The 68,094-nt window shown below is 34.3% G+C and overlaps 7 protein-coding genes and 1 pseudogene across 14 annotated transcripts; 4 read left to right on the forward strand and 4 right to left on the reverse strand.

Moving 5' to 3' along the window:
* The first annotated feature begins 4,753 nt into the window (after positions 1–4,753).
* On the forward strand, positions 4,754–7,255 carry LOC121238305 (zinc finger protein WIP2-like). The gene is made up of 2 exons (XM_041135140.1): positions 4,754–5,418; positions 6,634–7,255. Exons 1-2 carry the CDS (start codon positions 4,861–4,863, stop codon positions 7,072–7,074), a joined length of 999 nt encoding a protein of 332 aa, XP_040991074.1. The 5' UTR covers positions 4,754–4,860; the 3' UTR covers positions 7,075–7,255.
* Positions 7,256–14,358: 7,103 nt separating this feature from the next.
* On the reverse strand, positions 14,359–24,208 carry LOC121240110 (zinc transporter ZTP29-like). Its single transcript, XM_041137588.1, has 12 exons — positions 24,031–24,208; positions 21,961–22,019; positions 21,614–21,706; positions 21,422–21,511; positions 21,224–21,305; positions 19,589–19,644; positions 18,762–18,818; positions 17,032–17,072; positions 16,039–16,106; positions 15,725–15,781; positions 15,518–15,635; positions 14,359–14,669 (listed from the first exon to the last, which is right to left on the reverse strand). Exons 1-12 carry the CDS (start codon positions 24,092–24,094, stop codon positions 14,624–14,626), a joined length of 831 nt encoding a protein of 276 aa, XP_040993522.1. The 5' UTR covers positions 24,095–24,208; the 3' UTR covers positions 14,359–14,623.
* A 1,477-nt stretch (positions 24,209–25,685) lies between these two features.
* LOC121239885 (cytochrome c-type biogenesis protein CcmE homolog, mitochondrial) lies at positions 25,686–49,548 on the forward strand. Its single transcript, XM_041137245.1, has 2 exons — positions 25,686–26,817; positions 49,506–49,548. Exon 1 carries the CDS (start codon positions 25,918–25,920, stop codon positions 26,650–26,652), a length of 735 nt encoding a protein of 244 aa, XP_040993179.1. The 5' UTR covers positions 25,686–25,917; the 3' UTR covers positions 26,653–26,817; positions 49,506–49,548.
* LOC121239884 (serine/threonine-protein kinase Nek6-like) lies at positions 28,499–33,522 on the reverse strand. 5 transcript variants are annotated; one of them, XM_041137244.1, is made up of 13 exons: positions 32,938–33,522; positions 32,349–32,399; positions 31,975–32,048; positions 31,760–31,806; positions 31,523–31,568; positions 31,347–31,424; positions 31,218–31,260; positions 31,081–31,130; positions 30,253–30,334; positions 30,115–30,164; positions 29,924–29,997; positions 29,786–29,837; positions 28,499–29,701 (listed from the first exon to the last, which is right to left on the reverse strand). In XM_041137244.1, the coding sequence occupies exons 3-13, from the start codon at positions 32,038–32,040 to the stop codon at positions 28,637–28,639; spliced, it is 1,653 nt and encodes a 550-aa protein (XP_040993178.1). In that variant the 5' UTR covers positions 32,041–32,048; positions 32,349–32,399; positions 32,938–33,522; the 3' UTR covers positions 28,499–28,636. The 5 variants fall into 5 exon arrangements, with proteins under 5 accessions (XP_040993178.1, XP_040993177.1, XP_040993175.1 ...); XM_041137243.1 differs by having other exon boundaries at positions 31,347–31,427; positions 32,938–33,521; XM_041137241.1 differs by lacking the exons at positions 31,760–31,806; positions 31,975–32,048; positions 32,349–32,399 and having other exon boundaries at positions 31,347–31,427; positions 32,938–33,108; positions 33,334–33,522.
* Positions 36,763–40,339, forward strand: LOC121239886 (annotated as a pseudogene).
* On the reverse strand, positions 45,040–47,114 carry LOC121239889 (PRELI domain containing protein 3B-like). 3 transcript variants are annotated; one of them, XM_041137248.1, is made up of 3 exons: positions 47,063–47,114; positions 45,945–46,032; positions 45,040–45,758 (listed from the first exon to the last, which is right to left on the reverse strand). In XM_041137248.1, the coding sequence occupies exon 3, from the start codon at positions 45,732–45,734 to the stop codon at positions 45,177–45,179; it is 558 nt and encodes a 185-aa protein (XP_040993182.1). In that variant the 5' UTR covers positions 45,735–45,758; positions 45,945–46,032; positions 47,063–47,114; the 3' UTR covers positions 45,040–45,176. The 3 variants fall into 3 exon arrangements, with proteins under 3 accessions (XP_040993182.1, XP_040993184.1, XP_040993185.1); XM_041137250.1 differs by having other exon boundaries at positions 45,945–46,020; positions 47,063–47,080; XM_041137251.1 differs by lacking the exon at positions 45,945–46,032 and having other exon boundaries at positions 47,063–47,086.
* Positions 48,208–51,142, reverse strand: LOC121239888 (protein slowmo homolog). 2 transcript variants are annotated; one of them, XM_041137247.1, is made up of 3 exons: positions 51,019–51,124; positions 50,448–50,485; positions 48,208–48,961 (listed from the first exon to the last, which is right to left on the reverse strand). In XM_041137247.1, exon 3 carries the CDS (start codon positions 48,942–48,944, stop codon positions 48,387–48,389), a length of 558 nt encoding a protein of 185 aa, XP_040993181.1. In that variant the 5' UTR covers positions 48,945–48,961; positions 50,448–50,485; positions 51,019–51,124; the 3' UTR covers positions 48,208–48,386. The 2 variants fall into 2 exon arrangements, with proteins under 2 accessions (XP_040993181.1, XP_040993180.1); XM_041137246.1 differs by lacking the exon at positions 50,448–50,485 and having other exon boundaries at positions 51,019–51,142.
* Positions 51,143–60,619: 9,477 nt separating this feature from the next.
* LOC121239895 (serine/threonine-protein kinase UCN-like) lies at positions 60,620–62,133 on the forward strand. Its single transcript, XM_041137257.1, has one exon. The coding sequence runs from the start codon at positions 60,722–60,724 to the stop codon at positions 61,961–61,963; it is 1,242 nt and encodes a 413-aa protein (XP_040993191.1). The 5' UTR covers positions 60,620–60,721; the 3' UTR covers positions 61,964–62,133.
* Positions 62,134–68,094: the final 5,961 nt, after the last annotated feature.

Here is a 68,094-nt window from a genome sequence, read left to right on the forward strand (position 1 = left end):
ATAAATTATAATGTGTTTGAGTTGATATTCATGGTTCGTTTTGCAACTATTTAGTTTGTGCATAATTATTAATTATCATGACATTTGTGAGCTGGACTTACTTCTTTGGGCATGGATTATTATCAGTTTGTGCATCACTTTTTTCTGATATCATTAATTATCATTGGCATATCTAGTGGTGGTATCTCTTATCCTGTTACCATGGACTGACTTGTTGTTGGTGTCAATTACCTAGTTTGAACTAAATAACCTGTTGTTATATTGAATGAGAACCCAATATCTTTGTATGCTTTCATTTGCTGTTTGGTACTAATTTAGGCCTATTCTCCGGGGTTATATGTCTAGTGTAAGGCTATGATGATGAGATGTAGAACTCCACGGGAGGGGGCTATTAGACAAGTGTTTTTAATGGGGCTCCATCGATATGGCAGGGTAATCCAAACCCGAATGGCCACCAACTATTTTGTGATCATTTTTGCAAAAGGCAATTGGGGTTTTGGTGTTTTGCAGCCATTATCTTAGTTGAGCTCCTGTCTCACACATGATGTAACTTCTATAAACTATTCTGAGCCATATTTAAAACACAACTGTTTAGGGAAGCGGATGGAAATGCTCTTATTTTCTATTTTGTAAATTTTTTACTTGTTTGTATTTGAGTTGTCTTAACCCATCGGCTGTGATGATGAGAAAACCGGAGACGAAGTAGGGCTCGCAAGCCTCTACCTCATTTAGAATACGGAGAAATATGGGACAACTCATCCGAAATCTCCTTCGAAATAGATTGGAGGGATATACTGGATTTTCTGCGAAATAGTCGTGAAACAGGCGCTGATGCCCTTGAATATGATCACGCTGAATAAACTTACGACGTTGGCGATTGCCACGATGACTCTCCATCAACCTCAGCATTAAGAACAGCATCCAACTCATCATCAGATGACAAGTATGTGAGCAATTTACGAAAGAAAGAACGAGCCATTTGGTGAAGGGAGTTGGAGACGAGACTTGATTATTTGAGAATGTGAATGCAAGCAGAATACGTATTTATATAAAAAAAAGTTACCGTTACAGATAAGACAAAAAATGTTACCGTTGGAGAAAAGATAAAAAAAGTTACCGTTGGAGAAAAGAGAAAAAAAGTTACCATTAGAGAAATGACAAAGCATGTTACCGTTGGAGGAAGGAATTCAAAATGTTACCGTTGTACTATTTTGTAAAAAAATTTATCATTAATACGTGGGTAGGTATTACCGTTAGAGAAATTGAAAAAAATGTACCGTTTCTTGAAAATGAAAAACATGTTATCATTAGACAAATGCAAATAAAATATTACTCAAGTATATACGGACAAAATCATATTAAAAAATACTATTGCGTTGGAAAATGCATATATTAAAAAAAATATTATTTTTAATTCCGATGTTGAATTGAAAAATAATATTGTATCCGAGAAAAAAAAATCGTATAATTTTAATAAAATGTAATATTTGAAAAGGAGAGAATAAGACAAAAGAATTAATGGTTAAGAATGGAAATAGAAGTGAGAGAAAAAAGTAATAAAGAAAGAATAGAACAATATTATTTTAATAGAATAGAGAAATGATAGGGAATGAGATGTAGAAGATTTTTTGAAGATGAGTAAAATTTAGAATAAAATTATAGGCAGTGTTATTTTTAACTTAAATATGAGGAAAAAATTTAGAAAAGCGGATGGGAATGCTCTAAATCAAATCCATTTCATTCATGCTCGATCATATCGATCATAAACTGATCAATCCAAGCATCTTATAACTAAATGAGCTGCTCTCGGTAATATACATTCAGGAAGAGATCAGGGAGCTAGCGGGTACTGTTATTCAATTAATTAAGAAAAATTAGATGGTCCCGTCTTTCATGTGCTGACTTATTTGACACACACACATATATTATATATATATATATATATATATATATATATATATATTTCATTGAATGTATCTATATATCTACTGTACGTTGCAGGTGATTCATGATCTGAATCACTTTATAAAAAGCATTTGATCTTCTTCTTTTTCTTTTTTTATTTTTTTCTTTTACTAGATCTGCTAGCTGATCATGATCACTAGTAAAGCCTAATTTAATGGTACGTACGTACATTGATTAATTGTTTTTCACCTGCACGCTAACAATTTCTTAAACTATATATATATATGCAAATCCTCCAATTAAAATTAATCATGTTCCCGTCCCATGCACGCATATATGCCAAACTATGAATCCATATTAATGCATCCATCCATGCATTTTTTTTTGTTGCGGTATATATATATATATATATATATATATATATATATATATATATATATATATATATATATGCGCATATATATATGGCATTATAATTTTATTGTAAAATATTTTTACAAGACATATATATATTTCTCTCATAATAATTTTCAGCATATTAATTAATTAAATATTTTAATTTGTAGAACACTTTTTTATTTTTACAAAGAGAAGACGGACTCTTGGTGGATTAGAACCACGCAACAACGTACATTGTCCTTCATAATTTCTTACTGCAAAGAGAGATTGATATATTATACGGCCAATTAAGTTACAATTAAATTAACCGATTCTCCCTCCAACTATTACACACACATATATATATATATATATATAGCATATACAGATCGAGCAGGAAAAAGACCTTTGGTTCTAGCTAGCATTAAGTACTAATAAAGGGAGTAACGTGGGCAGCCATGCATGCTAGCTGGTGATCAGTAGTTGCAGCAAGCTGCTTTCTATTATATATATATATATATTAACATTTTATGTAGCCTAGCTTCTATAACATCGATCTCACACCATCCGGCCATATATATGCTTCTGTGATAGCTCCAAGTGCTGCAAAGAAGAAAACAGCTGTAGATAGTCGGGCAGGGATCATATAAACATATAACATACATACATGCATGCATGCATGCATGCACACTGATCAGGATGATTAGTTCACCTCACATGCATGCATGTCTGCTAGTCTGCCTTTGGCTCCAAAGCCTGCAAAGCATTTTAAACTGTCAGCAATCGAATCCATCAAACTTACTGCTTCTCGTTGTCAAAGATCGATCATCAGATGATCATATCCTCAAAGGACCCATTTACTGGAAGAGCAATGCGACACAACCTCTCAACCTCCACACACCATATTTTTTAAAATTTTTAATATTTTTTTAAAATTTTTTTTTTGAGTTTATTCTTTTTAAACTAATTTAATTTTTCTATTCATTATTCATATATTAAATATTTGATAAAAGAAAAAAAAATAAAAAAAAAATGTAGTGTGTGGAGGTTGTGTGAATAGTAAGAGATTCACGAAACTTTCTTCTCTGTTTTTGTTTTTTGTTTGTTTGTTTTTTTTTTTTTAGTTTTTAATTCCAAGGTAGACAAGCGCCCAATATCATTAAGAATTTCCCGTGAAAGATAGATTATAAATATATGTATATATATATAATATAGTTCAATTATACTATGATCTTAATTTTCTTCTGTTATCAAGTTTTCCAACATTTCACTTATTCGAATGATAATTCGATTAAGTAAATTAAGCTAAGGATTAATGTGCATGGTAATATATTTATATATTTTCTCCTTAATCACAATCTGATTAATATGTAACCTAGAATAGAGACATGAGGCCTTTTGGATCACCTTAAACATGCAGAAGAAACGAGTTAATTAAAGCTAGCCAGATGGGCTGCCCTTGGAGACTTGAAGCATTCAGCCAAGACACGAGAGAGAGAGAGAGAGATATGAAAACATGAAACAGTTTTAGAGCTCAGAACAGTGTGGGGTCAGGTTGGAACAGAATCTCTGCTGGTAAGAAGATAGCTAAGCCGACCAGGGCGCGCCCACCAAAGCAAATGCTGGGTTGGATTGGAACTAGTTGTTTCCGAACGAGGAGATCAAAATCACTAGGGGAAAAGATCAACTACAAAGGAATGCTGGCCTAGCTTGTACGTACGGTTAACTTAACTAGTCTTATACGAAGTAAAAATGCTCTCTTTCTCTCTCTCTCTCGCATGCCAATGGGATTACTAATACGATTTTGGGGGACAACCTCCAATCCAACTTACAGCTTTGTCTTTGGACTTTTTGCTCATTCTTTGAATTGAACTCCATTAATCCTTGGGTGGTCGAGGTAACTTTCTTTTTCAAAAAGAAAAAAAAAAAAATTCCGTTATTTTCACAGTGTCCCATAAAAATAGCTTGTTCTTTCAAGTCCCAAGATCTTATATATATTATTCTCTCCCCTTCCACGGTTACAGTACTTTCCACGATTCTCTCTCCCTCCTTTCTTTATATATGTTTCTTTATATATGGGCTAATCTGAATTAAGAGATAAGATGAAATGGTATTAAATAAAAGATAAAAATTAAAAAAAATTGTTAAAATATTATTTTTTAATATTATTATTATTTTGAGATTTGAAAAAATTGAATTGAGATTTAAAAAAATGAATTATTTATTATATTTTATATAAAAATTTAGAAAATTTATAATAATGATGAGATGAAATACTATTCTAATCCAAACAGAGCGGCCTGTCCATTGTTTAGTCATATAGACCTCACAAGTGATTTCTTGTCTCTCCTTTATACTCAATTCGGTTCACTTTATCAATCTTGATTTTGTAATTTTTCTTTCTTCTTCTTGTTTTTTTTCCAACCCGTTCAGTACCCTTACAAACAGTTCTTTTGATTTGGTTATTTTGTTCCATCTCTACCTTAAAAACTTTTCGTCACCTGTCTATCTGATCTCTCTCTCTCTCTCTCTCTCTAACCCATCTACCTGAACTCTTCTCTGCTCCCACCTCTCATCATGACCGATCCCTCTTCCAATTACTTCAACGGATGGTTCAACCTCAATTCTCTCCAACACTTCTCATCCTCCGCATCTTCCAATCCATCTCTTTATTATTCATATGATTATTTCTCTAACAGCATCAACACGACCTCTTTCACCAACTCTGGATCCTCTCCTCCTTCCCCTCCTCTCAAAGAAGCTCTTCCCCTCCTCGGTTTAAGCCCCACTAGATATGAAGAACAAGAATCTTCCTGCAGAGCCATGGAAGTGGACAAGAATATCAAGGAGAAGGAAGAAAGCTTGCTCTCTAGTACATCTGCAGATCATGAAGACACTGTCGCATTGGCTCTTCATTTAGGGCTTCCGAGTCCTACTTCTGCTGATTTGATCACAAGGTTCTCCTCCACAGAGATCTCTGATAAAGATGAAGTCACTCTTGCTTCTGGGTATCCCTCAAACAGGCTCAACAAGGGACAGTATTGGATTCCTACCCCTGCTCACATTCTGATCGGTCCAACACAGTTCTCATGCCCCCTTTGCTTCAAGACCTTTAACAGATACAACAACATGCAGGTTTGTAACTTTAATTATCTGAATCCTCATCGTTCAAAAAAGAGAACCTAAAAGAAAAATGAGTCCAATTCCCTTTTTATTTGATCTCAAGTAAAAGAGAAAACCCATCTTACCCGGAAGGATTAAAGAGGAAAAAAACAAACACATGCAAAACCCATTCCTGTCTTTGCTTGGACACTTCTTTTCTGGCTTGATTTCAACCTTTTACTTTTATTTTGAGCGGACTGATGGAGTAAATGGGTCCTTAGGGTTTCCTTGCCTTTATTGCTGCTTTATATTCCCTTACTGCTGCTTGATATATGTCTATACGTACACACACATGCCACACACGTGCGTGTATAAACACCTGGCTAATTTGAAGGTTCATATTTTTTTCTCCTCCTCTTCGATCTACAGTTTCGTCCATCTCACTCTCCTTTCATCTTTTTGCATGATTATGTATGGTTTTAATCAACCTGGCCTGGTCCAACCGAGAATAAGATCAGTCCCTCTTTATGTGATTGCACTACACAGCCTTATGCTTTTTGCACTTAGAAGTTTGCGCATTACACGTAGGCAGGCGTAAAAAATCGAAGATATATATCCCAGTTCTTCCAGGGCTCAGATGATCTTGACTTCAGCAAAGTCCAAGAACAAAATCTCATTCAGAATACACAATCTGAAGAGCAAAATTAGTACATCCAAGCATAGGATTGCTTCATCTGTAAAGAAATAAAAGCTAGCATCTCTTTCTCTAATCATGCGCCATTTTTGTTCGTTTTGATCTTTTATTGCAGACAATTTGAAAAGTAAGATACCTGTTCGAAAGTACTATGTAAAACGGGTTCTTGATATGAGAATATGAAACAGAAACCATCCAAATTCGGCACGCATGCAGATAAAAAAACAACTGCCAAACCCTTTGACCCATGAATGCTCTTGAAACAGAATATTCCCTATCTTTAGTATAAGTCCTGATTTGACTCGGGGGAAAAACACGGAATCTCGATCCTATTTGATTCAGTGGGATAGTTTCACTCTTTTATTTTTTATTTTTAAATTCTGATGATTTTATAAGCAAAATGATTTTACAACCTAATTAAACAAGGAAACCATGATCTCCATCTACCCCTTCACTATTTCCCGACGCGAGTGACATTTATGTTATCAATATATAACCCTAAGACATTTTTCTTCTCTCACCTAATTGATTGACGTTGCTGCTTATATATATAGATGCATATGTGGGGGCATGGATCTCAATACAGAAAAGGTCCGGAGTCTCTAAGGGGCACACAACCAACAGCCATGCTTAGGCTTCCTTGCTATTGCTGTGCACCAGGATGCAGGAACAACATTGACCACCCAAGATCAAAGCCACTCAAAGACTTCAGGACGCTCCAAACCCATTACAAGAGAAAGCATGGGATCAAGCCTTTCATGTGTAGAAAATGTGGCAAGGCCTTTGCTGTAAGAGGTGATTGGAGAACCCATGAAAAGAATTGTGGGAAACTTTGGTATTGCACTTGTGGATCTGATTTCAAACACAAAAGATCTCTCAAAGATCATATCAAGGCATTTGGACATGGCCATGCAGCTTATGGAATTGACTGTTTAGAAGAGGAAGATGAAGCAGCCTCTGAATTTGAGCTAGATAATAATGAATCCTCCCAGTGAGACAGATGGAATCAAATTAATGGATATCAAGCTCAATTGGTTTTTGATATTTCTAGGCGCTGACGGTTAACACCAGAACATGTTATATGTCTGCATTATTCCGAGAGCCGTCTTCTTCCTTTATTCCATCTCTCATTATCACTCCTTTTCTTTTTCATTAAGTTTACTTATATTCCTAGAATTTGCTTGCTTGGTGTTGCAGACTCCTTATAAATGTTAGCTAGGCCAAGATCGTACAAGCATTTTGACTCTCTCTCTCTTCCAAGTTCAAGTTTAAAGGTTAATATATAGCTAGCTTACCCCCAAGAAAATGAATGAATAGTAATGCTGACTTAAACTCGTCAAATATTCGAATTTAGCAGCTGTTCGAGATATATATATATATATATATATATATATATATATACGTATATATGTATGTATGTATGTATATTATGTTGCCTTATTAAGTTATAATATAAACATAATTAACTACTTGTAGATTCATGGTTCATACTTGATTAAAGTACGGGATATATAAAGTATGGAGTCAGATCATATGTTTAAACTTAGGATGTCTGCTCTTATACTATTTTAATCACCACCTCTCTCATAAGCTCATAAGCAACTAATTATAATTTAACACGTTACATTTGATAAATTTACTGTTATTAATAATGTGGTCCTGATCCATATATAAAAGGCTGAAATTTGAAATATGATCAAGTACTTGGGTCGTTTAGGTCATGAGTTAAAATTCTTATAAGGAACCAGCTTTCTTTCACACGTACAATAAGAACAATATATAACAATATCAAAAGGACACGAAGGAGGAGGAGCCAATATTTTCTACTTTTAGAGGGGGATGGTAATTAATGCGCGCGAGGCTGCAGTTTATAACCCCTACCAACATTATTAACGTTTTGTCCTTCGATTATTTCTCTTGTAAAGTCTACACCGGTTATAAATAGGAGGTAACGGATGTTGATCAAGCATATTACATTTAATATTATTGTATATATCATATCTGGTCCTTATTATATGTTATGCAGTTATCGCCATGCTTGCAGTAGTAGTACTGGCTTTTTTTTTTTTTTTTTCCTTTTTCCTAAGCAAGCTTGCATATATTATAAATAAATTACTACAAAGTTTGGGATGGATGTTTTCCACTATTAAGAAACAACACATCTAGATAAAAAGTTAGTGAGTGTATAATAAAAAATAAAGTTGGTTGCTGTTTATTACGTCACATAGTGTTCATCGATTTGTAGATCGATAAAGTTTGACAAAATTCTGAAGCCTATGAGGCCGGGTAGAGATGTGCAAGATATTTTCAATGATGGGGTCAATGTGCCATTGAGTAGAGATTTCTCTATTGTTTATGGCTTCTATTACCGGCTATGAGTTCCTTTCAAGATTACCATTTTTTTTAGAGGCAATTTTCGTGGCTAGGACAACTAGTACTGGCTTTCCAACATGATGTAATTGCATCAGCTTTACTTTGGAGTGCATTTGATGATACATTTTCCCTTTAATTAGTGGTGGAAACATTAATTGTAGCTATGTTCATGAATTTTCATGGACAGAACATATACTATATATGTTGATCAGGTTCAATTATTAAAAAAATTAAATCAAATGATTAGCTCCAGGGAGAGAGAGAGCGAGAGAGAGGGAGACTAGTGCAGAGTGAGATGACAATTATATATTTTATTTGAAAGTTTAAAATATTATATTTTAATATTAATATTATTTTAAAATTTAAAAAAATTAAATTAAGATTTAAAAAAATTAAATTATTTATTATATTTTATATAAAAATTTAAAAAATATATAACGAAGAGATAATATAAAACTTTTATGTCCCACCCAACTCCAAACCTACCAAAAAATTATTTTCGTACTACAAAAGTTGGAAGGGATAGAATAATGGATCTTTATGGCAGTTATGTGAGTTGAGAGAGAGAGAGGGTTTAGAAAGAACAGTCAAAGGGTTCCTCGAAATGTCATTTCAAACCATGACACAACCAGAGCATGTACTGTAGCTTCCGTACTGTGTCACAGATGAACCCAACCAACAGAAGTAGGGCTCTACCTTTGATGTCTGATCCGGCCCTTCGGTCTCTTTCTCACTCTGTGTGTGTCTCCACTCGGTGATGAGGTAAGTGTGGCAGTCTTTTGACAGTTATTGGGGTTTCATTGTACGTTTAGATTTAACAGAACAGTGAAACTGGTGATGAAAACGAGCATTAATTTTATTATTATGCCTTTCTTTTCTTGCCCAGTGTTCAGTCACACAGCCCTAATGACCAGTAATGTCTCCCCTAAGGCACGAGGGATCACTCTTGAGGTCACTAATATCTCTCTTCCAAGCATACATCATGCATGGATCGTATCACTTTTATTATTAGAACATAGATCTTTCGAAATTCCAGCTCAAACTTTGAGGTTGAAAATAAAGGCAACAATGTTAAGTACTCGATTGTTTTTATAATTACTCTCAATTTATTTATTTTTATCTAATTATTATAAATTTTTTAAATTTTTACATAAAATAAAATAAATAATTTAATTTTTTCAAATTTCAGAATAAAAATAATATTAAAAAAAATATTTTAATTTTAATCTCAATTCATTTCATCTAATCATTTGTAAAAACAAACGAGATCTTAATCTCGCATTTATAATTACTTAAGTAAATCTTATTGGACAATATTAAATATTTAATAAATATGATAAGATTCACTTTATATATCTATATCTCTCCTATTTTAATCCTAGAGTTCAAACAATATATAACTTTAAGATATTAAATCTGTATTATATATTATATCCTAATCCAGCTTAATATTTGAAACTTTCACTACTTTTATTTCTTGAGAAATTAATATTGCTGTTTTCTGCTATGGGATGATTATTGGCCCACCCAACTAGCTAGGACCATTTATTAGTCATGAATACCTTCTCTTAAAGCACATTAATCCAACGGTTAGGATTCTGAGTATATATGCATGCTGGTGTATCAATCCACCCCCTTGGAGCGCCTTGTTTTTTAGTAATTTCTAAGGAACAACACACTCATTTAGTTGTATTGGAAAGTTCAGACCATGATCTCAGACTACTTTATTATTATTCACAAACAATTAACTATTAATCATAAATTATTCACTATTATTTATAAATTATTTTATTAATATTCATAGATGATCTGAGATATTCTTAGTATCAGAATGCCCCTTAAAGTTCTAATATTTGGATCGCTCAAAGGCAAAATGATATATAACGTACTGTGATTTTCCTCATGATTATGAGGGGCTTTCCATATCTACAAAACATGCATGTGCATGCTCCGGAGATCAGTATATATATTCCCACGTCGAGGCCATGCAATATTTAGTTTTAAAAATCATGCGTGTGTGTTTTGTGATAATTTAACATTGTATTTTCGATTAGTATTTGTATGTGGGGGGTACTACTGCTGCCATATACACGTCTCTTACTTTACTCATGTCTGTATTAGTGCCCAATTAGATGTGCTAGATCTTGTTGCCTGTCGATCAGTGTGTTTGTAGGTTTTGAAGAGCAATATCCACATTGCATTATGTAAATGTAAATTTATAATTTGTATAATATTCCATGATTTTGCATTTAGCTATTTCATTCAAAACCTATTCCCACTTAGATTATTTATCTATTAGTCAAAATAATAATAATATATTATTAATTTAATAATATTTTTTCTAATTTATTTTTTTAATATTTTACAATTCTACCAATTATATATTAATTAATAATCAAATTATAATTAACATATGATTGGTAGAGACAAACGGTAAAAATCCTAACAAAAGAAGATAGAGACAAGTTGTAAAAATCTTAATTAATTATAATTAACATATAATTGGTAGATACAAACGGTAAAAATCATAATTAATAAGTAAAAGATACATGAGGGAGGTAGCCTTTTGAAAGGAAATTGGAGAAAAATAAGATAGAGGTGAACATTGTAGTAGTTTTAAAAAATTGGTTTTAGAAAAATATTATTCCCTAAAACAATGTAATTTCTGAAAACTCAAAAACAATTTTTACAGTAATTACTTTGTTTTCCAGGCTGCAAAGAGAGAGAGAGAGTGTGTTTATATGGGAAGAAATAATTTTTTAATGCTTTTGGTCTAGCTACAGTAAACACTAAATATGACCCGATGACTTGTTTTACTGTAGCTAAAAGTTATTTTTGTTTACATTTATATAATTCAATACAACACATTTTTATGCTCTATTAGTCAAACTTCTCACTTTATTTGTATTTACATAATCCAATGAGAGTGCTCATGCATGTTAATGCTGTCTCTGCTGTGTTTATTGTTGCTAATGTGCTTAATTTGCTTTGTTTGCTATTGGTGCTATTGGTTCTCACTAGTGTATAAGTAGTACTATAACTGACATTTTATTTTATTGGTTGGCTTACGAAGTAATTTAAATTAGATCATCATAACATAAATATTAATAAATCCACGAATAATCATATGATTATAGTTCAACTTATAAAACATGCATCTCAAAACTTTTATCTGGGGGTGTCAAATCGTGTTAACAGGTCGTGTTTGTATCGTGTCAAAATATGTATATTATACTATATAGGTCAACTCTAACCTAACCTGTTAAGCTTATCGTGTCAAAATCTCAAATCTGAACACGACCCATTAACATAACGGATCATGTCGTGTCAATCCATTTTGACTCGTTTATGTAAATGGATTGAACAGACCTGAATTAACCCGTTTGACCTAGTTAAATTTAGTATACTTTTATATAAATGTTAAAATCATAATATCTATAAAAAATATAAAACTAATTACAAGTCCAAAAATACAATCCAAACAATAAAAATATCGAAATTAAAATTTCAACAATTTTATTTTTAGGTATAAGGGTATATTTGTAACTTTAATGTTCTTAACGGGTCAAAACGGGTTAATCCGTCATCAACCTGTTAAGCAATCGTGTCTTAATGGGTCAATCTGTTTTGACCCGAATCCGTTAAAGTTAAATCTTAACCCGCTTTTATCGTGTCGTATTCGTGTTGAGTTAACAGATCGTGTCATATATTATCACCCTACATTTACCAATCTATTTCTTTAAGACGGTTCTTTAATGATCCTTTCAAGAACAGTACATGAGTACGTGCTAGTACTGTCTTGGCTCAGGGGAAGAAATTACAAAAAAAAAAAAAAAAAAAAAAAAACAGAAAAAAGAAAAAGGAGTAAACTCTCTTTTTAGACAACTAGTTCATGTATATATATACACCATATATACACTGTAAAATTAGGTAGCTTGAATCGGCCTTGGATTTTCTCCTAATCTATTTTGGAATTAAAATTGCTCGAATTGGTCCACACAGATTATTACAAAGCTACTTGACGTAATGCATGTTAGAAAGTAAAAAATATAAAATAATTACGACATCAAACCATGATAATTTGTACAATAATAATTTTTTATACTCTTGCGTTTCTTATCCGAATTAATCAACTAAAACTCTGAAGAGTAATGCTAGGTTACTGCCCATGGCAGTGACCACTAGGCGTGCTGTCAAAGTAAAACTCATACTTTTTATTTTTTTAATATTTTTAAATATTTTTAAGAATTAAAAAAACTATTAATACATTAATAGTCACTTCCTTAATCATTGAGTAAAAAAAATTAAAAATACGAGCAATCAAAATGAAGAAGTAAAATAAGAAGACAAAATAACATTATTCAATTTCGAAAGACCATGCATCTTTAAATAAAGTTTTGGACAATATTAAGGAGCAATTCCAAATTAACCACCTAATTTGTGAACTCGATAAGTCCATGACTCCATATGATTAGATTAGGTTTGTTTTGTTTTGTTTTTTTTTTTTTTTTTTTTTTTTTTTTTTAGGGAATTAGACGTTGTCCCTCTCCCAATAAAGCATTTGGGAAAAAAATAAAAAGAGAAAGGAGAAAACTTGGCTTTATTTTATTTATTTTTTCCTTTTTTTTTTTCACTCCTTTAGTTGGTGAATCACTTTTTCTTCTCTGTTATTATTATTTTTTTCTGCTTTGGGTGTAGGTCTCTTTTTTCTTTTTTTCCTCTCCCCTCATCAATATCCCATTCTCTCTCATTCAACTTTTAAGAATCCAATCAAAATCTCACTTTTTCTATATGAAGGAAAGATGGGACTAGACAGCTTTAAACCCATGAACCTCTTTTGATGAGATTTTTGTCCCAGCTCCTATTACTTTGCTCGGAGATTTTGTATTGCACTGAAATTATAAATACTTCAATTGATGGAAATCAGGAAGACACTATTAATGAGGTAGAAACGTTCATATAATTGACAATCCACCAACCCATAAATTTATAGACGCATTTCTCTGAAACCCAGAAAAGGGCTCAAAAAGTTATAATCCATGCTGTGGTAATTTTCTTTCTTTTCACTTTTGGTTTTCCCCACTTTCCTTTTTGGTTTACCTGTCTCAATCCGTCCTTGCTAGATGGCATAAAGAACAATCTGGAGACCCTTGAAGTGTGAAATTGCTAAGGGGGTGGGTAATTAGAAAATAGACTGGGGAATATGCAAATGAATGTACTTGCTGTAGCTAGCACATCTAAAGAACAGTGTTTTCTTCCATTGTGGTCCCGGAGACCCATTGCTCTAGCTAGTTTTTTAGCATGCACGTTTGGATGTCTGATAGTTGGATTTTTTCATTGGGAATCCTGCAATTCTTTGATGATGAAACACATTATATATTACACCTTATCGCATTGTGTGGATGTAACGTTATCCATCAATTAGTGTTTTAGAAAACAAGAATAGATTTTAATGATTGATGGATAATGCCACGTCTATGCATGCAGTGGGAGGAGGATGCAGTATATATCATTTTCCATTACACAAATTACTGATTTAAGATATTGTGGGATTCACAATGAAATCCATGAGTCCTATCAGTTGCCTAAACCTGCAATCCCTTTTAGAACAACAGGCAATAGGAGTCACTGTCATGATGGCAAATAAACTCATGGCAATGCTGGCCTGTTCTTATAAAATCACCAAGAATGAAAACTACAGGCTTACCTCTACCTCCAAATTGGGCTTATTTATTTATTTTTATCATGTGCCAACCAAATTGTCCACTGGGGAATACTTGGGTGACAAATAATTTATTCTTCAATCCAAGGGAAAAGAGAAAGTAAGGCGCCAAAATAAGCCTACAAATGATCTGAGATTGTGTACACATGCACACAAGCATGAACGATGGATGATGACAGAAGATATGAAAAGAAAGAATTTTCATAGAATCTTCATTTTTTTTCCCCAATCCAATAATGCAATAACAGTGAAGTACATGTCTGCTATATTAATGATGGATCAGTACAAGGACAGGGCTACCTTCTCTCTACCTGCTGGCGGAGATGAAAGTAAGCCAACCTTTAGTACAGGTCTTCAATGCCAGTTGACAAAAGCAGGCACTATTTGAAAACCCATCATGACAGTTCAGGAATGTACAGCACTGGGAATAACAATTGGCTGATCCATGACTACAGGCTCATCTCCTCGGGTAAGCTCATTTCAAGAAAATATAGGCTGCAAAGATGCAGAGATATGTAAAAGATAGATAAAACAAGGGCAAAGGAGCTAGATGAAAACTAATCGATGCTCCTTAATCTTTGATTTCATAGTTTAATATGTAACTTTAATGCCACCAGTTCTAGAATGGCAGATGGCAAGAGCTAACTTAAAGAGAATTGTACACAAACAACATATAAAGAGCCGTGTTTTTCTTTAGTCCCGTGGAAGAAAACCCCAGAGCAAAAGCTAACGGTAGTACATTCCCAAGACAATTTAAGGTAGTATGTTGGTAATTTATTTTTCTCTATTCTTTTTTATCCCATTCTTACTTTGGTGATGGGGTAGGATTATGCCAATGATAATCACCAAGTGCCATCTGGACAAGACAGCCGAGACATTTTCCCACTGTTGATGATACTTTTTCCACTTAACAGGGTTAGTACAACTACTAATTTCCATCACAAAGTACATCCTAACAGACATGTATATGAAACTTTATGCCAGTGGTAGTCACTCACCTCCAATCAAATAGAGCACATTAGATGTGGAATCACCAGTTTCATGTTACACACGCAGTATACAGGATAGGTCTGAGTTCTTATTAGTGGCATGATTTCACTTCAATGAGCAAAATTTCCAATTCTAGAGCTGCCACTAGAATTCTCTCTCTCTCTCTCTCTCTCTCTTCATTTTCTAGTAAAACAAAATACTTTTGCTATTTTCATTTGATTCATGAAGAAAGGCTTCCAATTGGCTTCTGAAATGGAATTTCTACTCCATTAATTCTATTAATGTTGAAATCAAAATTTGAGCTGATGAAGAAAATGTGTATTTAATAATATAATTAATATTCTAACAACTACCTTGCAGACATGAAAGCCATTCCAAAAAACACAGCCTTGACAGCTTGCTTCTGCCCCGCATAATCAAACGCCAGTGGCAGCATTTCATGCAGGGTTAGAAAAGCCATCACACCTCCAACTGAAAACAAAGAAACAAATAATCATTATGAGTATTGAGTATATGTTTTTGATCAGCTGGGATGATGAGGAAATGATCATATTGCTAACCTGATCCAAGCAGGCCTTCAAGAATTTCAGGACTCAAGCTGCTTGGGAATAGATAGGCTACAAATAAAACATTCTAAAGTTTAGTTTTCAAGGCCAAATAAACAAATAAAAAACATATATTAAACAATTTTGCAAATGAGCAATGCACACTGTATCTGGCTCATAACCTTACTTCAACACCGAGGTTTAAACCTCACAACATCACATCTATTAGTTAAAATAAGGCTTCCACTCAAATTTATGTTTTCAATTCTTTCAGAAGCAGAAATAAATGCCTTCTTTAGCTTTTATACAATAGAAAGCAGTTGACGTACCTACAACTATAACACCCAGGGGCTCAGCAAAACCAGAAAGTGTAGCCAATTTGAATGCTTGCCATTTGCTGCGAGTTGTAGAAGAAACAACCATTTTATGATTTAACCACATAGGTGATTTCTATTACTTTACTATAGCTTCATAAATTATTCTTCAATATGCACCAAAAGAATTTAAAAGAAAAATTGGGACATTGTTAAATCTAGAAACTGTAATGTCCATGGCGTGATCAAGAGAAGATTCTCATCACATACTACAAATCCGATTTCTACAACCAATAAGATCCCGTTGGAGCCATATTGAAGCCCTGGATTTATTAGCATGCTTTAGGTGGCATCTCAGAAGCTCTTATTTTACTTTGAAAAGCGAAAAACAATGAACTTGTGTTCAGAAGAGGTTACAAATTTCAGAGGCACTTTTTCTTTCCTAATGGAGAGAAAATATAAACAGCAGCAAGTTCTGCCCATGAAGGGTTACCACTTGTGAAGGACATACTTTCCCTCCAAAGTGCTAGCACACGCAACCATTGGTACCACAAACAGTACTGCAAATACTGACATTCCAATGAAGTCACTGCTGAAAGGTTCACAACCATAGAGATAATCTCCTCCAACACCACCAACAGCCTACACTTCACAACCAGACTTTACAATAACAGCCGACTATGTGATCACCTCTTGACAACTAATAATTCTTTAACCACATGAAACCAATTTTCACACCATGCTTCCAACTATGCAATGATCTCCACTTCTGACACTATCCAACTGCTGTTACCATCAGTGCTACTCTTTTAAACACTCTTCATATTTCTGATAAAGTATCAATATTTGCATATGGGATGACCAACCATGGTTTAGTTTATATATTGCAACATAGGCAAAAAAATAAATATTCAAAAAGAAAAAAGAAAAAAGAAAATATATGGCATTCCTGACAAGTTATAAATAGTTTCAAAAAGCTGAACTAAAGGTGCCTTAAAAAATTCTCACCTCTGTGTTGCAAAATAAATAGGAAGTGCAACAGCAACACCCTGTAAAGCCAAAAAAGGGCAAAATGAAATGTATCGGACATAAATGGTAATTAATTGATGAGAAGACAGGTTCGGTTTCCAAAACCAAGGGAAAATGATAATCAATTTTATTGATTTTAGCTTAATATCATATGTGTTATCAAATAGTTACTATTGTTATTGTAAATTATTACTTCTGTTAGCTGCCTGAGACACTATCAGTTAGAGCTAAAAAATTGAAGCAAATCGTTAATTTGTGATTTCTGAAATCTTGATCACACAACGAAGTTTTGAATTGCCAGATATGGGAAGATATGACAACATTGGCCGGTGGATTGAACCTTGTAAGTGACATTCCAATAACTCTACCAAGCTCAGTACCATGATACTACTTTTCATTGACCAATCTAATTACCATTCTAATTCTATATCATAACCGAGAGCACTAACAGACCACACCAATCATAAATGCTTTCTGATAGAGGTTTTTAGGAAATAAACAATCTAAAAACAGCCCTTTCATGGACCAATCAAATTACAATTATATTCCATAACATAATTGAAGTTTCATCGAGATACCCAAATAGAGGGAATTTAAGACTGATTGAGAACAGTTTACACCTACAGTCCAGAAGAATGATTCCTACACAGTAATGAAGAACCTTTAGAAAAAAACTGGTACAATCAAACACATCAAATATAAGCAACTGAGATAGACAATTAGATCGATGTAAAGGATCACCACATTCTTAACTTCGTTTGGCTCTTTTTAAAGTTGTTCAAATTATAATATTCTTCCAAAATCTAGTTCTGTGTATCTAGATAGAAGTTAAAAATTGTTTCAGTACCTCATTAGGGTATCGGAAAAATATTTATCTTAAACAGAAGAGAATCTCTGAACTTTTTATATAAGCCCTATATTTCCTATCCAAAAATAAATGCCAAAGCCATATATGCATGCACTTAGACTTTTTGATATTGCAGGTCTAAAAGATTACAGAAGGATCTCTTGTTCTACTCAGTAATGTTAAAGGAAACTTTTAGCCAATGGACAACCTCATGAAAAAGCTTCTTCCTCTTCTTTTCACTAAACCTTATCTCATGGAGTTTCTTTGATTAGTTTACATAGTCTGATTAATTAGTGTCACAAATGTTAATAATCATGTCGATATTCACAACATTTCCTTGCAAAAGTTCTCCAGAACCCTGACATACAGAAGCCCAATTTTAGCCTAAAACATACCCTATTTCAAGTTACAACCAAATTTCTGAAGCCTAGCTATAAGCACTGTATCTCACCCATGGACCTAAACAGTAAACCTTTCTTCTCCACTAAAATAAACTTACTACATTGATGAAAGAAGCCAAATGCATTTTAGATTTTTTGAGGTAACCCTTTGCAAGTAATACTTGACATCTTACTGCAGAAAGTTAATTCTAGTACATGCATGAACAGGTATGTGAATAAAGCTATTCTAAGAGAATTGCATGCCAAATTGGCTGCTTATGAAACCAGAATATAGGCTCAATCAGCTCTTATTCATCCGGTGGGAAGTAAAGAACTGATCCCTTAAGTTATCAATATAACAATCCATAATTTGTGAGCAGTTGGAAGTTAGAAATTCCTGTTATTCATGGCAAGTGCAAGCATCCAAGAACTAATATCACTTTATGCAATATAAATAAGCTAAAGAAACAGAGAATACACACCTCTGGAATGTTGTGTAGAGCAATGGCCAAGGCCAAGTTGACACCAACACGAAGACCCTACCAAAGAAGCATGGCCATGTTCATAAAAACTAGATTCTGTGAGACTATGCAGTACTAATTCAATGAAATTTGGGAGCACACATTCAAACTCTTAGCATACTCGCAGATCAGGTTTCATATGCATCCAATCTATTCAAACTATTTTACGAACCACAAATGAGCATAGTCTCTATAGTTGCCCAAATTCAACTAGTCTGAAGTATCAAAAGATTGAAAATCAGGAACAAATGGAAAGATCACAGAAGATTTGATTAGTTTCATTTTTTAGTTGGAGGCTTATTGGCTCAAAGAAAGGCCACAATGTCTAAAAATGTAAAGCAAGGATGTCAAAAACAAAAAAAAAACATTACAGCAACAAACTTGATGGTGGTTCTTGAATCAACCACCTGCCTGCTTGGTCATGCAGAATAAAACACAACACAATACTTCCTAAACAGCTGCTGTGCAATAAGTTAATCCATTTGTAATTGACTTAATTATTTTGCCTTCAATATGTTAACATGAAGGATGAATACAGAAGTCTCCCCAGCCTCCGCACCTCTGCTGCCGTGCATGTGCAATAGCATAGAGGGAAAATCGGATTCATATACTTCAACATGAAATGCATAAGCACAATGATAAGTGAAAGAACATTCTTTCCCAAAAATAATTTACATGGAACTTCTGATTCAAGTCAAAGAAGTACATTCATAATGAAGGCCATAAAATATCTCATAAAATTTATCTCAACACTCCCACAACAGTTTAAAAGAAATTGCTGGCAATACCTTCATTGACCCAAGGAACACTGCCATTCCTTCAGGAAAATTGTGCAAGCTTATGCCTGCAACTTGTAGGACACAAATTTTTCGTCATACACGACCAAAACAAGCACTTCGTTTAAATAGAAATATGGAATAAATCATAAAGATTGAAGTTTGCAATTTCTCAGTGCCTTGAATTATGAGTTTCTTGGTCTGCAAAGCATCCAAGTCATAAATGTTTAGTTTCATCATCAGGATTAGTTTTGGCAGCCAGATCTGTCTACTAGTTTATTGGAGTAGCTACTCAGACTAAGTTCTTAGTCTGCCAAGCATCCAAGTCACGAATTCTTAAAACTTCCAAATACGATATTATAAATTCACAAAATCATTTATTCAAGAGCGCTGTATTTAAATTTGTAATGACCAACATACCTTGGGATACTTTGCTCAGAAAATTATAAACGCTGATAATTTTATCGGATAACATCTCTATAAAGAACATTTGCTACCCTATATGTGCACATTATGGTAAATATCATTTAAACACAACACACAAAGTGTTGGGTTTTGGAGCCTGGCTTTGTGAGCTGAGAAGTGCCAGGCAGATTATTCGCTCAACTATTGCTCGAGCGAAGCTCAGACAGATTGTTCTTTTGAGGTGTGCGTGACAGTGGACTCGAGCGAAGCACAACCACCCTAGTGTCCGCTCAAGGTGTGCTTGATGGTTGGCTTGAGTCAATGTTGGACAAACTGTTTGCTTGAGGCGCCTCGACTCTCTGCTCAAGCAAATAACCCTGTTTTGCCAGACTAGGGTTTCTGACGTTGTTCCTTATAAATATGTAACATCTATGTTCAATATGTACGAGATTGAACAGAGAATGGAATAGAAACAACGTGTAGTAGAGGTGCTACCCGCATGATGCGGGGCAGGGGCGGGGTAGCGGGGTATGGGCCCATGCTGCCCACCCCTAGTGTGTAGAGCATTCTTGTGAGAGAGTTGAAATTGTGAGTAGAAGGAAGCTCTTGTAACTCACTGTGTGATTGTAATCTCCTCTAGAATAGAATTCCCTATAGCTCTGTGGACGTAAGCACATTGCCGAACCACGTTAAATTCTGTATGTCGTGTGTGTGTGCTTGATTCTTATGTTTCTGCAGTTATTTCACTGTCTATCTCGTTATCATTGTTTGTGGGTGTGGTATTATTATCCATAACACAAAGTGGCACTCAATGCATCATCCAAGTTTATGGTCTGATCATGGAATGCCACCTAGCCACAATATGGCTCAGGTCTCATTCCAGGCTGGTGTGTACCTTCTAATTCTTAAAAATAATAATAAATAATCTTAAGGATATTTGTTCTTGTTAGCCTACCAGGTGATAAAAGAACGTATATTACAATGGGATTCGGCATATTAGCCCAAAAAACATGCCATACCTTATTTGTCAGAGAAATAAAATAAAATTTCCAAAAAATAGAAAATTTCCATTATCAGAACACCAAAAAAAAAACTTTTGAAAGATTGAGCACCATAAATTCAAGCCTTTAAACCTATGCGTCCTATGTCTTTATTCATAGCCGTATCGCTTAAAGAGGGAATAAATCAATCGACTACAGTTTCCAGTTTCCACGAGCAACTTAACCATGTCAATGAGGTTACCTATAGCTGTAACAACCCCACTGTATAAGAGTTGGCGGCGATGCTTTTTCACAATGTCGTTGCCACCTTCATCTCCAGATTTCTATGCTCAGGTGAACAAATTTCAACGATTTTAATTTATTGATCCATGATAGAAATATTCCATTATATAGTACATTGATAAAAGAAATACAAAGTAGAAAACTAAATCATTCCTACCTTTTTAGTTTTCCCATCTGAAACAGAAGCAAGTGTCGGCTCTGGGATAAATTTGGCAATAACAGCAAAGAATATGACACCTGCAAAAAACTGCCTTGCCAAAAACTTAGAATTTAATTACAATAATGGACATGAATAAATCATGTAATAAAACATGATTCATACCAAAGTTCATTGGATTATATAGTTTACCCAAAGATTGCCTTTCAAGAAGCCAATAGAATTCATAGCATTGTGAGCCAAATCCAGGAATGATATGCTCAGCATCAGACCTGCAGCAAATCCCTGCAAGGAAGAGATAATCGTACTACACAAAATATCTATCTCCCAACATTATATTAATTGGGAAAGTCAATCTGCAATCAAACCAAAGATAATCGTTCCACAATTCTATGATAATCTGGAAAATATCTATATATATAAACTTTATCTAGAAGACGAAATGACAGTAATTAAGGAAATGAGGGGTATCACATGGCCCAGGCAAGCTATCCAGAGTTTAGGATTCAGAAATGAAGAGGCTCATTACTGATAATTACCTGTAAAAGCCCTAGCACCTTCAAATTGGGAGCCTGATTAACAATCACAAACAGTGCTCCTGTTCAACATTCCAGAACTTAAGATTAGACTAGGAAACAAGAGCAAATGTGTAACTACTTATATCCATCATCAAGGCCACGAAGTAACCAGAAAAAGGACCAGATCCGCTGTAAATCAGAAAGTTTTGAATAAAGATGCTTCTAACATGAGCAGGAATGATGTATGATGTTTGAGCTTGCTAGAGTTGGATAAGTCAAGGAAGAAAGCTATATTACTACTAAAACTTGTATGACTCAGATATACACACAGACCATGAGTGTGAAAACTTCTCAAAATGCATTTATGAAATCCAGGAAACCTTTATGTAGAATGTATAACGAAAGACTAAACAAATGTTTGCATTAGAACACCTTATTCTATCACACTAAGATGCCCTTGAGCAGAAGGGCATGTCGATTATGAAAGGCAAGACTATAAATTGAAATGATGTATTATCTCACAATGCATTAGCAAATCAGGTTGGAGATAATAACAAATCAAGAAATATAAATATAAAAGAAATTGAAACAAAGAAGAGAGAAGGAGGAGAATGAGGGAGAGCGACTTTGAAGGCTACATCTTTCTTATTCTCAAGTGTGTTTGAGTACAAAGCATTGGTCCCAATTTATAGAGAAATTACATGGAAATGAAATAAGGTAAATATCTTAATCATTATGAAAATAAAATAAAGATAATATCAAAGAGAAATTCTATTCTAAGGCCTCTACACCACACACCATTCACATGTCATAATTTGATTTGTAAGATTCAAATTTTAAAATTTATCTTCCAAGTCAAATTATGCCACGTGGATGCTATGTGGTGTAAAGGCATTCAAATATAATTATTCAATATCAAATCAAATTCTTGATTTGATATTATCTCCAACATTCCCCCCTCAAACTCAAGGTTGAAAACTTTGAAATCTTGAGTTTGAAATTTAAGTGTAGCCTTCCTATCCGTTGATTGATTGCCGATGAAATGATAAAAGTGGCGTTAGTGATGAAGTGGCTGACAGTTGGAACATCAAATCTGGATCTATGGCCAGGAATAGGTTGATAATGTGCCAAAGTCAACAAAGGGCTAGCAATAGGTTGAAAGATTGAGTTGACAATGGGCTACATATGGCCTTGGTCAACTATAGGACCAAAATTTATAAAAAAAAAAGGGTAAAAAATTGATCTGAGACTTCAAACAATATTCACAATAGACCAAAACCCAAAAACTAAAAGTAAAAAGGCTCACAACTAATAAAGATACTCCAGATGTGTGAATTTGAAATGAAACATAGTTAAACTACGATCAAGATTTTGTGAGAGATAAAGCTAATAAAAGAACTTTAAAATAAATATCCATTGTATTGAGTCTGGCGTTAACCAATGGCTCTAATACTATGATAGAAAATAAAAAAGAAATTGAAATAAAGAGGAGTGGGGAAGAAACTTTGAAGGCTACATCTTTGCTATTCTGAATTGTGGTTGAATATAAAGCATTGGTCCCTATTTATATGGAAATTATATGGAGATAAAATAAAATAAATATCTTAATCATTATGAAAATCAAATCAAAGTGATTTGATGTTTATGAAAATCAAATGGAGATAATATCAAATAAAATTCTTGATTTGATATTATCTCCAACAAATCATAGGAAGACATAATTTCCCGCCAAAACATATGGACTTGGATAAGCATCCAACTACTAAACTCCACTCAGCAAGGTCTTGGTCGCAAAGAAGAGCATTAATCACAGATAAGTAATAAAGTAAATGAGCCTAAAATTCAAATTTCTGAATTTACAAGCCAATTTAAAACAACCCATCAACCAATTCCTTCAATATAATACTTGTATACACATTTAAATCCCAGAAAAGAGTAAAACAAAGAAAGCAAATTCCGTAGTTAACGGTACCCAAGAGCACAATTGAATAATCAAATGTAGTAAACAAACAAACCATAGAATTAAATCCGCGAAATGTTCCTTCAATGGGATAAAAGATTAGAATTTGAAACTCTGGAGGCTTCACTCACCTACAGAATTACTCAGTCCACCAACCAGTGAGAGTGCAAGGGCCACCAAGAGCTGGGAATCCATAGCGGGTTTTTTCTTGTACCCAAGAAGTTAAATTCAGTAACCTCAAAAATAGAAAGCGAAATAGCGGGAACAGTCGGGCTTTGATTTGGTGAGATAGAGAAATGAGAGTTGGTCCGTGGGAGAAAGATTTGGGATCTCTACGGAAGAAGAAAGAGATGGTTTGCTCGGGTGGTCCAAGAAACGTTTAAGAAAATGATCTTTTATGAGCTAGAATGGTGGAGTGGAGTCTCCGTTTTCTTCTGCAAGGGTCTATACCAAACTTTGCATGGTTATTCCCTGTTCGTATGACTTTGTTGGGAGCTGGCGGTTAGAAACATTGGGATTGTGAGAGGGATTGGCCCGAGCCCAGACACCAGAGGCCCATATAAGTGGAATAACTGAAATACTCCTAACTTTACTCGACTCGAACGCAAGAGGAAGACGACTCGGGTGCGCAGGTCTAAGATTCGATCCTAAAATCCTTTGGACTGACAAATTCCAAGGCATGCCAGCTCATTTGTGAAAAGGCAAATTAGAAGCCCCATTGCCCAAAAAACATTGGCAATGTGCCCAAGTTAAAAATTTGATTAAAATCAAAATTATTAAAGAAATTAGTCAATATTAAATTATCCATTCTAAAAAATTAAAATAATAATATGATATTAGATATTTTAATAATAATTTTTTAATTTTTTTTATATTTTACAAATACACTCTATATATTAATTAATAAATTTATTTTTATTTAGAATTATTATTTTCTAACTATTTTTTCCTCAATCTAATTATCTAACAAATACATTTTGCTAATCTTTCTCACACTCAACAATCACATATATAATTTTTGTCAACCTTTCTTCTAATCAATATCCACATTTACAATTTTGTAAAGCCAACAAAAATAATTTAGAGTAAAATATTATTTTAAAGATAAACAATAGCTGACTAAATTTGGAAAAATGAAGGACTTTACTGTAACTCAAAAGTAGAGCCTTAAAATTTTGACTATTCCAATGCATATCAAATTAAAAAAAGAAATTAAAATAAATAGTAATATACAACTTTAATCCTTATACTTTCTCACGTGAGAAGTGATTCAACAATAAAAATATTTTAAAAGAATAAGTTAATTTTATTTAATGTATTAAACATATTTTATAATAAAAATAATTTTATAATTTAACCTAACATATTAAATCATATAAATTTATGAATTTAATTCTACATAATCGACTAAAACATTTATCTTCCCACGTATTACAAATCGAAGTTTATTCCCTTTACTTTCCGGGAGACTTGTCAAATAAAAAACAGTAAAATTCCTAATATTCTTGTCTGAAAAGTGAAAAAAAAAAAACATAATATTCCCAGCCTTATTGAGATTTGGCTTTTATTATTATTAGGTGAGAAATGTTATTTATATTTTATAATCTTATACCATATATGTATAATTTATTTTTTTTATTTTTTAATTAAATATATATAATTATTTTTATTTAAATATATATAAATACACATCAATATATATATATATAAATAAAAAATAAAAATAAAAAATCGTGTAGAGAATTTTTCATTGCATGATACGTTTCATTTTCCTCTGAAATAGACGTTTTCGCTTTTGGCTGCTGGGGAACGGGTTTCCCAGTTCTCTCTCTCCCGACCCTTGACTCTCCTTTCCCCACCAGTTTTTTTTTTTTTGGTTTCCTCCGCTTAGCCGCCTCACTCTCTTTCCACGCCTAATCCCTCCCACAAAACCCTTAGCATAAACCCCTATCAACTCCCTTTTTCTCACACATTTTTATATCACTTTCCGGCGATAGTATCCCGAAAAATCCCCCCCAATGGCCGCACGCTTCTCCCTCCGCCTCAGATCCCACCTCCTCCGAACCACCACGAGCTCCACCACCCTTTTCATGTCCCCCATCAAACCCCCACCGTCCTTTTCCTCCAACGATCTTTCCCTCTCCAGCCTCCGCTTCCTCTCTACCGCCACCCGGCGCCACCCGACCCGTCCCAAGACAGTGGATATCGGTGCCCGGGCCCGGCAGCTACAGACCCGTCGCCTCTGGACCTACGCCCTCACCTTCAGCTGCGTCGCTGGCTTCGTCGTCATCGTCCTCAACAACTTCCAAGACCAGCTTGTCTTCTACGTCACTCCCACTGACGCGCTCCAGAAGTACGCCGAGAACCCTTCGAAGACCAAGTTTCGACTGGGCGGCTTGGTCCTTGAGGGAAGCGTAGTACATCCCGCCTCGTCGGCCGAGATGGAGTTCGTGATCACGGACTTGATCACCGACATTCTGGTCAAGTACCAGGGCTCACTCCCGGACCTGTTCCGAGAGGGCCATTCCGTGGTGGTTGAAGGGTTCGTGAAGCCATTCACGGAGGAGACTAAGAAGGAGATCTCGGCGAAGAGCGTTTCCGGGAAGGCGAGGAGCGGCGATTGCTATTTCTCCGCTACGGAGGTGTTGGCCAAGCATGACGAGAAGTATATGCCACAAGAGGTCGCGTCACAGATCGAGAAGAACAGGAAGAAGATCGCGGAGGCGGACCAGAAGGGATTGAAAGCATCGTAGTACAAGTAATGGGTATGATTCAGATTTCTATTTTTGTTTAATGATATGCAGCATTTTTGGGTTGGATATATAGGAATCAGGATATAGTTCGAAAAGGGGGTGTTATATAATTGGATTGCTGAGATATTGTTCGACTAATTTATAGCTGAGGGACTACTCACATGTGTTGAGAGATGGCTTTGATTATTAATGAAGGCTTTTGAGATTTCGATACTTCATTTGTTGTAGTGCTAAAAACTCATTGGCGATTGTTACAGCGTTTTGTCTTCAACGGAATAATGAATAAACTTTGATATGATGTAATAAATTTTCTGTCCGCAATACTGGGATGACATTGTTGTCTGATTTTCCTTTTGGGATATCTCTGAGATGATTCTTTTGATGTTGGCAAAACTTCATTTGTTGTAATGCCTTTTTTTTACAAGTACTTCATTAGTTGTAATGCTAAAAAACTCATTGGTGATCAGTACAGCGTTTTGTCTTCAAAGGAATGATGAATAAATTTTGATATGAAGGTGTAAATTTTCTGTCCACAATAACTGGATGACATTGTTGTGTGATTTTCTTTTGGGAAATCTCTGAGATGCTTCTGATGATGTTGGAAAAGTTGTAGTTAATGGGATTAAAATGCACCAAGCCTTACCAGCTAAATGGCTGGCCTGTTAGCATTTGCCTAAGTTAGACATTCAAAGGTAGCCGCACAACTCTGTTTAACTTTAGCGAGTAATCCCTTACAAGAGCTTTCCATAGTTGTAGTTCCACGAGGATGTTCTAAGATTTGCTAGAGGATATGACAGAAATGGATTGCAGGATTGCTGGCACAAAAATGTAGATGAGGATATGCTTTTGTGGCCATATAAACGTAACGGATTTTATCAGATAACTGAACTCTTGTAGTTCCCTAGTATGTGTTTTAATCTTTGCTAGAAGTGACAACTGATTGAAAAATGTAAATGTGGACCTCTATCTTGTACTTTTGTTGGCCTTGTTCGGTCTTTCAGATCATCAAACAGAATCCTTGATATGTGTCTTATAATTTGAAGTGTCGGGACATCTGTACATGCTCGTCCAACTGTTCAAATGCTTCTCGAATGCCCCTGATTCTACTCAATATGATTTATGACAATCATTCAGTGAATGTTCTTCATGCTCTTAAACCACCACAGGTTGGTTTTGATTACTTGTGGGAAATTGTCCCAATCTCCAAAGGCCTTCATGATCTTTAGTGACACCAACAATTTTCAAGTGTTCTCGAACTGGTTAGGTTTACATTATGTCCTTCCAAAATGAGACTTGTTTTAGCATTAGGCTGCACTCGAATTGAAATCTTCAAATACAATATAACTTGTGCTTGATGATTGATGAATGTTTTTTATTGTATTCATTCACTAAACCCATAACATGCGTTAGGCATGATCAATTTGTTTCGTGCATGTGTCTTGCAGAGCAAAATATATTGGATTTTACATTTTTTTTAATGTATAATGATAGGTGAATGACATAAAAAGGTGGGGAGGGGAAGATTCAAACTGATTTGCTACTCTCAATTTCTTAATCCGATCGAATTTACATTTTCAGCTTGAATTTTTAGACATTTAACATGATGGAGCAGTTAAATATTTCCAATTAAATTTCTCACGTCTTTGCTCTTATTTAATCTCATTGGAGTACATTTCCATATGTGCAACCTAATCTAGTACTGAAAAATACTACAAATAAAATTCCTAGGAAAGGGCTTGAACATTGTTAATTCAAGTTCTATTCAAACACAGTTATAAGTCATTTCCTGGGAAAAAAGTCTGAAAACTAAACAAGATTCTGGATATGATTTTCAATGCGAGTGCAATGTATAAGTCATGACTTCGGATTTATTCCTATCAAACTGTATATAGATGGTTCTTATCGACAAATAAAACTGACAGAAAAGCGCCACCAGGAAATTTATCTAACTAGGCAGCTTGGTACGTAATACAACTAGGCTATATTACATAGACTCTTTTCCGCTAACAGTTTTGCAAATATTCATTAGGGTCTGAGTCAACCAAATTGCTGTTTCTCTTGATGACACAGCTTCTTCACCAAAAGGTCTCAACACTCTTGCAAGTTCTTCAAACCTTTCTTGTTTTAGTAACTTTGAACAAATCTCTAGTAGTGACTCTAGACCTTCAGCTCTTTGCCTGATTGGAGGATCCCACTCAATTCTTGTCTCATCACCAGGCACCAAAGTCGGCATACTCGTTGAAGTGAAGTTGCTAGCAACTCCATTCGAGTTGGAAATATCCTCTTTCTGTGTCTTCTTACAAGAGACAAAACTATCTTCTCTTCCTTTGAATTCATTTTCACAACGATCTGCGATTTTACTTGCCAGTGATTCCCTTACTGTGGAAGAATGTGTTGGGATCATTATAGTTTGTGAACAGCATCTGGGCACCACACCACGCTCACATTTGTTATTTTTATTTGACTGGGATGCCATTTCACAACAGTTGCAATTTGCATACGTTGTTGCCATTATCTTGTGAAGTTTTTCACTAGCATTCCCAACCTTTGTGTTGGCTTCTCTGGCAACTTGCTGTTCCTTATGCGTTATCTGGGAGTCCTTAGAGGCAGATCCTTGCTTCCTATTTTCATGATAATCTGTTGACACATGCATCGAGGCAGTTTCTGAGTTGGCATTTCCAATTTGTTCAACAGAATTGGGGATAACTCTAAAACCCTTTTCTACTCTATATGTTGGCTCAGAATTGCACGTGGTATCAACCACATTTGTCTCTACTTTAATTCCAATAGAACCAGAGGTGTCAGTTTCACTTGCTGCTTGTTTAATGAATACATTTGGTTTTCCAACCCCAACGCTTTGCAACTCCCTTGATGACCTTGCCTTTCCATCTTTGGTGTCTTTTCCAACACTCAATTTGTTAGACAGTTGGTTTCCTTTTGGTCGAATCTTGTTGCTGTGTTCGGACTTTACGGGTAAGAAAACAGGAGATATACTGTGGCATTGAGCAAGGTATGGTTGTAAGTGGGGGTGCCTCAGCAGCTCTGCAGCCTATAGTGTGGAAAAGTGAAAGTTTCAGGACAAATCCATTACTTTGAGAAAGATAGGACATAGAGTTAGGTCATTTGTACTCACCGTTGGCCTGTTGTCTGGGCTCTTTCTTAGCATGCTCTTGATCATTTGTTTCCTGCATTCCATCTTACATTAGTTGTCAAATATTCATACTGAATATATATACTCGGTACTTGCTGCAAAATCACAACATTCACTTACAATGTAGAGGAATACACAACTGGTAGTGGGGACATGGATGAGCGGATTATTTTGTTAACAAGTCTAGCCATATCCTGTTTCATTAAGTCACCAATAATCCCATTCACTGGTTAGCCAGAAATTGAAATATAGTTCAATTTTCAACTCCATCACTTGAAAATATGGTTACCATAGGTAAAAACAACACTTACGGGAGCTCTAAATGGACGTTGATGTGCTGCTATTTCAAACATGCAGCAACCTGTGATATTAGGAAATGTTATTTCTGGGGTTGTAATATAAGTGGTTAGTTAGATGAGTAAAATGACACATCACCGGATATCTACAACCTAATGACCATATGTCCGACTTGTATCCGTAGGGTATATCAGCGAGAAGCTCTGGACACATGTAGATGGGAGTGCCCACAACCTACATTGCATATGAAGTACAATCAATAGTTTAATATGTATGAGCATTCAGATTTCACCAAGAACTTTTGAACATAGAAAATTACTTCATTGAAAAACCGCTCTAAAAGGGTAAGGCCCAAATCATTAGTGAATTCAGTAAGAGGTTCTGCTAGATATAGCTAAAAACACCACACCACTTAAAGAAGTTCTGCAATGTAGCGTCTTTCCACATTTGACAATTGCGCAAGGAGGATTTAAGCCTATTTTTCTAGGAAAGGAAAGCAACCAAGAACTCAATTTAAATGGCTGGCCTCCATTATGCAATATGTTTCCTGCTATTGTTGGCTCTTCAACTCAAAAACCAATCCTTTCAGCTATCCACCAGACCCAAGAAAGCCTTCATATGCTACTGAGCACATGAAAGAATAGAACAATCAAATATAAAGCGCCATCCAAAAAACAACGAATATACTTGTATGCTCAAGTGGTGCCTCAAAAGTGAGAGGCGCTGCAGTAAATTAAATGGTTTTAAATATTACTGGCGGTTATCCTTGATCTATATAGGTGTTGGTTCTAAGAGGAGTGAAAGGATAGCTCAAAGCCTCGATCCATCCAGGTTATGATCTCCTATCGGACAAAGTATATTCTTTTACAGCATATTTCCTCTTGTGATGCGGTAATTGTCAATGCAACCTGTACTTTAATATAGAAGATTGCAGCCAATGTACCAATGTCATTGGATCAAAGAGGCAATTCGACCATTACCGAGGAAGCAAGGTCTTCTTTGTTAAGCAATCTAGCAAGTCCGAAGTCACCTGCAAATATAATGTGAGATGAATATTTTTCGAATAAAATTGAAATCATATCCAGTATAGAGAAGATCTATGTATATGCCTTCTCACCAAGCCTGGCGTCATTGCTTTTTGTGAGGAATATGTTGGAGCACTGAAAACAGATGATGAAGTTATTTACTGCAGGAAGATATTCTGCTCTAAATAACTTATTAACTGATAGTAGCTAGAGGTACGTACCTTTAAATCCCTGTGAAGAACACGGTTGGAATGGAGGTAGTCCACAGCTAGCAATAGCTGGGTCAGCCATTTACAGAGCTTCTGGATAAAAAGTTGAAGATTTTGAGTGTCAAGTGCAAATTATCATACGTGCATCTGGGGACTTCCTTTTTCATGCAGTTATTTATGTTCCTTACCTCTTCTGGAAAAAATGTTCCTCTAGCTTTCCTTAGCATCTCAGCCCTGTATGATAAGCTTTGCTTTAGATTGTCAAGAGAAAGGATTTCAGGAAAGAAGGCAAGAGTAAAAGAAATGCTGGTATGGAAGGAAATTCCATGTCAAAGTTCTATCACCAATGAGGAATGATCCTCAACTTTCTTAGAATCCAGAAATTTAGATAGCTATATTCAAAGTTCTAAATGTTGCTGACTTACATATCTCCTCCCTCACAGTAACTAGTCACAATGCAGATAAAACATTCCTGTGATACAAAAATCATAAAAATCAGCATGACAATAACATTCATGGTGTGGTTTAGGTCCAGATTTTCCCTTTATACTGTTTCATTAGATTCCAGCAAATAACGCACAAATCTGCTTTCAAATTTTTGGTATAATATTATAGAAGTTGCAAATTGGTAATAGACTACCTTTTCCACCCATGCATCTTTGTACTCCACAATATAAGGGTTATTTAGCTTTGCAATCATATTCATCTGCAGCAGACCAAAGGTTAGTAGTTACTCGGATTCTCCTCTATCTGTTGCATGGAAATGCCAGATGGAAATGATTGAATCTCAACCCTACTTGAACAGGATCTCTTTTATCTGATCGATGGTGGTAGAGGCAGGTGAGCCTCTCCCCATCCTCAATAGTTTTCATGATGCAGGGTTATTCACATGCGTATTGGAGGTATAGCAAAACGTAGAAACACTTTTGCCATAAACTAAAATATAAACATTACATAAGTGTAAAAAACATGATAAAAAACTAAATATGGCACAAAGGGTACTATAAAGGATAACGCTTGAATTTTTCTGTTTGTCTAGACAAACGAATCTTCTTCAAAACATACCTAAAAATACCAATATAAAAGTAATGATAATGGTTATGACCTAAACGGAAGTTTAGACTGAAGTATAGAATTTATGTTAGATAGTAGAATAGCTTTCTGTGAGAGAGAGAGAGAGAGAGAGAGAGAGAGAGAGAGAGAGAGAGAGAGAGAAGGAGGAGGAGGAGGAGAAGAAGAAGAAGAAGAAGAAGAAGAAGATGGAAGAGACCAAAGCAAAACTACACAGGTGTTTATACAAAGTTTTTGCCAAACTTTCAGGCTTATTCATCAGCAAACAACTTGTCTGACATTTCTTATGCAGACAACTAAACGCAGCTTCTCCATATAATGTTTAATTTCTGAACTCTTTGAAGTTTTTTCAAGTTGTAACCGTGTAATATGAGAACTCTAATTTATTCCAAATAACTGTATTATAACCGAAAGGATTAACTGTATTTCCAATAACGGTCATTATTTTCATCACCTAGGAAACATGTTTTTTTTTAGTACAAATTGTTAACGAAAACCAAGGAACAGAAGTTTTGAAAGTAATATTCCTTACTTCTTTCTCTCCAATCTGTGTAGAACGAGAAATGCTGCTCCCGATGTTCCTCTCCCAATCTGTTCTATCACTTCGTAACCATCCATCTTGGACACTGTTTCCTTGTTATTCATCTCCATTAGCACCTTTAAAGCTCAAGAAAGTTGCAGAGCTCCATGCTATTTACATTGGCTACTCGATACCATGCACAACGAATAAATGTCTACAAGGCCACCATGTTATTAAATTGACTTTAATACCATTTCAGAGTTCCCAACTCCTTGCACGAAAAGAAGTCACGGTAAAAGTTGAGGGGTACAGCGATCGTAAAAGGGGTTATTCATGTAATAACCATGAAAATGATAGAACATTGTATTTCTATTAAAATATCAGACAGGTACTCTTTGAAAAGGTCACCTGGAAAAACATCTGCCAAAAGGATTCTTGATATTGTCCAAGCTCAAGAAAACTAGGATGGTTGGAACTTGGGAAGACATGGATCGAAGAAAAACAACCAAAAGTAAATGCGATTTAAAATCTGAATGGGAGAGAAGATTTAGAGACAAAGCAAAGGGGAAAAGAAAGAAAAGGGTCCAGTGGCAGGTATGGAAACCACTGTCTGAAATTTAAAGGCAAGGATCGGTTTCATTTTCAGATTTCTAGGATATCATTACTGCAATAGCTGATATGTCATTTTTATTTTTTGTTTTTTGGACTTTTCAACAACCAGAGATTTCTTTAGAATATATATATAATGTTGCTGGAAATTGACTAAAGTCCAGTCTGTGGGTAATGAATTATCTAGTACTGTTGCATTAATAATATTGGTAGCTTCTGAGGTGTAACATCATTGTTAGGAGCTAACAGTGTATTTGACATTTATAGCTTGTCATTAGAATTTAGTGCAACGATTTGATGGACATTAGCTCAAATTTTCATGGGTGTTCACATCCAAAACATGCCCAGAAATCTTGTGACTAGAAGAAGGTCGGTTGCAAGGGGTTAAAGGATCAATGAATTTGCTTGCTTCGAAGGAAGGGGACTGTTAGGAGCATGGTGAACTGCCTTCTCTTCTTTCTTTTTCTTCTCTACTTTCTTCGCAGGGACCATGGCAAGAGACTTCTTCTCACAAACCACGACAGCCACGATGCAACTGTGGGTTATATCAATTAGGTTACAGGCCTTTGATACATATTATCAAATAGTTGAAATACTATTGTGAGATAGTTTGAATCCTCAACTCCTCTTAACTCATCTCAAGTCATCATTACAATTTATTCAAATTCCAATATAAAATATAATAAACAATTCAATTTTTTTAAATTTCAAAATAATAATAATATTAAAAAATAATATTTTAACAATATTTTATTATCTTAACTCAATTCACTTCAACATCCAAACGCAGCCTAAGTATATTTTCTATGCATAAGTATTAAGTGATTCACATATAAGCAAAGGATAATAAATAATTTTTTACGCATTTAATGTACCATTCGAACATGTGTTACGTGTTGGATAATTAAAAGGATAATAAATAATATTTATATGTTTTCAAGGATTGAATCAATAAAAACTATGTCAAAATCAATTGAATCCCAAAGAATTAGTAACATTAATAAACTTATTTAGAGAATAATCGATGAAGAGAATAGGAAAGTTATTCAAGTATCTATTTTTCTAGGGAAAATGATATTTGGTCCAGTGAGTTTGCTCCCTCAAAATTAATTGTCCTTTCGGCATTTTTTTTATTTTTTATTTTTTCTTAATGATTAAGTAACTAACTCTTAGTTAAGTGGCGTATTTTTTTTTTTTATTTTAAAAAAATAAAAAAGTGCAATTTGTACTAATAATAAGTTTAAGAGGACAAATATATGGAGTTAAGTACCAACACCCTTTTTTCTAAAAGAGTGATCCTTTATGGGAATCTCATAAATACAACCGATCTGTTGGAGTAATGTTATAAGAATTGTCATGAAGTGGATTTTAGTAGTTAATTCTCCAAGCAATCGGGATACTTGGGTCGGGTAGTTTATTACTCAGACTATTTCTATGAGTAAATCTATTCATCATTCATTTCTTCCTCATAATTTTTTTATCATCTCATGATGTGATATTAGATGATAGGTTTACAAGTTAAATATAATAAATAATTTTTAATCATCTAATGCCATATCATGAAATGATGAGAGAATTATGAAAATTAGGATGATGAATAGCATTACTTATTTTATACTTCTTTCTTTAAACTTCTCCAAAAAAGTATTTTCCTTGCTGTTTAGAAACTTTAGTGTTTTGTTAGGATAATTTTTTATTTTATTTTATTTTATTTTTGTAAAGAAATGATATGTACAATTTTAGAATATGTAAATTCCGTCATCCTTATTCCTTACACTTTTTTAACAAATATGGTTAAATTTGGAACAAATATAAAAATAAAAATCATTTTTTAATGTTAGATTTTTAAAAAAAAATAAATGCGTAAAACTTACACATCTAAAAATTATATTTAGCATTCATTTTTTTATTAGTCAAGAAGGATAACTTAATTTTCTTTTTAATAAAATGATTATAATAAATTCTAGGCCCGTGCATATGACCCAGCAAACCGAGTTGCCCGAGTGACCCGACTTGACTTGAACTGGCATTTGCCGGTTGTTAAATGCTCGGTTCACCAACCCAATAAATGACGGGTTTGGATTTCAAGCGTTAAACCGATCAACTTTTTTACCTTCAGACTTCAGTTCTCTCAAAACCCTAGATTACAAACCAAACCCCCCAATTGCTTTCATCCCAAAATGGTGCTGGTGGGTCTCGTAATCTAGCGATGGCACGAAGCTGAAGAAATGCGATCTTGACATCATTTTTAATGGCTTCTATGGTGTAGTACACTCTCAATCCGAAAGCTTTCGCAAGATCTCAAAGTTACAAACCAAACCCCCCCCCCCCACCTAATTGCTTTCATCCAAAAATGGTTATAACTAAGCACGATCTGTAATGGGCATCACATAAATAATATTGTTAAATAACATTGAGTGGGTTCCTCTTCCCCTGCTTCAAGTAGAGAGAGTATGTGCCTCACAAGAGTTGCAGAGCACTGCAGCAATAAAAACCTTCAGGTTCAATGGAAGACTTGGACAACAAGTCTGAAGGAGGCAGTGAAAGAGCTAGAAACACGTCGGCCAATGACATGTCACCACGAGAGTATGATTGGTTCTTACCGATTGTAAACATGAGTTGGATCATGAAGAAGGCGCTGCTGGCGAACACAAAGATCTCAAAGGACGCCAATGAGATGGAGCAAGAGTGCGTTTGGTTGATTGATGAAATCAGAGTGGTTCTGAAAAATGAAAGACTTTTCTGGTTGGGAGAGAAATCTGGTTGGAATGCTTGGGGTTTGCAAATGAAGGTGAATGATCCAAAGCAGAAAAGAACGGGTTCAACCCGATTCAAAAGTTACGGGTCGGATTGGATCAGGTTGGTGGACTTTTCCTTCTGGATCGGGTCGAGTCGATCCCAAATCTAGCTTGGGCGGGTCATTGTGCAGGCCTAATAAATTCTCGTAATTGAAGAAGAATTCAACGTTTTCAGTCATTTGACAATGATCAACTGACCATCATGCCTGGCTAATCCTCCTATTTCCACTGGTCCGTCTTCCCCAAGCTCATCAGTCTTGGTGACTTTAACACGTCCCACTAGAGCTGGCAAAACTGTTATTAGCCCTTTCCGAAAGGGACAAATTGGGAATGTCAAGAAAACATGTGCAACCAATAATAACTCTCCACGTCTCCCCTAATCAGTATAGAGTGTTCGTTGGCAGAGAAGGAAAGAAAAGCCTTTTAAATACCAAAAAAAAAAAAAAAAAAGAGAGAACACAAAGACATAAAAATATAACTCATCTCTCTCTCTCTCTCTCTTTCTCTTCTTTGGCTTTGCTTTCTCTCTCCTTGGGGATCCCTAATCTTATTAGGGTTAGGGTTTATAATCTCTTCCTTCATTTTCTGTTTTGTGGTTTTTGGTTATCGATCTGTTTCTTTCTCTTTCTTCATTAAGTCGCTTATTTATTTGTTTTTTGTTCTATGTTTTGGCTGCAGAATTTGAATCCGATGCCACTATGAACTCAGAGATCGATCTTGAAGGTATCATTTCTGAGAGGTTCTTGTCCCCACTGGCGAGCAGGTTAGCTGTTTTGCATGAGTATCTATGTGTATATATGTATATTTGCTTCTATAGCTTCTTGGTATGCATATTTGGCAAAAGTTTATAAGGGATTATCATAGGATTTTAGTGTTAGATTCAACGATGCATGAGAACGTGGACTTGCTAAAACTTTGCAATGTTGTGGTTAAAGTTCGAGTTTTTTGTCGTATTACAAGGAAATACTTTCCGTTTGGAGACAAAACTTGAGATTTCCTCGTTTGTTTTCAAAACCATTATCATCTCATCTAATCATTTCGTAAATTTCCACACAAAATAAAATAAACAATTCAACTTTTTCACATCTCAAAACAAAATTAATATTAAAAAATATATTCTAACAATATTTTATTTAACTTTCAACTTTTATCTTAATTCATCTCATCTCATCTCATTTCATCTAAAAACAAAACAAGGCTATATTCATTTTTGGGAACATGAGAGAAACTCAAATATTTAGCCTTTCAGCTGTTGATGAAATTCTTTTTAGGTGTAATAGGAAGTAGTCCTTAACTGGCCCATTATTATTTATGAAGCATATTCCTTAAACTTAGCAGGACGTATATGTGTGTGCTGGATTTATAGTATTTTTTTTTTTTTTTTAGAATTGTGGGTAAAGGTAGTAATTTTCAAAAATAAAATTGATCGTGTGTAAAGCTAGTGTCTTTGTTACACTTCATTGCTGTGGATATAGCTTGTCTCTCGTTTAAAGTTGGAAAACCAGTGTTTCATTGGGAAAATTGTGACTTCTAAATGTAATGCATGGGCATATAACATCTTTTCACATATGTACATATAGAAAAAATCTATTCATGTATGTACTTGGTGCTGTTATACCATAACTAACTGGCTCGAACTAGTACAAACAATGGTATCTATAACAATAGGATTAGGTTTGGATGAAGTAATGGGGCTAATGGAGAAAGATAGGACTGTTGGCTTTGCCATTGATCACAACTCTGGATTCGACCTACTTTACTGTTTAACTGTGACCTTGCCATTCTACTGAGTGAGGGGGGAAGAGTTTTTTTTTGTTTGTTTTTTTTCCCCGGGGGGGGGGGGGGGGGGGGGTATCATGTTGAGATAAAGAATGACATAAGCAACCCTTGTTGATGATTATGGCTTTGGGGCTTCATGACATGTGAGTGTAAGGGCTTCAGATTGTGGGAGAATATTCGTAAGGTAAGGTTTAGAGTAAAGGTGGCTAATGTTGAAGAAATGTGGTTTCATAAGGTTTCACCGTGTCAACCCATCTCTCTTACCAAGCATGTGTCGATCTCCATGCCTCAAACTCGATATTTGTTATGAATGCCATTGTCTTTGCTCGCCAACAATCCTAACTCCAATCATTTGGCATTCTATTTGAACAATTGGTATCGAATAGTAAGAAAAAGTTGCCCAACCCAAAATATCCATGTCCTCTGCAATGCTGATATGATATGATACTCTATATCAATTCCGCTCGATCTCCACCATTTGGTCTTTGCCCTATCTCTATAACCCTAAATGAATCTTTGAATTGTCTCACAATTTCTTTGTAAGTATTGTCTCACAAGTTTTGATTTGTAATAGTTTCACATTTCTTCATCTCAAGTGTATGAGCTTTAGTTCAATGGTACTTCATACCTGTGAGAATGGTGTAGGCGTTATGATTGTGGGTTACCCATTATGTGTCTTACCAATTAAAGTAACAAAGAAAAAATTATTGGTCTTGATCTTATTCCACTTGGATATGTTATGTCTCACAAGTTTTGATTTGTAATAGTTTCACATTTCTTCATCTCAAGTGTATGAGCTTTAGTTCAATGGTACTTCATACCTGTGAGAATGGTGTAGGCGTTATGATTGTGGGTTCCAAAACCCATTATGTGTCTTACCAATTAAAGCAACGAAGAAAAAATTATTGGTCTTGATCTTATTCCACTTGGATATGCTATTAGACATTTGTTGTTTGTAGAAATTTGCTTGTTTACACAAAAACACAAGGTTTTTCTTGGTAACTAGCATTAAAGGTCATTCTCCTAGGCTGAAATAGATGGGTGCTTTATTTTTTGGGCTGAGTAAAATGTATGAGAGTTTATAAAAATGAAAGCTTTTTATCCAGATAAATTGTCGAAACTTGCACTTAAATTCGTGTTTTTACTTCTTTCCTCATAAGAATAGAGATATTTGTTTATTTATTTTTCATTAAATACCGATATTTACAAATCGTCCGTCCATCTTAGGATTAAGGTAGTATTTTGTTTTAACCTAATGTGGATCTAGATGTAAATGCTTTATTTTTGTGGTTATGTTGCAAATGTGTGTTTGCGTAGGATGTAGTTTCATTTTATTAGTCTTTTCTGTGTTTTTAGATTTTCTAGCATTCTTTGTTGTAGGAGAATTGAAAAGATGGATCATGATGAGACAGAATGCCAAGCTCCTCCTGAAGGTCCTATTTTGTGTGTTAACAATTGTGGCTTCTTTGGTAGCACAACTACCATGAATATGTGTTCCAAGTGCCACAAGGATATGTTGTTTAAACAGGAGTAGACTAAGCTTGCTGCATCTTCCTTTGGAAGTATTGTGAATGGATCATCAAGCAGCAATGGAAACAAATTGGTTATTGCAATTGTGGATGTGGAAGTCAACTTAGTGGAGCCAAAGACCATCTCTGTGCAGCCATCCTTCAGTTTCGGCTCAGGGGAGAGTAGTGAGGCAAAGCCATCCTCCTTAAGTTTTGGCCCAGAGGAGAAATATTGAGGCAAAGCCAAAGGAGAGACCAAAATGTTGTAGCAACTGCAACAAGCAGGTTAGTTTAACGGGGTTCAATTGTTGGTGTGTTGACCTTTTCTGTGCAGTACATCGCTATTCTGACAAACAGTGCTGCCCCTTTGACTATCGCACTGCTGCACGTGATGCTATAGCTAAAGCCAACCCCGTTGTCAAGGCAGAGAAACTTGATAAAATTTGAATTTGACGGGGTGGAGTTCCATGTGTTGAATTGGACCTCAGTTTCATCTATGAGATGCTTCCTGAGTTTCCTGCATATCTTAGTGGTGTCCTTTTATATTGTTATATTTGCTGGGAGGCAAGGCATTAGGACATCTCTCCTCTTTCAAGAACTCTGTACTAGGGTGTTGTGAGAAGTTGTATGTTGGCTACAGTGTCTAAAGTCCTTAAAACAAGTTTGTTGAGTGAGATGAGATGGAAATTTTGTTAATAATAGTAAGATAGTTTGTGAATAGTAGTGAGATAATTTGAGTTAATATTTTATGGGGTTTTGGGAAATATGAGAGAAAAAGTTGAATAAAAAATCAATTCTGCTACAGGTACCCGGCTTGGGTACCTTTTGAGGACCCGGCTGACATGGCCAATATTAAAAAAAAAAAAAAAAAAAAAAAAAAGCTGGAAGTATTCGTTGTTTAGTACCCAAGAACACCAACACCTCCATTCCTCTCCACTTTTCGTTCTTTATCTTTTCCTACAATCACTCAGTAGCCAAATGAGAATATCAAAACCCATAACTACTATTGACAAATTGGCTACTAAAAATCAAATATTTCCTTCATGAAAATCAAAGAAACATTGAAATCCTTGAAGACCGATCATGAATGAGATAGTCCCAAAACCTAATTTCATCTTCATCCGAAGCAAAATCCCTCGAAGTCGAAGCCCATCATAGCCCATCCAAACACAGACCTCCCAGACATTAGAATTTGCTCATCACGGCCAAACCCAACAAACCCTTTTGACTTCAAAGTGAAATCCCACCTTCCGTAAAAGATTAGAAAATCCCAAACAAATACCCACTAAACAAAATCAATAAAAAGAACTCGTCTTCATATTTCGTCTTCGTGGTCGTCTGTGGGGAAGCTTGCTTCCAAAGCCGAATCTGTGGGTATACGAAAGAGAGTGTTGCGTTTCAGATGAGAAGATGAAGATGAGAAGTAGATGAGAAGAATAAGAGATGTATCCGAATTTGAACGAAACGCCCCGTTTTATTTTTACACGTGGATAGACGTGTATGCGGATGGTTCCCAACCCCGGGTGCGAGTAGAGTTTTTCATAAAAAATATTATAAAGTTAAAGTATTGTTAGAATATAGTTTTGTAATATTATTTCTGTTTGGTAATTTAGAAAAGTTGAATTGTTTTTTATATTTTATTTGAAAGTTTGGGAAAGTTACAATAATTAGTTTGAAAATATTTGTGTTGTGTTTGAGAAGGAGATGAGATGAAATGAAAATTTTGAGATGAATTTTTTTCCAAACAAGATAGATCTATGCTGGTTTGGTGGACATTGCAATGATTAGCTTTGTAAGTTGTCTAATCTGTTTCTTATTGCATCTTCCTAGTAGTGTATGTAATGGTTTGTGCAATTCTCCGATGACTTGGGACATCCCAAAACATTTCTGCAACGACATCGTAAATTATCGTTATGACTTTCATGGTATTATCCTAGTTATGAATCTCACTGAATAGCTTAATGGTGCGTGATATAATTGTATTGAACGTCTGAATCTTGGAGCTCCTTCCTTTGAAAATTATTTAAATTTTCCATGGTAATGGATATATATTGTTTCTGGAGGCACTGAATTCCATAGCAGTTGTAGAGAATTGCATCGTTATTATTTCTGTCAACAAAAAAATTACATACGTCGCAATTCACAGCAAATGTTCTTGTAGGAAGATTTCACTTTTGGTCATGGCATGGATACGGAAGCAGTTCTTAATTTTTAGTTAAAACCAGCGGTTGTGTTTTTCTATCTTGGGAGGTTGGACGACAACTAAACTAAAATGCAATGACATACGAGTCCTGGTACATCCATGGGAAGAATTACGACTGTAGTTTTTAAGTTAAGGTGCCGTTTGAATAATGAGTTGAGATGAAAGTTGAATAAAATATTATTATAATATTATTTTTTTTAATATTATTATTGTTTTAAGATTTGAAAAAGTTAAATTATTTATTATATTTTATGTAGAAATTTAGATATAATGATGAGATAAGATGAAACACTTATTATATCCAAATGGGGTCGTCAACCGTAAAAATAGTTGCATAGCAAAGTGGAACAAATTGATTCTGAGTCAAGCTTGGTCAATTTAGGGTGTGTTTGGATGTTGAAGTGAGTTGAGTTGAGTTGAGTTGAGTTGAGTTGTGATGATAAAATATTATTAGAATATTATTTTTTAATATTATTATTATTTTGAAATTTGAAAATGTAACACCCCGTATTTCAGTGTATTTTTACTGAAGGATTATTTTTGATTGTTCAAAAATTTATCCTCTTATTTTAAAATTGGTTGAATTTTTAGTAAGTTTATTTCTATGATTTTAATTTGGTGAAAATTAATTTTATGTGCTTTCTAAATATTTATTTATTGTTATGCATTTAAATTGCTTTTAATATTTAAATTAATTACTGTGGGATTTAATTATTTCAATTTGACTTTACCATTACGTTTAAATTATTTTATTTAACTTGTGGTTTTAAAATCGTCTCCGTTGGATCTTTTTTGTGACCCAAGTTATGAGGATTGGACCTCATTTCTTTTCCTCCATTTTTTCTTTCCTTCCTTTTTCTTTTCTTCTTTTCTTTTTTCCTTATTTCCTCTCCTCTCCCGCGCGACCTCTCTCTCTCCTCTCCTCCGCCCGTTTCCTTCGTCTCCTCCCAGCGCCGCCGTCGCGCCGCCGTGCGCGACACCGCCCAGCCGACCAGCTGCCCCTCCCTCCGGCGACCTCACCTCCCAAACCTCAGCCCCTACCTCGCCGCCGGTAGCCCACACGCCCCCCACGAAGTCGCGGGCCACCTTCACGCCAGCGCCGCCGTGAGCCGGCGGTGGCCCTCACCGCCCAGCCCATTAGCCTCCCCAGCCGCCGGCGACCTCACCCCACCAATCTCACCTCCATCCGTGCCGCCGTTAACCACCAGTAGCTCTTCGAAGCCGGGGCACTCCTTCCGCCGTTGCGCCGCCGTCGCACCACCATTGGCCACCATCTTCCTACCACTTCATCCCCGACCTCTTGGCAACCCATTGGACCCAACCCCACCTCCGATCCGTCACCGGTGAAGCTCCACCAACTACATTTCCGAATTGGGCATTTTGGTCTTCTACCGCCCATTCCGCCGCCACCCACGGCAAACCACCGCCACCATTGGCTTCACCGACCTCCCTAGGCCCTACCCTATCAATCTTGGGTCTTCGTTTGTCCTCGTTGAAAAGTTGGTAATTGTGACCCACGGCCACAGTGTATTTTACACTGTGGTGTTGCTCAGAAATCACCACTTGCAACTTCGAGATCCTCCGGAAATTATTATATTGCACTGTAAGTATTTTCCTTAAAGAACTTTCGTGATTTAAATATATTTTTGCACTAACGCATATTATCTGTGAATTGGGTTGTTTTGCCGGACTGAGTCCGAGGAGTTTCGGGGGTCGGATGGATTGTGGACGGAGTTGTGTTTGTTTGCATTGTGGTTGTTGGTTGTTGGTTATGACTTGTTCACGTACATCGCATATTGCATGCATGATCATGTTTATAAAGAAAACTGGGTTTTCGCATGATTGCATACATGTTCATGTATTTATTGGATTTGGATTTTCATGTGAGTAAAAGGAAAAGAGACTGTAGGGATGGTGGTAAGCAGGGATGGTGGTAGAGTCCCGCCTGTGATTCCCGCCTACAGTGCTCTGTTAAGTATTTATTGTGTGTAAAGGAACTGTAGGGATGGTGGTAAGCAGGGATGGTGGTAGAGTCCCGCCTGTGATTCCCGCCTACGGTGCACGCGTTAGGGATGGTGGTAAGCAGGGATGGTGGTTGTGTCCCGCCTGTGATTCCCGCCTACGGTGCACGCGGTAGGGATGGTGGTAAGCAGGGACGGTGGTAGAGTCCCGCCTGCGATTCCCGCCTACAGTGTCCGATAATTGGATTGTTTGTGTGAATCATTTTATGGGAAAATGTGTTACGGATATTTTGGGCCAAAATGGGATTTTTGGCGTGTGTTGGAAATAATCATTTTTCTGGGAAAAAATGGTATTTTATGGTTAACTGTATTTTGCTATATTGTTGGTTGCATTAATGTATTTTTATCCCGAGAGTTGTTTGGTTTATACTTACCTGTGGTACCATTTTATGGTATCGCAGATTTTGATGCAGATGATGATGGCGAGCCTTAGCTTGGCTCCGTTGGAGGAGTGATCTGGGATTGCTCCTGTTTAGTGAGTTATGTGTTTTTATCAGTTTATGTATTCACCTTTTGTATTATATTTGGGATGACTGTATAATTTTTTTAAAGATAAATTGTTTTAAATATTTGTATTTAAATTCTGGTACTTAGTTGACTATCCGCTGCGTTATTATATTTGTACACTGTTGCATGTACACACACTGGCACTTCGTTGGGATGTGTGACCGTGTTGTCACCATCCTGGCGTCTCGATCCCTGTGTATTTATATAAGGGGGATTGGGGGCGCCACAGAAAAAGTTGAATTGTTTATTATATTTTGTATTGGAATTTGAAAAAGTTGTAATGATGAGTTGAGGTGAGTTTGGTAACCAAACGAAACCTTAATAAACAAATTGAATCGAGTTTGAATCTTGTTGAGTTGATCTCAAATGACTTGTCTGTGTTGTTTTATTTACATACCCAATTCAGGTCCAAGCTATCACTAATGCTACTGGACAGTGCTCTGGCGCAGCATCCTACGACAATTTCACAGCAACCTTACTGTATATGAAGTCTATTTTACCTCATTGTAACAGTACCTTTAAGAGACAAATACCATGATTTACAAATTTCATGTAAAAATGTGGATCTACTTTAAAAAAATGTAAAAAAAAATTATTATTTATTAGTATAACTCACTTTTTTACAAATGGCGGACGTGTTATTTAGACATATACTTAGCATTACTCGATAAGATTTAAGAAATTTCAGCTGGCATAAAATCCTTTAATCATTAGGATTTAAAGAATAAAGATGTTAATTTTAATCACATCCACATGTTTCTCACTTCTTAAGAGATAAAGTTAAGAAGAGGATTTTAGCTTCGAGGTTCGGAACTTCGGATTTGGATTAGAGAGCAATCTGTGCAGATTCAGCTTCAAGATATCTACAGATCCTCTCCATAACCTCTCTACCCGTAGCACTATACTTCACAAACTTCTCTGCAGATCGTTGCTCTGCCTTCTCCGCAATTGATGCCAGTGCTGGTAATGGCTTTATATGAATATTAGTCTCCTGCCTGCAAGTTGTCCATATTTTTGGATTATCTGGGTGGGGTTCATATTGGATCTTTTCCTCCACTTCAATGAACTTCTGAAGACTGACATTTCGGGAAGTGAGTTGCATCGACCGCGATTTGGCATCGACGATTGTTGTTTCAATACAGTGACAGACATCCTGACCGACAATTTTGCGTATGAACCATGGTCCAGGAAAATGGGCAGTGACTGCACGAGCGGTGTAAAGCTTCTTAGATATAGGGTCAACCTTACAGCTTAACGTGTCAACTTCAAGGATATGGGTCAATATGTGCCTGTTCTCATGGTCAGTAAACTTGCGATAAGATGCAGAAGTTACCCGCTCCCATGGGTGCTTGTAAATGTACTCTTGTGCGTATGCTTTGACCATCACGTTTTTTATTTTGGCTTCAACCTGATAAAGAAACGCCACATTAGATTACAACTGGAAGATGAATACCACATGTTCAGGCATAGCCTGGTTTCTAGAAAGTGATACACACAAATTGGATCATCACAATTGTACACGACATAAGATTACTGCACTAGTCATTCCAATCACAAACCTCAACAAAATGTGGGAAATAATACACTTCACAACCTCCAACTAGTAGGTGTTTTACGCTTTGTACCCCAAACTACCAAAACTGATGCATTGCTCCTTCCAAGTACCAAAACTGCAAAATACCCTTGTAGTATGGATGAAAAATAGGTGACAAGGTACGATCTTGTAGTATGGATGAAAAATAGGTGACAAGGTACGATCTTGATTGTCAGATCTTAACTTATGGTGCACATTGAAATTTCTTTGATAATTTGATGGTGCAATGAGTCAGCTTTGGATACAAAGTGTAAAGCATGGAATGGTTGGACAGTGAAAGTGTATTTTTCTCAAAAAATGTCTGTTGCTTCTTAGCCAAAAGGGGCTGCCATGATATTAAAAGTGCCTTGAGCATAGTTTTCTCCACCTTATTCCGTTGTACTGAATAGCCTACAAGAAAGATGCTAATCTGCTAGAAAAGCTGTACACATTCCAACCTAGTTTGTCTTTTTCAATCATTGCAGACCCACAAGACAAAGAAACTGACATTCGAAACCTCCCCCAGCACCTCCAAGAAAAGTAAAATGGCCAAATTTCTAAAAAACAGCAACCAGTTGGAAGGCAATCCGAATCTAATATAATCTTCACACGAACATGAAGTCCCACCGATGCATCAGATAAAGAGACATGGAAGTTGTTAAAAGCTCTCTAAAACAGGAATTAAGTCATGCAGGATCCTGGAACCCGTCATTTATCTTTGGTCTTTACCAAATTACAACAAACTTTTATCTTATAAATCATTCCTACTCATTGTTGCCCTTACAAATTACTCAAAACCAACCAATAAACCCCATCCAATCCAACGAAAAAGCAAAAATGGCAACACTTTGAAACCTCCAACGGTTTTAAAGATACCTAAAGATCCCTTTTTGTCGTGTTCTTTCTTACTGCAAAAGAAGGTGAAGTATGGACTAGGATCAATTTCATTGCAGGTTGTTAATGCGACAATACCTTCTGAGTTATTTGCATGATGATTTCCACATTATGTTCAAAGACTAAGACCAAACACAAGTATAGTTCAACGACAGAAGACCAGAAAATATAGTAAATTGAAAGAAAAGAACAAAAAACCAAAGCAGAGGAGGAATGAAAGAAATGTATATACGAAAGGAGCATACCTCAAGAATTGCCTGCTGTTACGAAGAGTGAATGGCAGTCCAGGAGGAAGATCTCAGAGAGAGACAAGGCCAGAGGAAAAGTAGAGAGAATAAGCAAGAATATGCCAAAGGCATGTCTCCTTTCAGGCAAAATATAATTGAAGAATATCCCAAAATTCGAATATATTATATTGCATGAAGGGATTTTTTTTGTTTTTCCTTTTGTTGGCGAGAACCCGTTCTCTATACGACGAAATTACCTCAAGGACTCCGCATTCCTTCCTAACGTATAGAAGAAGGTGAATTCAGCAAAAAGACAAAAGAAAGCAGTATGGAAGAAGATGAATAACGCTAGAGCTGCAGGATATGCGAACCCGTGTGCAATGGAATACTACGGTTCATTTGGAGTAGAAAAGGAGAAAACGTTGACTCAACAAAATTATATAAAAATAAATTTATGACATGGCTTGATGCAATTTCAATGTATTGTATCACGTTAAGTTTCTAATTTATTTTTATAAAATTTTTATGAAAATTAATTTATATAATAATAAGATGTATAAATCCAGCGTATTCATTTTTAAAAAAATGAATAAATTTAAAATTTACTTTACAAATTTTATTTTTTAATAGTAGATAAGCCTCACTCAGTTTTTTTTTATAGACCTGACACTTCTTCAAAAAGGGACTATCATTGACTTCGACATCTTTTGTTAGAAACATAAATACCAGGTGAATCTGTTCCAATGACACCCTCCAAAGCTTTGGTCTTTCCTTTCCTTTTTCTTTTTGAAAAAATTGCGAATCACGTCATAATTCCCATTAATTAATGTATTTTCACGTCCAAAGTAGCATGCTTCAAGATTAAAAAGTGGTCTGCTTAGTCAAGCTGTTAATGCTGTAGGGGAAACATTGCAACGGTTGATAACGAAGCAACCACACAGCCTTGTTTCTTATCCAATAATTCATCAATTCTTTCAAGAAGAACAGCTTCCAGTTGAGTCATGAGCTGTAAGTAGGTATTATACAGCTCCTGGCTAATCTTTCAGTAGGAAATGGCATGATCATTTCCTGGATTATGGGGTCAGATTAATCAATCATATACTTATCTCTACAGTATAAAGCATCAGATAGCCCAAACCTCCAAAGCAAATGGAAAACGCAGGAGAACAAAATGTCCCAAAGTTACATATCAGTTGATACACATTCAGCCAATCCGGAAATTCAAGGCTGAGCCTCTATGGTGTTACACTTTCACATTCTTCTGTTACTTTATACTTCAAAAGAGCTTACAAATCTTCGACCTACTACTATAAATGACCAAGATTGAATTGAAGCAGCTGAATTAGAGGGAAATCCCCCTAGATTCAGCTTCAAGATACTTACAGATCCTCTCCATAACTTCTCTACCCTTAGCACTGTTCTGCACAAATTTTTCAGCACAACGTTGCTCTATCTTTTCTGCCATTGATGTCAGTGCTGACAATGGCTTAATCTGAATGCTAGTCTCTTGCTGACAGATAGTCCACCCATCTGGATTATCTGGGTGAGGAACATACTGAATCTTCTCTACCACTTCTACAAACTTCCGGAGACTGATATTGCGCGTATTGAGTTGCATCGACCGTGATTGGGCATCCACAACTGTTGATTCAACGCAATGGCAGATATCCTGGCCGATGATTTTGCGAATGAACCATGGTCCTGGGGCATGGATAGTGATTGCTCGAGTGGTGTAAAGCTTCCCAGATTGAGAGTCAAGCTTTCTGTTCAATGTGTCAACTTCAAGTATGTGCGATAATGTACGCTTATTCTCAGGGTCAGCAAACTTGCGCCAAGATGCAGAAGTCACCCGCTCCCACGGGTGCTTGTAAACATACTCCTGAGAATATGCTTTAACCATTATGTTTTTCTGTCACTCTTCACCCAGAGAAGGAAACAAAAAGTTAGTTCACTAATGAAGGCATAGCTGCAAATCTTTGGGTTAAGTTGACTTGTGGTTGAACAAAAGCGCATACCAAAACATATTCATCAAAGAAAAGGGACTCCATGATCTTAGGGAAACTCTTTTCCCCCTCTTTTGTGTCTATTTCATAAACCTACAAGCCCAGAGGCCGACACATATGGTTCTCTACTTTCAAATCTTTTAGTGCCCATGAAGATAATTAAAAAAATAAAAAATAAAAATAAAAAAAATAAAAATAAAAAAGGGGAAAAAAAAAGCTTAAAAGAAGAAGCAAGCAAAAGAACACAGAAACTTGTCAAATCAGATGCATTTAAAGAACACAGAACGCCTCATAGCTTTACAGTTTATCAAACCAGAGGCATAAAAACAATTGAGTATACCTTTGATCAATATCAATTACCCTATCCCTATCAATGACATCTCAGGAAGAATTTTGTAAGATCTGGATTTAGTATGAGATAGTGGTGAATGAGATGCATATTGTTTATGAGGAAGAAGTTCTTTTTTGATAAGTAAGATAAAATTTTATTGATTGAAAAGTAGGTGTAGCACAAATACACAGGAAGTATACACAAAGTACACCTTGCAACAACTAGGTGCTATAAATGGATACAAGCAAATTATGAAAACTAGTCCTGTTACAATCAATGCAGGAAAGTGCATTGAAGAAGAGTATTTTAAGCTCGTGCAAAGAACACTATGATTGATTGTAACAGGGCTCCAATTGTAATAATTCTAAGGAGTTCTGATTGTAACCTTAATCCAACATTTTGGAGTATAAGTCCACATGTGACTTGAGTTTTCCTTAAATCGTTACAGATGGTATCAAATCTGGGTTAGGGCTTGACTCATGTCACGTATAACAGAATTATTTGACAAGGACATCATATATTTTTTTTATTGGCACTAGGTGTCCGAGAACAGCGTCCCGACTAATCCCAGGGGTGCACAGGCGACAAGGACATCATATATTTAAGAGGGTAAATTATAATACCTCATATTTAGTATGAGATGGTGATAAATGGGATCCTATATTACTTGAGAGAGAGAAGTTCTTGTGATTTACAACGATTCCAAAGGATTCCATTTGTAGCATTGACTAATCTTTTTAGAGTATAAGTCCATATGTGACTAGGCCCATTAGGGCTTACATTGGTCTATTCATTACAAAGTCACTTTCATAAATTGAAATATCCAAATTAGACACAGAAAAAAGTAGCCATCATTCTAAACACAAACTTCAATAAATTTTCAATCAACAACTACGTTCTCGTAGTGAGCCATCGCCCCTGCTCATCATTATGATAGTATTATGATTTATTCTTTTTTTTCCAGCTGAAAAATGCAACACTATTTGGGCTGGATAATAAAAACTAAATATATTTACTTTCCCTCTTATGCTGATTAAAATTTTTCTAAAAGCCAAAAAAAAAAAAAAAACACTAGAAAGGAGATGACAAATCTGATCATTGTAGTCACTGCAAAATCATTCAACTCTATGCTCGATCACATTGCATATGGAAGCCGACAAGAAATCTATTACTTCGTGCGAAAGCTAATCAAAACTTAGTTATAGCTGATTCTTCTTTATTGGTTTGGGTAGGATAGTTCTTCTTTTTTTAACAGCACAACTCAGTACCTCAGAAAAAATAAATGGAAAATAATAAAAAGTACAAAATTCAAACCCAATACGGACCCAAGACAAATATTAGAAACGCATCACTTAACTATTCGTTCGTATTGAAATGAATTTATTAAAGCAAGCACCTTGTTTCAAAAGCGCTTCTAACTTGTACTTTGCTCTTACAGAAACCCCAACAAACACTAAATAACCTACCCAATAACCAATCAAAGAAGAAAATACTGTAATTAAATAGCATTAAGACCATTTTTCTTCGATTTTCTTTGACTAAACTACTTGTTAAAACAGAGAAGAGAAATGGACGAATTATTCTGGTCAAAACGGAAGCTTTTATTTAGAGCAGATAATTATAGATCCGAGAGGGAGTACCTTGGAGAGTTTAGTGGTTTCAGCTGTCGCAGTCTCGCAGACGAAGGAATGAAATGTCCTCCCCCGAGGATTGATCGCAGGGAAACAGAGATGATGGATTTATAGATCTCTGGTTGTCCAAAACATACAACCATGGGCTTAGCTAATGTATATATAGGCCCAGATGTTGGGCCACCGCCAGCTCATGTAGCCCATCATGTGTACAAATTATAAGCCTTTCTTGGGATATTTGGCTTGAGGCCCAGATATGCTATATTTTTTTGCAAGTGTCATCTGCCTAAAAGTGAGATATTCTCTTCATTTTGCTCATGTAGATATCCTTTATCTGATCAAATTTGACTTGGTTGGTTGATTGAGTCCCTAGAGTTTTCGCTCTTGTTAACCCCGACTTCAATGAATACCTTAACTCCATAGATAAACTGCAAGCCATCATGCGCACTAAATTTGCTCCAAAATGATCAATAAATGTAGTAAGTATAACTCACTTCATGTGTCTATCTCTCTCTCGCTCACTTCAAACACGAAGATTTGAGTAAGAACTTGAGGAGATATTTTTCATAATTGTGGTGAGTCAAATAGACATATATATAGATTTGAGTCCCAATTATGAACACCGAAACTTTCATGCAAACCTTAGTTTGGTCCCCTCAAAATTTTTAAAATTTGACGAAAATTAGGTTTTAGAATGTGTTTTTATAAAGTAAACTATATAAAAATTAGTATTTAGCCCCTCCAAAATTATTTTTTCTCAACTTAGCCCCCCTCTCCTTAAAGTAATAGAATATTCTATATGAATTGCGTTCCTTAAAAATGTACAAGATTTTAAACAAAAATGAAGGATATCACACGTACAGTATATAGTAAAATGCCATTGGTTTCAAATTTCAAGATCATTTCAGCCTTTTCTACACTCAATACTTGATTCGGCGGGGAAAATAGATATAAGGCCCTCAAAATATAAGGCCCAATGTTAAGAGTAATGAAAAGTAATAGTAGTGATAATGGCATCATCATAATAATACACATACTACTGCCTGATCATTATATGCATTACTACTACTACTACTACTACTGGCAACGTTGGTAATCTTTTGCAATGATATTATACTTGAATTCTTTTGGGCCATCAATGTCCAAAGCAACAACGTACCAATAATAATAATTAAAAGAAGAGAAAATTAAATATATAAAATTAAAAGGAAAACTCCACCCTTTTTCTCTCCTAGTGTGTTCATGTGAAGAGTCTTTTCAGTATTATTTACATATATTTGAAAAGACTAGTGCATAAAATAAAATAAAAAAGGATATGACACATGCATTCATGCTATCTTTGTTCTAACTACGAAAAGGACTCATCATCTCTAGCTAGCTAGATAAATATATTTGGAAATCTTTTAGATATAATATATTGGCCTTAATATATATAAAATGTTGAGAAACATGAATTAATTAATTCAACCCAAAAGGTTGAGTATACATTTTGGATTTAATCTCTAATACTTAAAGGGTACATATATATGATTCATCTTATTCATGTCTTACTATGTTGATGTGATCACTACAAGAAAAATGAATATTTGTGACAGATTATTTGCGATGAGAATGACTATTTACAACTAAAACAAACTCATTTTAACAGGAAATTATAGTCATTTTTGCAAGAAATAGCTAATCACAAATAAGTAATTTTCTACACAATAAGAATAAGATAAGAGTGTAGTACTATAAGACACAATTTATAAATTAATTCCAATAGACTATATACAAATGATAAATATATATATATATATATATAAAAATTAAAACTGAAAGAAAAAAAAACGAAAAAAAAAAACCAAAAAAGTCATGATGGATAATAATCTATGCTATCATTTTCCTCTAAATAAGCACATAAGTGGAATTTTACAGGTATGTGGTAGGGTCCCCTTGGTGATTCCTGACAACATGGTGCACCAATTTGAGCACAAAGAAAGAAAGAAAAATAAATAAAGTAATGTAAATATGAGTGATGCCTACTTTAACCATCATTGGAGGAGCCTTCAAGTAATCAACCCAAAGAAATGGAAGAAGTTATTATAGAAAAATAATTCATTCCAAGATCATATAAGATGCATGCATGGATGGATATTGATCGAATCATGTATTTCGATGATCGGCAATTTCTTCTTGATCATTAATTAAAGTCGACACAAAGAGATCATGCATTCATGCTGGACGGGGAGGCTAGCTTTATATATATAAATAAAATTATTTATTTATTTATGTACTATATGTGTATATAAATAATAATTAACTTTCTCCACGTACAAAAATTAAAGGATTTTGTGGCTTTGTGCTCCTTTCGGTTTCCACCATATATATATATATATATATATATATATATATATATATATATATATATATATATATATATAAATATATAATTTGGTATCTTTCTACGGCACGATCACATGACCAAGTGATCAGACACAGTGGTTCCCACTTCGATTTGCCTTACCAAATTGCACCCAACGTTTCTTTGAATCAAAGAACACTATGGGACCTCTTCTGTCTCCTTTGTGACTGTCACTACTGTTAAAATATATATAAAAACAAATATATGATCATAAAACCATGGAGTATGAGAAAGAAATTATGACCCTAGAAATCGAATAATTTGAGTAAATTAGGTTAATTTATTATAAGGTAGAGATCATTTGTAAATCGAATATTCTACTAATGATCTTATAAGACCATGCATGATTGATTAAGGTTTATCAAGATTTGGACTCGATCAATTGAGACCGATTCTTGAAGTTGAACATTTCAGCTGATGATCATATATATAATATAAATTCCATGTAAAATACCAAAACTATATATTAATTATTAGAAGAATCTTTTAAAAACTCCAACATTAAGGTGATGGATCCATACGTATCTCTTCTGGGTGTATTTAAAAAATATATATAGATATAGATATACAAAATGTGGTGCTCTCGATCATCGAGTTAAAGGCCGGCGACTTCCACATGAACACGCACTCACATAATGACCCTAGCTAGTCTTAATTTGTTGATCATGTTCATGATCATGTTCTTAAGAAATAGTGTTTTGGCCCTTTAGATACCCAAAGATGAAATTAAATCTCAAGAACTATAAAATAAAGGGATTTCTTATAGATGGTGGAAGAATGATGGCCGACAAAGCCATCATCAAAGCATTCACAGCTTTTTTTTCTTTAAAGTACATACGTTCCAAACTTTGACATGGGTGGAGGAATATAATTAGTATTTTTTTCTTTCTTTCTTTTTACTTTGATCTTATATAGGTGGAAGCTTACATTTTCTCCAACCTAATGATGGCCGACAGGAACACATTTTATGAAACTTCAAAAGTAAATTTAAAAAAATAAATATAAATCCATGGTGGGGTTATTATGTCTCCAACAGTACTCGATAGAGGCTCATGAAAAGATAGCCAAAAAGAAAATAGTTTACAAGATTTTGTGTAACCTAAAGTTGGAAGATATGGGGTTTTATGTATATATATGGATCCTTTTCCAAAGTATCCATTGAATATGGTTGGTGAGGCTGCCCTCCCAGCTATTAGCTAGCTAGTATTAACACGCTCATGACACTTCGCCTATAGCTGCCCGGCCCATATACATATATATATATATATATGCAATTTATACACATGCATGCATGCCACCATGCATATATGACTTTGTTTCCCATGTCATGATATATATATATATATATATATATATATATATTTATATATAGGTGTATCCTTTAATTTGCGGGGAAGTTGGAAAGCTGATGAGGGAAATATATATTATATGCAACGCAGCTAAAGAGATTCATTCTGAGAACATGAAATATATATATGCATGATGCATGGTTGTCTGCAGTTTGCAAGAGCTGTGAAGCACTGATTAACCAGCAGCTTGATTAATTAGAGCTAATTATTTATTAAAGCTCCGTAAAAGCTAGGGTTTGCAGTAGTACTAGTACTGGTACTAGTACTGGGCATCATTTTAAAACCCCCCAAAAAGTCGAAAATCATTGATTCACACCAGCTAAGATCTTATAAGGTCAACTTGTTGTTCCATCTTTCTGAATAGTATTTGAGCAATTAATAATATTTATTAACCATGCATATATCCTCAGTTTTTAGTGCGTTATTATTTATATATATATATATATATATATATATATATTATTGCTTTTTTTTTTTGTAACAGTAGTGTATATATATATATATGTGTGTGTGTGTGTGTGTGTGTGTGTGTGTGTATGATCAGTATTTAATTCATGATCAGTGATCACCATGCATGCAGAAATTAAGTTAATTTCGTTTTGAGTTAAAATATTAATGTGTTGGTTAATTAGGAGCAACGTACGTAGTGTGGGTAATCATCCTATCAAAATTAATTATTGGAGAAGGTAGCTAGGTAGGAAAGAATATCATCGATCAGTGGTAATTGATTGATGATTAATTAGCTAGCTATAAGGCCTTTTATAAGGCTATGGAATTAAACTAATCAATTATAATTAAGTTGCATATATATTGAGACTCCCATCTTAATTACCAATTAATGGGACGGACGTAGCTACTAATTGATCATGTATTATTAATGCATGCATGTAATTTGCATGTATTAAATATTAATGATCTTATATATATATAATCAAGCAACAGCCGTTTTCTTATATATATTCATGTTAAACTCACAAAAAACATGATAAATATTGTAAAAACTAGCTAGAATATTATTCTCACATTAATCTAATATTGTGTTGCATGAAAAACTAGGCACGCAATTAATGATCTAGTCTTGACCGCCATATATGCAAACATGCATCAGCTCATCATGATCATGTTCTCGATCGAGCGTATTATATCATGTATACGTAGTCATGATCATATCTATACATAAAATTGAGCAGATAATATTGGGATGGTGATTGTTTGACAATATTGCCAATTGAGTCATGATCATTAATTCGACAAGCAGTAGGCCCTCATGATGTGGGAGTAAGGGCGCCACACATTTTAATCCATGCTTGTGAATTGTAACAATCAACACGATCAACGTCTTGAATCTATATATATGTGTGTGATGAAAATGTCTATACATATATATATGGTCGAACCGCGCTAGCTAATAGTAGTATTACCTTTATAGCATGATATGTCTTGCTCATTGTTGTCGATCGGCCTAATATTATCTATGTATATGTTCACACATGACAGCGCCCGCCGCCCAAAGCATAAATGCTGGGGTACGAGTTCACATGCTAGCTGCGCGCTTAGCTTGATCATCATGATCATACTCTAAACCGACAATATTGCATCGATTCCATTTGGTTTCTTGAGTTTTATTTTCCGTTTGTATAGAGAACGTTGAAAAAGGGAAAGAATTTTGTTGAAAACCTAGCTACATGCAGATCATCAATCTCTAAAGGTTTTAATTAAGATGATTAATTATTAGATTCTTATAAAGTCTAATATAATTTTATGTATGAAATCTTCAAGCCGAAAATCAAAGAGTACAGCTTTTAGTTAACATTGTTCTTTTCCAGGATTTTTTTTTTTTTATTTTTTTGGTGCAAAACAGGAATATATCAAAGCATAAATAATATCTCAGAGAATCTCTAAAGATAATAAAGGATGCATGCAACATGATGTCCTCTAAATTTAAAGCTAGAGCATATATATATATTTCAAACGTCACATATATATATGAAATTAGTTCGAAGATTGGCGAACCATTAAAAAGGAATTAGATACCAACCATATATATATATATATATATATATATATATATATATAAAGTTAATATAGACCATCACGCAATGTTATGGATCGAGGGTTTGATTCACCAGCACCCACCTAACATGCACCCAAACCACCCTTTTTACCCATATCAAGAATATCATGAATGTTTTTTTTTATGTTTAATTAAATTAAAGCTATCTAGCTAGCTAAGTGCAAGTTAAATGTGTTTCCCCGAAAATACTATTTTGTTTTTATATATGTTAATTAATATTACCTAATGCATGCCGTTAATTAATTACGCATGCTGCATGCCACATTCATATATATATATATAATATATCGTTTCCAAAATGGACACCAAAAACAAGTAATTTATAATTTGTTTAGGGTCAAACTAATATATAATTTCTCTTCTTTTTTATATATCTAGTTTTCTTTTTTCCCTTTTAAGTACGGCCCCATCATTTTCTTTTAATGCTTATTTATTATTTTGTTAAATTCGTAGAGGTTAACCAATGTTTCAATTGTATGTTACATGAGTTTCCACTTTTAACGATGGTAAAAAACATTTCAGTTGTAGATGCAGTTAAATGTCGCCAATGCTGCATGCCTCTGATCAACATGCATTCATAAACATGTAGATCATGAGTACTTTGCATGCATGCATTGATCAGCACCTTTATTTTTTCACCGAATGGTAAAATCAAATCCTTACATTAATGCCCAACACTCATAAGTAGTCAAACAATTAAAACTACTTCAACTTTGAAAAGGTAGAAAAAAAAAAAGAAAAAAAAAAAGGTAAGACTAACTAGCTAGTTGCTAGGCTAAGCTAAAACGAACTAGTCATGTGTTATTGGATCCCCTAATCACTACCATGCTTATACAACTATATATTATGTTATTTAATTTGAAGCCATAATTACTTTGTATTTGGTAGATATATAGTGATCTCATCGTGTATTTGGAGGAACCCTAATTTATGAAATTGATTTCGATCCATCCCGTTAGCTAATCTATTCATTCAATACAAGAAAATTAGCATTTGTGACGAGTTATTTTAGACAAAAATAACTATTTGTGATGATAATAAACTTATTAATTTAGCAAGAAATCATTATTCTAGCAAAAAATTAATGTCTACAAATAAACAGTTTTCTTGTAGTGATTTTTCAATTAATATGTAAGAGTTTTCCTAGCAACAATGCCCAAGTGACTATTATATTTACATGAATTGTTAGTCATAATTAAAAAAAAAAAAAACTTTTAGATATGTTCGTTAAGCACAGATGTACTTATGAACTATTTTAATGGACAAAAATGAGTAATTCTATTTACAATCTTCACTCGGAGATTATATATGCAAACCCTTCATTAAATGGAAAATATATTATTTTAAGAGGGATATTATTATAATTTTAAAAAATTTTAAAGACAAAATTGTGTAGGCTTGCATGAATAGTCTCCAAATAAAGACTATATGTAGCATTACTCGACAAAAATATCATATCCCAATCCTTTAAATTAAGAAGGTAATTATAGTAGTACTTGAGCGGCTTGACTTCTCTAGCTAGCTATATATTTCAACCTAATTTAAATTTACTCGTATATTTTTTATTTGTTCATAAAAACCACATTCGCATAATTAATTAGGTGACAATCAAGAGCTAAATGACTTGGGTCGTCTGCTTCTTCCTTAATTGCTTGCTCCTTAATTCATGAGCAAAACCCGGCCAATTGATTAATTAGATGCTTTCCTGAATTTCATAAACTTGCTCAAACCAAATCAATTATTGATGGTTAGTTAACCCAAAGTCAATATTTCCTTATATATTTAAAATAAAATATATTACATTATTTTTTTAATATAAAATATGAGATATTTTGGTAATTATTTTATATTATATTAAAAAATAAAATGACCAAAATAATTCATATTCTACATTAAATAGATACCTGTCTATTTTATTTTAAATGAATAAAACAAATAAAATGATTAAAATATCTAATATTATATGATTAATGGATAATTTATGTTATATACATAAACTAAAAACTAAAAGAAAAAAAAGATGAAAGAAACAAGGAATTGACAAGAAGTGACAACATTCCAACAACAACCCCCAAGTTGCACGTTCGCATAGCTAGGCCTTAGATTATGGGAGCTCCCATGTGAGAACCGTACAAGAAAATTGTTTTTCCGCCATTGTGTTTGGCTCTATGCCATCTTTTCTTTATGTCTTACACGTGTGCCCACCCATTTGTTTACTTTGTAGAAATATATATATATATATATAATATATATTTGTAGCCTCTACTTTTAGGCAAAAATCATTGCATATGGCTGGCACTACCTCTAATTAAATCATGTCTCTCCTAGTACAGCCATCACCCACAATTGTACGCAGCTGAAATCCGGTATTTTCATCCAATTGGCCTACTTTATTTGTATATATCTATATATCCATATATATATATATATATATATATATTTTAAAAATTTATATATTATACTAATATCTCATTTTTATTTTATTATGTAAGATGTATATTTATCACTATTAAATAATAAATAAGAGTAAGGAATATAACATTTTTATATAAATTACGGAAGCTGGTATATGATGTAATAATAATAATAAATATTGTAAAACTTATTTAATCTGCCAATCTTTTATTTATTTAAATCTTAAATTTTAATGAGTTGTAATTTAATTGTTAAAATAAAGAGTATTTGGACCAAAAGCAAATAATCATATACGAGTAATGTAGAATATATTATGTATAATATATCAAAAATTATATTTATAAGTCGGTTTGGAGAATATATCTAATAAAGTTCTTACATGATATAGTTTGATTTAGAATATAAATTTTAAGCTTTGATTTTATTGAACGATGTGTTCTACACACTGATTTAAAAATAAAATAACTCATAATACTTACCTTGTTTGAAAAACCAATTTACATCTTTTTAAATTTTATGTTGGAATTGTATGGTTCAATGTATATACAAGGATAGAAACATGATTAAGTATACTAATGGGGTCTAAATTACTTGAAAATTCATACTAAATGTTATAAACTTCACATAATTTCTCTATAATCAAATTGTGTAGTTTCATAAAGTGATTTATTCTCGAAAAAAAAATTAAAGTTGTGGGAAAAAATTAAAATTTTAATCTTGTAATTTAGGCCCGTACTTTTCACCAAAAATGAATAAAGACACATTGCGCACAGTATCCCGCCTATTAAAAAGCTGAAGATAAAGGTCGTGTAATGCAATAATAGTTCCGTCTGTTACTTTAGAAAGAAAATAAAAACAAGAAAAGAAAAGAAAAGACATGGCTAAGAGATGGTGACAAAAGACAAAAAGAAAAAGAAAAAGAAAAGAAAAAACTTCGTTCAGTTTAAAAACTTTTGATTGATTAATATTGAAAAGTAAAACAAACAAACAAACAGAAAAATATCTTTAGTGCAACAACTAAGCCTCGTTTGTTTTCAAGAAACATCTCATCTCATCTCACTTCATCATTACAATTTTTTCAAATCTCCACATAAAATAAAATAAACAATTCAACTTTTTCAAATCCCAAAACAAAAATACTATTAAAAAATATATTCTAACAATATTTTATTCAACTTTTTAACTTTAATTTCATCTCATCTTATCTCATCTCTAAAAACAAACGAGGCCTAAAACGACAATAACTCACTCTTACAAAAACATAAACTACGTCGTCAAAAAAATAAAAAAACAAAAACAAAAACAAATACCAGACGACAGAGAGTGAGAGAGAAGAAGACCAAACTCGGATAGAGAAAAAGAGAAAGCGGCCTATAAAAGCCAAAAACCAACGCTCAAAACCACCTCTCTGCCTCCCTCTCTATCTCTCTCTTAAGTTCTGTCTCTTTTCTTCTTCGTTCTCTCTGCACAATGGATTTACCACCGCAACCCTCGCCGGAGCTTCACTTAGATAACCTTAAAGCTCTTAAAGTCCTCGGTAAAGGTGCAATGGGCACCGTCTTCCTCGTCCATGATAAGACGTCCGACCCTTCTGCCTGCTCTCCCTTCGCCCTAAAGGTCGTCGAGAAAGCTTCCCTCCATACCAAGCTCGACGCTGCGCGCCGTGCCCGATGGGAAATCCGGGTCCTTTCCCGCCTCTCCGACTCCTCCCATCCATTCCTACCATCCCTTCTCGGTTACCTCGACACACACGACTTCCTCGCCTGGGCTGTCCCTTACTGCCCCGGTGGCGACCTCAACGTTCTCCGCTACCGACAAAACGATCGCGTTTTCTCCCACGCCGTCATTCGCTTCTACTTGGCCGAGATCGTCTGCGCTCTCGATCACCTCCATCGCATGGGCATCGTCTACCGCGACCTCAAGCCCGAGAACGTTCTCATCCAACAGTCAGGTCACGTAACCCTCACCGACTTCGACCTCTCCAGGAGCTTATCACCGAGGACGGTTGCGGTTAAGACCTTCATTTCCACTGATCAGGCCGCCGAGGAACCACCGGATATTCGCCGGAAACACCGGAGGAATCTGTCACGGTGGATAACAATATTACCCGACAATAACAGCAAGAACAAGAAGGGCCTGAAGAAGGCCAAGTCGGCACGAGTCAGCCCGGTCAGTCGACGCAAGCCAAGTTTCTCCGACGGTGAACGGTCCAACTCCTTCGTGGGAACGGAGGAGTATGTGGCGCCGGAGGTGGTACGGGGCGACGGTCACGAGTTCGCCGTCGATTGGTGGGCCCTGGGGGTACTAACCTACGAGATGCTCTACGGTACGACGCCGTTCAAGGGGAAGAACCGGAAGGAAACGTTTCGGAACGTTTTGGTGAAAGCGCCCGAATTCATCGGCAAAGGCACGGCCTTAACGGATTTGATCGGACGGTTGTTAGAGAAGGATCCCACCAGAAGATTGGGGTACCTGAGAGGAGCGAGCGAGATCAAGGGACACGCGTTCTTTCGTGGTGTCAGGTGGGACCTATTGACGGATATATTACGACCGCCGTTTATCCCGTCCAGAGACGACGTGGACTTAACGGACCACATAACGACGGGAGGGCTGGACATAAAGGACTACTTCCAGAAATTGAGATCACCGCCGTCGTTCCCACCATCACCGTTATCAGAGCGTCACGATACCGTTTCGTTACCTGAGTTCTGATCCAATGTGCTCGCTCGCACGTGTAAGAATTTTTTTTTGTCAAAATTCTGTGTATTTTTGTGTATATAAAATAACTGTAGAACGTGAAAAAGGGCTTTAGTAAAGAAGATTAGTTGTCGCTTAGCAATGATTAGTTAAAAAGCTGTATTATACAGTTGTTGATACGGTTATACTTCCTGAGTTCCAATTCCCACGCGCCATATGTTGACCCTTTTTTACGTGAAAAATTTATTCAGCATTCTTATACCATATATCTATTTTTATTTTTTATTTTTTATTTTTTTTTCTCCAACAATAGAAGAATTCATTTTATAATTTCCTTGCAAGAGATTTAGAAATGGAAAATTATTCTCATCAGTTACTATTTATATATAAAAATACGCTCACTATAAAAAAAAATTGTAAATATTAAATATGAGAGTAAATAATGATTAATACATAACATTCTTCAAAAAATATATTTTTTTTTTATTTATTTATTGGGCACACAAAATTATGCCTCTTTAAGCCTTTTTTTTTTTTTAAATTTGTGGCACAAAATTAAATTCTTATGTTTCTTGTGTCATTGATCTTGAAAGATTCTTATTTTTTGAAGTTGATTTTGGGTATAATGTAAGAAGACTTGAGGGAAAAGGTATTTGGTAGGGTCGAGAATTTGAATTAACATCATTTTACTCACTAAAAATATATTAATAATAATAATAATAATAATAAACACTGTTGGATCCGTGAAGAGTGGTAATACATCAAGTAGCTATTACTAAAAATAATTACAAGCTAAAGTTGGTGGTCCAATGACACGTGCTCATGCTTAATGGCTTCAAGTGTTTGAGCTGCTTCTATTCTCATTTTAAGTTTTTAGAAATGAATGAAGTGGAAATATACAGAAACCAAGAAATGAAAATGTAAGTCCTTGCCACATTAAGTAGGAAGATGAAAAATCCTTGCGATTTTTTAATCTAAATATTTTCTATAATTTTGAGAGACAAATATAATTTACAGACCTTAATAATATTAGCATTGGCTTCATCAGAGCTATCTTTAAAATTTGATAAAAAAAGTACATACTTTTCATAAATCTAAAATCTCTTTAGTCATAACCTCACATTAGATTAGTCAAAATAATAATGTAATATTATTTTTTTAATAATAATATTTTTAATTTTCTTTTATATTTTACAATTAAATTAACTATATATTAATTAATAATAATATTTTTTCATTCACATATTTCAAAATTGCACACAAAAACAAAAGTGAAAGGACGTTCAAAGAAAGTGAAAGTTGTGAAAAATGAAAACTAAAAAATAAAGTAGTTGAGATAATTTTTATAATAAAATATTACTTTTGAAGATGAACAATACATTTTTAAATTTGAAAATATACTAAAAATTACTAAATCTCATAATTTAAGTTTTTACTTTAGAAAAATTTAATTTTAATCATTTTATATATATTTCTTCAAATTTTGAAATTGTATTATGTAAGAACTTTATTAGATTTATATTCCAAATCAAACTATATCATGTAAGAACTATATCATCATAAATTATAAATGCTCTTAAATTTTGACTAATAAATGTTGTTCATCATAAGATAAGTTTTAACGTTAATTACAGGGGATGGATATTCATGCCAAATCAACTAGTAGTTGACAAATCAACTATATCATGCCAATGCTCTTAAATTTTAAATGTTGTTCATCATAAGATAAGTTTTAACGTTAATTACAGGGGATGGATATTCATGCTTTGTCTATATTTTTCTAAATTATAAAAATATTTTTAATCAAAAAAATTATTTATTAAATTTTGAGACCTTAAATGAATGGTCATGATAATTTTTACGGATTTCTAGACAAAGAGATGGGTGGGTTCATATGATTACGGGACAAGGTCTTCTTAAATTACGGGCTATGATGGCAGATTATTGGCCCAAGTTTTAGCTTTACCTTCGTCTTTTTGTGAAAAGAGGATATGTTACTAATTATTAAACATATATATATATATATAAAACAATTAATATTATACAACTTTTCAAGAAGGGAAAAGATCGGGTAGTCTATGGTGCATGTTAACATGTTCCAGATCATGTTATTCAGTGCCACAATTACAAACAACGATCTTACCATTGTAACCCCCCTCCCCAAGCCATCCAAAATGTTTTCACACGTGAGATAATCGAAAATGAAAGCTATGTATTAGTATGTCAGAACAGGAGTTTTTATGATTTTATTTCAACAAATTATATATTAAAATTGACAAATTATGAATTCATTTCAGTTTTTTTGCACTTCGCAAGGTAAAACATTAATAATGGCATACTATATCTTTAAACTATCAAAAACTTATAATTTATATCTTTTAGATCCAACGGTTTATAATTAGAAGAATGATATTTATAGTTATAGATGTGCAAACGTTGTAAAATCTTTTTTTAATATAAGTAAATAAGATATACGCATAAAAAAAAATTAAATTTTTAATTGTGAACCATACATTTTTTCAAAAAAAATACGCAACGCATGTATAACTCACGACTATGTCTAGTATTACTCAATTAATTAAATTACTACACCTATTTTTATTATTGAACGGTTAGAATTTAATGAGTATGTTATATATTAGTTATTGCTAGAATGAAGATGTAATGTGTCAATCTTGATCATTTGACAGTGTAAAAATAATATAATATTTAACAAAAAAAAAATATAATATTTTGCCATAGAAATAAAGGTAAAAAAAAAAAAATAGGGTCCAAGTTTTGAATAAAAGCAATGATCTTTTACCAAAAGTTCCAGCCTTTAAAATGAAAAGGCGAAGAATTCTAAGAAGTGAGGCCTTCCTTCCTTCTTCATTTTTTATTTTTATTTTTTTTATAGCAAAAGAAAATAGTTTTTGAAAAATGATATTATGCAATTAAGTTTTAAGGTTTTAATAAAATTTGTATATAACTAAAATGAACCTTTTATGGATTAAGTTTAAGCACATATGACATATCTTTAAATGCATTTTTGAAAAAGTGAGAAGAAAATTAAAATAAAAAAAATGTAAAACCCTATATTTGATTTGAAAAAACCAAACACATGGGTCGCCCTCCCGTTTGCCAAAAGCAATAATAATAAATAAAGTCTACAAACGTTGGCAACTGTGTACACTTGCTTTTAAGGAAAAGAGGATGCAAAGATATTAACCCTTTAAGATAAGGTTTGGATATTAAATTAATTCTTGTGATTTGTAATCGTCCTTTTATATATATATATATATATTAGTTTTAAACTTTTTACTTCAAATACTTTTCATTTTGATAATTTTAGTCGTTGTGTTAATATTTTATTAAAAGCTCCACGTCAGCACCAATGATGTGTCCCACGTGTCTTTTCACATAGCTTATAAAAAAAATTATATAATATTAAAAAAAAAAAAGACAAAAATCAATAAAAACCTCAAAATAAAAAATAAAAAATGACAGAGTCGGCCTAACCACCCACCTTAAACAAGTGAATAGCTCCTTGCCCGTAGCCTCGGCAGGGTAGCAATTCATAATCTACTCGTCACCGTTGCCACTCCTATCCCACTCGTACTCGCTGAACGGATACGTAGGTTGTCCCATCCATCCCGTTAGATCTGTGTTTGGTTTACGTAGTCGAGCAGTGCTACATCCACCGACACCGAGTGTGTAGCACGAGGTGGTCCCGATAAGAGTGAAAGATTATTATTATTTTTTTCATTATTTTTTTATACATTTAAACATTTAAAAAAAAAATGCAACATTATTAAAAAAAATATTTTCATAACCACTAAGTAAAAGAAATAAAAAAAAATATCGAGTAGACTTTCTTAAATAGTTTAATTTATTTGAAAGTTTGATTTGATCGCACGATTTAAAAATAATTTATTATAATTTCTTTTAAAGAATTTAAATTATATTTGGGTCGATCGGCCCAAGCTGGAGCAAACATAATCAACCCTCGTGGAGATCTAAGGACTTTGCCTTCGAGAAAAAAATCTTGATCCCTTTTTTTCAATTAAGAAATTCTAAATAAAAAATTTGTTTGATATTTGAGCGACAGATCACTTAAGTGAAACGCGGGTAGAAAATTTGTCCAAACGAGCATCTAATAGAGAGTTTGCTCAAGCGAGCATCTAATACAGAGTTTGCTCAAACAAACATCTAATAAAAAGTTCGCTCAAGCGAAAAACACAATAATTGAAAAATTAAAGCTTCTGCAGTATAATCATATATATATATGTTTATCATGAAAAATATGTCCGGTTTTGAAATAGTGTATTTTGCCTCCAAAGTATATTTTATCATTTTTTAAAATAATAAAATTCTCTATAACTTTATATACATAGACATGTTATCAAAATACGTAAATTCTTATATTGTATGATTGATTTTTATTATTATTTTACTTTCTTGCATCGTTTTGACAACAATCTGCCCATCCAAATCAATGATTTTCAAACAATATCAACGCATTAAAGAAAACAACATTAACACATCATAGCAAAATTAAACTCGTGGTTCAAAGCAATTTTGCATCATACAGTGTGTACCTGAGCTTTTAACACTTAAGTTCGCAATAGAGATGTGAGAAGAAGGAGACCCACGATGAGACTGTGGGGTCATGAGAAGAAGGTCATTGTCCATGGTCAAGCCGTTGGTTTCTAAGAAGACAGGTGACCTGCAACACTACTATGATGAGTCTGAAGAGAGGAGAATAAAGGAAGAAGGAAGAGAAAAAGAAGAAGAATATAGGATTGAGAAGTAAGGGCAATTCAAAGTGGATTTTAGTTGGACTAGGATTCTTAAAATTAGGTATATAAATTAAGTAAGATATATACATATATATATATATTATGCTCAGTTCTTTGGGCAAGCAAGGTTATCCAGTGACCCAAACGACTTGAACCGGTGGGATGGGTCCGATTGACACACCACCCGTACCTGGGTGATGCGACACAAACTAAGCTTACGTTGTGCCAAAGTAGTACTTACGTCATGTGATCCAAGTTTTGTTCACAGGGGATTGTCACATCTATCGAGAATTCTCATCAAGACGTGTAATTTTTTTTAAAATATTTTTTTAAACTTTTTAAACATTTTAAAAAAATTTATTATTAAAAAATACTTTTTTAACCATACCATCGAGAATTCTCATCAAGACGTATAATTTTTTTTTTATTTTTTTCAAATATTTTTTTAAACCTTTTAAACGTTTAAAAAAAATCATAAAGTTATTATAAAAAATAATTTTTTAACCATCAAGTAAAAAAACAAACTAATCGGTACCCACTTTCGGTGAGTATTCTCTGTAGGACCAGCATTTTCGTTGTTCATAACTCATGAATTTTTTATTTTGCTTTGTTTTTATCTTATTTTTTTAATTAAAATTTTCCTTCTTTTTAATTTTGAAATTTTTAATCATTTTCATTATTCTTAACATTTTAAATTTTTTTACAAGTGACATGTGCAAGGACACATTAGTCATTGGTGCTAACTTGGTTTTTTAACAGATTATAACTTACTAAACTACTTAAAATTATCAAATTTAAAATTACGAGAATAAAAATCTCAAATGTGATATATAAAACAAGTCTATCCAAAAGACAAATTATAGAGATTATTGTAATAATTTAATCATTAAAATAATTGAGGTTACATCTTTCGAATAACTACACTAGTGGTCAGAGTGCTGTTTTTATTCTTTGTGAATGTGGTGGGACGCAATAACAATATTTGGATTTAGCAAGTTATTTTATTTGGGGACGTTTTTATTGGAGTTTGAACAAATTAAATTGTGTGGCTCTTAAGAATATTTTTGGTAAAGAAATGTAAAGGATTTCAGGGATTGTTCTCAGAGTTAGTCTACGTACAGTTTTTAAATAGAGACTGTTCATGCAAGCATATACAATTATGTTTAAAAAAATTTTAAAATTATAATGATATTTTTTTTTCGTTTTACCTTCATTCATCAATTAGACTGAACACGCAATCCTTCATTCAGAACTGTAAATAAAATTTCTGTTATTCTAATACAAATTTGTTTGGATTGGGAGTAAGAAAACTTGGAGAGGATTTTCGAAAAAAAATATTTACATAGATTTGGTGTGAGTTCGTGTTGT

Source organism: Juglans microcarpa x Juglans regia, chromosome 7D, assembly GCF_004785595.1.
Source record: "Juglans microcarpa x Juglans regia isolate MS1-56 chromosome 7D, Jm3101_v1.0, whole genome shotgun sequence".
In the NCBI taxonomy this organism is placed as follows: Eukaryota; Viridiplantae; Streptophyta; class Magnoliopsida; order Fagales; family Juglandaceae; genus Juglans; species Juglans microcarpa x Juglans regia.

Excerpts from the sequence above, each read along its gene's own strand:
- LOC121238305 (XM_041135140.1), top strand. The coding sequence starts at position 4,861 with ATGACCGATCCCTCTTCCAATTACTTCAACGGATGGTTCAACCTCAAT. Across the intron at positions 5,419-6,633 it reads ACAGATACAACAACATGCAG|ATGCATATGTGGGGGCATGG; the intron begins GTTTGTAACTTT and ends TTATATATATAG.
- LOC121240110 (XM_041137588.1), bottom strand. The coding sequence starts at position 24,094 with ATGGATTCCCAGCTCTTGGTGGCCCTTGCACTCTCACTGGTTGGTGGA. Across the intron at positions 21,306-21,421 it reads CAGATGGGAAAACTAAAAAG|AAATCTGGAGATGAAGGTGG; the intron begins GTAGGAATGATT and ends ACCTGAGCATAG. Across the intron at positions 17,073-18,761 it reads CTCTACACAACATTCCAGAG|GGTGTTGCTGTTGCACTTCC; the intron begins GTGTGTATTCTC and ends TTGGCTTTACAG.
- LOC121239885 (XM_041137245.1), top strand. The coding sequence starts at position 25,918 with ATGGCCGCACGCTTCTCCCTCCGCCTCAGATCCCACCTCCTCCGAACC.
- LOC121239884 (XM_041137241.1), bottom strand. The coding sequence starts at position 33,056 with ATGGAGATGAATAACAAGGAAACAGTGTCCAAGATGGATGGTTACGAA. Across the intron at positions 30,335-31,080 it reads AAGAAGACCTTGCTTCCTCG|GTTGTGGGCACTCCCATCTA; the intron begins GTAATGGTCGAA and ends TATGCAATGTAG. Across the intron at positions 29,998-30,114 it reads AACGTCCATTTAGAGCTCCC|GATATGGCTAGACTTGTTAA; the intron begins GTAAGTGTTGTT and ends TTAATGAAACAG.
- LOC121239889 (XM_041137248.1), bottom strand. The coding sequence starts at position 45,734 with ATGGTCAAAGCATACGCACAAGAGTACATTTACAAGCACCCATGGGAG.
- LOC121239888 (XM_041137246.1), bottom strand. The coding sequence starts at position 48,944 with ATGGTTAAAGCATATTCTCAGGAGTATGTTTACAAGCACCCGTGGGAG.
- LOC121239895 (XM_041137257.1), top strand. The coding sequence starts at position 60,722 with ATGGATTTACCACCGCAACCCTCGCCGGAGCTTCACTTAGATAACCTT.